This window comes from Atractosteus spatula, chromosome 13 (genome assembly GCF_055471065.1).
Source record: "Atractosteus spatula isolate fAtrSpa1 chromosome 13, fAtrSpa1.hap1, whole genome shotgun sequence".
Classification (NCBI taxonomy): Eukaryota; Metazoa; Chordata; class Actinopteri; order Semionotiformes; family Lepisosteidae; genus Atractosteus; species Atractosteus spatula.
The window spans coordinates 959,917-1,020,864 of record NC_142718.1 but is presented as its reverse complement, the minus strand read 5'-3'; the positions used below and the strand labels follow the sequence as shown (position 1 = coordinate 1,020,864).

Sequence of the window (60,948 nt, the reverse complement as noted above, 5' to 3'; positions counted from 1 at the left end):
TAACGAAGAATGAAAGAAGACTTTCATTTCATGTAGGGAGGGCGGTGGTGTCCCGGCACTGCAACCAGATCATACAACCTGTATGTCGGCCGGTCCGTCACACTAGATTCAGGATCATAGGATCTATAGGCCAGAGGACTGGTCTTGTACAGTGCCCTGATAAAAATCAAATTAATGAAGCTCGTTTTTATAGAATCCCATTTCCGCCAGTGAGGCTTCCTTAGTGCCCGGATGGAATAGTGGACGGTGGGCTTTTTAAAAAAAGTTTTTATTTAAACACCAGAAATACAAAAAGACAGAGACAGAATATGAAATAAGATACAGAAATAGACACTTCACATCCAGAGGAATTCACAATTATAAAAGCTGAAACGTATACGTTTTACATATTTCCAGTGTATGTCTTGCCTTTTGATTCTCTACATTCCTAATAGAATTGAAGTAAAAAAGGAATTGTACTTGAAAAGCATTAACAGAGGGAGCAGTATTGGACCATTTACTTCTGTGGATGAAGTATGTCGCCAAAATAATTAACAGATGAATAATAAAAAACATATACTTTATCCAAATCAGATCTAACAAAATTAAAATAATATCAGAATCTTTCAATTCAACATTTACCTGTTAAATGTTTAACAATAACATTTTGCAACTCTATCCAAATACAAGCTGTAAAAGTGCGTTTTCACAAACCTACACCTCACAAATAAATGCGCCAGACTCCCCCTTCAGCCCGACAAAAAACACACACATCACCCTGCTCGTGCTTAAATTTAGAGAGCACTGATTCAACTGGATAAAACTTATGAACAATTTTAAACGACATCTCTTTAACCTTATTTGTAATACAATATCTATCGGGAGTCGTCCAGACTAATTTCCAAATTATATTTTCAAACATGGCATTCCAAAAAGATCAAGAAGGAAAGGATTAGTTAGGACACCGCACGCGGCAGAGAGGGCAGGACTTAATTCACAGACTTTCCTGAAGATGGGGGTTTACAGTATAAGAACGCTTGTAGCTGGGCTTCAGGCGCAGATCGAAGACGAAGGAGAATCGTGAGCCCTCGCCTGAGAGTAGTAAAAATAATTCCCTTCCCCCTCCCGCAAGGAGAGCGTTTTGCGATATGTGTAAGTATGAGTATTTATTTAAACGCCAGAACTACAAAAAGAGAGACCGAATATGAAATAAGTTACAGAAATACACTTCACATCCAGAGGAATTCACAATTATAAAAGCTGAAACTTATACTTATTTCCATTGTATGTCTTGCCTTTTGATTCTTTAAATTTCGAATAGAACGGAAGTAAAAAGGGAATTCAACTTTAAAAGATTAACAGAGGGAGCAGGTTTAGACCATTTACTTCTGTGGATGAAGTATTTCGCCAACATGATTAACAGATTAATAATAAAAACATATCCTTTATCCAAATCAGATCTAACAAAATATAGTATAATATCAGAATCTTGCAATTTAACATTTACCTCTAAATGTTTAACAATAACATTTTGGAAATCAATCCAAAACAATTTTGGCAAAATTCCTTTTTTTACTTAAGAAAGTCTTCTTTAGCTCAGCTGGCAAGACCTGGGTTCGAGCCCTAGAACCCGAATCGGTTACAACAACAAGAGGACAGACAGTGAAATATGGGCTATTTCGAAGTCGCAAATGTGAGATAAAAAGTCGCAATTCTGTGTTTTTAAGCCGCAATTCTGAGATACAAAGTCGCAATTGCGAGAGACCGTAGCGCCTTTTTTACTGCCTGGCGGAAACGGGCTTCCGTGCTGATCAGTGTACTGGTTTAGTCTGTTGGGTTTTTTGCTGTTAGTCCAAGGTTTCGAAACCACATATGCAGCCATTTTGAATTCGTGGGGTGTCTCGCCATACAGCAGCGCTTTTATTAAGTTTCGTTTTCCCCCAAAATAATTTGACGCAAGACCGCTACTCTGTAAAGCCGCCAGGAGGCGCGGTGAGTTTAAGTTCCGCAGCTTCCTGGGACTGTCCGACATTTCGAAAAACTATTAACCCTACTAAGTAGTAAATTACTAACCCTTTAATACTTTCCTGCGCTATAATCATGCAGTATGCATACGGTACTAGCGACAAAGAATTTCTGTAAATACAGTGACAACATTGAGACAGGTTGTTACCACAACTCTATTTGAGAAATATCATAATACTCTGTGGCATTTAGAATTTTAATTACAATATATGGAATTATTTTAACTGTGTAAAATAGTCATTAGAAAAACAAATTTAGCCTTCGATTATAACATATTTTTAAAACAAAAGTGGCCAGATTAAAATATTGAGTTTGCCTGTATGTTCTGCTCAAAATATTATCTGTAGATATTTACAGAATTCTTAAAACCCTGGCCTTTACCCATCATGGCCTCCTAATAACCCCCCTCTGAACTGGCTCCATCACTCTGCTCTCCTCCCACTGAGAGCTGGTGTGTGTGAACAGACTGGAGCATCATCCAGGAGGGGTACACACTGGTGGGGGCGGAGGGGATCCCCATTACCTGAGTCCAGAAAAGTGCTATATAAGTGTAAGCAATTGTAGTATTCTTCTGGTCTGCCATTATTTGCTCCTGGGCAAACTCTGCCTGTGTCTGGGGGGGACAAGCCCCTGCATTTGGATTCCCTGTGTGTTGCATGTATTTCAGGAAACCATGTCTATATACCATCTAAAATGTTATGTTTTCAAGACGTAAGATTATGAGAAGATTAAAGTGTTCAGTAACAGCTAACAACAGAAGTGCTGTGTGTTGTTCTGGTTTGAGCAGTGAAGAGTATCCCGCAGTTTTCTTTTGGCCAAGGTGACTTTTGACGTGCATTCTAGATGGCTGCAGCTGTGCTCTATAAAGTGCGTTTCCAACTCGTTCGGAGAAGAGGACTTGAAACAGTCTTTACAACCTGCTAACTGAGATCTTCCTTATTTCTGATTAAACATCTCGGGAAAAAGGGATCGATCTGTGGCGACCAGACAGGTGGAAGTGAGACAATGAAACAGCCCTGTGGTTTAGTGGTATTTTTCCCCTTCTTGCAGTATCCTGTTGGTCACATTTCAGCGAATAGTGCACAGTTTTGGTCACCAGGTTCCTAAGATAGTGCAGCTATGGAGCTGGTAGGGGAAAGAGCAACGGAATATTTCCGGACATAAAGGGATGTCCTGCACTGGCGGGCTGGAGGAACTGGATCGCTTTAGTCTTGAACAGAGAAGACTGCAAACGCACCCGAGTGAAGTAACTACAAAGGCGCTAACAAGTGAAGGTGATGGGCTTAAGAATAAATGGTGCAACGACGAGCTGAGGAAGGTACTGGAAGCAGGGAATCATGTTGGAAGCTGAGGACAGGAGGCATGAAAGCTTTACACCAAGACTTGTAGGAGTGTGCAGCAACTTCGTTTTGTTAAGCAGGGGTTTGTCTTCCACCAGAGCCTTTTGCAAAAGGATATTGTTATTCTGGGGCAGCAGTGCATTCTGATTAATTACAGTCAGGAGTGTCGTCCTTGGACTTTTCAGAAACTGATTTTCATGGAAGGATGCGATGAATGTATGACTGTAATATGGAAGGCTGCAGAGCGACTCTGGGAAGGTGGTGCTTTAGTGGAGGGGGCAGTTACAGTGGGTATAGAAAGTCACCACCCCCTTTCAAAACTTGTACCTTTTGTTGTCTGACACTCTGAAAATAAAAACAAATAAGGCTTGTTCCATTTTTGTTTACACACAGTAACCCACATTAGCCAAGTGAATTACTGTTACAACTGTAAAATACCTTATTTGGATAAGTGAACACCCCTCTTACAATTGCGTTTGTACACTTGCTCAGGTCTAACCAATCACCTTACAGATCGCAAAACAAACTAATTGGCTCCCACCTGTGATCAACTGTGGTGATTTGGATCAGTTCAGAATAAAAGCAGCTCTTTCTAGCAGATTCTACTGCTTGGAAGTGCAATTCAAAGCAAAGAGTCCATTATGGGCAGAAAGGTACTTTCAGAAGACCTATGAAATAAAGTTGTGGAAAGGCACAAGCCAGGAGATGGTATAAAAAGATTTCAAAGGCTTTAAGTTTCCCATGGAGCACAGTCAAGACCAGCATTAAGAAGCGGAAGGCATGTGGCTCCACCCAGACCTTGCCGAGATCAGGCCGTCCCTGCAAGAAGGAGACTAACAGAGAGGTTACCAAGAGGCTGCTGGCAGCTTTGAAGGGGCTACAGGCCTTTGTGGCAAAGACTGGTCATTCTGCGCATGTGACAACAGTAATCTCAATCTGGCCTGTATTAAACACATACAAAAAAGCCCCTCTTTAAAAAAAAGACACATCAAGTCTCGTTTGTTTTGCTAAAAAGCTCCTTAAAGATTCTGTGGCCAAGGGGCAAAATGTGCTGTGGACAGATGAGACCAAAACTGACTTTCTGTACCCACTGTAAATGGGAAGGGGGTACATAGTTAACACAAGGTTTGGAAACTTGAGCTCCTCTTTCTCAGGTACCTGAACATGAAACAAGCTTTGTGTTTTGTCTCATGTGAACTGATATCACAGGATAGGAACATACTGTATCAGAGTCACCTTCCCTGAGCACTTTCAAGTCAAGATTCAGAACCTTCTTCAGAAGAGCTTTTATCTGACCAGTTCTGTCTGCCCCCTTTGCTTCCCTGCTGTATGTCAAACCCTGTACTGTGTGTAATTCTGCTGTCTCCTCTAATTGTGTGATTTGTTCTTACTGTAAAATGCTTTGAAAGGTCACTTTTAAAGCGCCATGTAAAATAAAGTAAAATGACATTTTATTAACTTCTCATTGGAAGAGCAGTAAAGACTTATTTCACATTCCAGCTCTGTATTTCATGATCCCTGGATGTTAAAGCGAACTGTAACTATAACTGGATGGCATTGGATATTTGGCTTGAATTGAGGGGGAGGGTGGGGCTCCACAGAGACAGTCACAGGCTGGTACGTGTGGCTGATGTCGAACACGGTACATGCTGCTTCTGTGCTGCATGAGGGCATGAGGTGGCAGCTGCTGTCTTGTTTTCTGCCCTGTTCCTGTCATGCCTGGACAGGCAACTCACCTGTCCACATCCTGCCTGCCACACGCTATCCAGCTCGTTCTGCTGACCGTCGGCAGGGCTCGGGTGTCAGGGAGGGCTGGGAAGTGAGGTCCTGGCACGCGATGACTGTGGTGCCGCATTACTCGTGGGTCTGAGGTGCAGTTTGTGGCGCAGGACGACTTGTGAGCTCTGGAGCTCAAATCCTTAAAGCAGCAGAGGCTTATAAATCTGTCTGAGGCTTTTTCCAAAGCATCAATGACACGAAAGAGTCGTTCTCTCAATGTCATACACCCCTCCCTCAAATGGAGCCCATGGTCCGTGTCCTCGGGTGGATGTGGCTTTGAATCATCGTGAGTTAGCTTGGAAAGTATGCACAGCACAGGCCAGGTCAGGCCCATTATTTAAAGGGCACCCGTTGGATCTGAACCTTCAGAGTTATTTTTCTCTTACCCAGCACACAGATTAGAAAAAAATAGAACAAAAACAGGGGAAAAAAGTCTTCAAAAATAAATTCCTCAAATTGAGGCACATCTAGGGCATAAATTCTGTCTTCTCTTAATCTCTATCTTGGATAAAAACAAATTGAGTGATTGAAATAGAGTTCTGTATGGTTTTTATTATGAAGACAGGACCTGGAATGGTTTTATCAGCCTTCCAAAAATGTAAAAGGTCCATGTCTTTTTCTTTCTTGTAATGTGTACATGAAATTTTCTCTGCTGTAAGAGTATCTTAGTATTGTGTGATGTTTTTGCTTTTGAGATTGTATTTTGCCAGAGGATTCATAAGTTTATTAATGCACTTTGGAAGTGCTTAACTACTGATTTGCCAGATAATCTTACAAAAACAATAATTGATGTGCTTCCAAAAGATTCCATTCTGAAGCTGAGTTTTTTTCTTCTCATCTGATGTTCAAGATGCTGTTTTGATTTTGTTGGTAAAAATCTGTGGAATCCACATTATTCTCTATGTTAATGAAGTCTTGCAGTAATAATTACACTAATTTGTTGCTTTAACAAAATAAAAGAAGTGTGGCTTTTTGTGAAAATAAAATACAGGGGGTTTTGAGTGAGGTGTGGTATCCATCCAATGTGTGCTGCCAAAGAACACAGCAGTGCTCAGCTCCACTTGAAACTGCCTGAAAGGCTTTCACCCTTTTTCAGCTTGGGATTAACCTGCCCCTTTTCCTCGGTAGTGATGGGTTTCTCTTCTGGCTCTTGCTATGAGTGCAGGAGGTAACCCTGTTACACCAGTGCCAGGATAGTGGTACTATAATGATGCCCCCATTGCCCAGAGTGTGTGTCGGCAAGTACAGCTGTATCCCAACCTGTAAACATGGCAATATTTTCCCCTCCAGTTCCTGTTGGAAACCAGTCCCCTCCCCTTTCATGTTCTAGCTCAAATGTATGCACAAAGCACTCCATCACTCCCCTCAACTGTATGTTTCCATAAAGCACTCCACTACTACCTTAAATGTATGTGTAAAAATGCCTGAGGGCCACATAATGTTTGTCCAGCTTTACCATGGCTGTACATATGAGTGACTTCAATTTACATGCACCTCAAAGTGCAGAATATTTAGCACTTGTATGGGACCCTACTGTGTTCACCTCCCTGGTACTGGAAAGCTGTTGGGGGGGGGGGGGGGGGGGGTGATGCTGGATTTTAGATGTGAATCAATAGTAGCACTTTTACAAAGGCAATAGACACACAAGGCATCTCTTTTGTGGACCTGTGCGGCTGGAGAGGTTGGGGTTGCCCAGGTTGAACGGGTGCCCTCATTGACGAGCCCAGGAATGTGGTAAGTTCTGTGCAGGATCGTAAGAGAATTTCCCTTGCTGTTCTTGCCTGTGGGACAGAGCTGTGGAAGCGAGAGCTAACTGTGCAGGAAGACCTTTGGAAGTGCAGTTGGAAATCCATGCCTGTTTTGGTGGGTTCGTGCCACAGTTTTTGTTTTCTGCAGGAACATACCAAAGCACAATGGCTTCCTAGAAACTGGATAGTTAGAGCCTTCGTGTGAGGTTATTTTTTATGGGACTTGGGGGGATAACCTACTAAACAAAGAGCAAGGACTAAGAGTCTCAGCAAGTCCACGTGAAAATGCCTTTCTGGTTTAAGAATCACAATCGGTACTGGCTACAAGCTCAGACTGAAAAAATGCATCAGGATGTATATTGTATAGTACACTTTAATAAGAGCTCAGATATTGTCTGGCATGCAGCACAGCATAACATTCAATTGTAAGCAGTTTGTAACATTTTTAAAAATCCAAAACAAAGCATGGTGTGCAATATTAAATGTGCATAAAATGAGTCTTCATGAACTTGCAGATGTATTGGAATGAAAACATTGGCAGTATTTTTATTAATTTACCTTCCACAGCCGTAAATGAAGTGCACACTTTCATCCATCTTCTCGTCTCTTCATCCTGTTCAGGGTGGCGGGGGAGCTGGAGCCTATCCCAGCAAGCAACGGGCACAAGGCAGGGTACACCCTGTTCAGTCTGCAGCAAGAGCACCACAACAGCGTTTCCCTCACATAGCTTGGGCACCTCGTCATTTAACACCAATTGCACCTTTAAAAGCTCTAAACTACACACATCTTCGTAACTGTGTTCGATCTCTTCGTCCCTCGTAGAGCGGAAAACCCAACACATAGATCAGCTAACGTGTCTGTCGTTGCCGAATCCAACTTTACTGTGGAAAACGGCAAAAGTATCTATATTCGAGGTTTGATCACAATGTTTCATTGACCAACAATGATTTGTCATCACGTTTTTAATTGATCCGAACACAGAAGGAACCAGGCCCGCGTCAACATAAATCGATAAAGGCCTTTTCCCTATATTTTCGATGTTATTTTCACGTAATTTATGAGGAAACACATACGTATTGTGCTTATTAAACATGCGTTTTATGCAGCTTTTTAAAACAACTCACTTTATAAGTAATTCTATTTTTTTCTAATAATTTAATACTAATAAAGCAGAAATTTGATGAAAGATACCCATGTCGCGAAAGAAAAACTTTGCAAAAAGACTTGATGCTAAAAGTTAAAAGCGCCTTGATTGACTTCTGGCCAGATACAGTCGTTGTTTCTGAAACAACGCTTAATGGCTTTTTGCTACATCCCCAGACTGAAAAAAAAACCTTGTTTCAGTACATGAATAGACAAGTCTTGAAACTGTGTTTATACTACATTCGCCTCCGGGCATCTGGTACCAGGAAGCAAAACGACATAAAATCACATATTATCAACGTCCGATAGTAGCGTGAAGAACTTGGAGATAAGTGGAGGCGATTTAAAATAAAAAAAGGACCTTCTCAAATTTTGGCAGAATGCTCAAGAAATTACAGTTAACCACGAAGAAATAACACTTCGGTTAATGTTACTGCTATACTCCTCATATCCTACTGTGGAAGCTGAAGGACTTTTATTTTGATTGAAATCCGGCTATTTACATACACTTCCGGATCATTCGTGTCGCTTAATGTAGCTTACGACACGTGACTTGAAGCTAGTTCCGTTGAGCGCCGCGAATGATCCGGAAGTGTATGTAAATAGCCGGATTTCAATCAAAATTGAAGTCCTTCAGCTGCCACAGCACCAACATTAAGCGAAGTGACAAGCAGCTGAAACACCTGCTCTATTATTTCTTCGTGGTTAACTGTAATTCTTTGAGCATTCTGCCAAAATTGTAGACTCGCTTAATCTAGCTAGCATGACGCTACTGAGAAACAAGAGCGGGCAGCGCTTTGTTGGTATTTTTAGATATTTAAAGAATTTGAGTACATTTTAAAGAATTTGTAAATTCTTTGAAACACGCAGAAGTTTTATGCACTCTACACTTATGCAGGTAAAATCTTGCAGACGTGAGAATGACATTTAACATTATATGAACTTTTTTATTTTTATTCAGAACTCCCAAGAACAATGTCCTTAAAATTTAAATTTTTATTTCTTTAATTCACCGTCCTTAGAAGTTAAATTAATACGAACACTAATATAATTTGACCAAGAACAGACAGAATGCCTGAAAGCTGTTGTGTGATGACACAAGAAAAAAATGTGTTCAATATCAGACACACAAAAACTGCAGATGTTACAAAGTTCAATCTTTTTCTCAGGAATTCTTTAGAAGAATATCTGTCTTTAGTGTTTGAAGAAGTGGAAAGAGCAGTATATTGAGTAAAATTGATAACCCTAACCCTACCTTCCCTCTGATGAAGGGGAGGAATCTATGCTAAAACCATCTGATTGTGCCTCATCACATTTCTTCTCCAAAATATTGGAAGTTCCTATTCTGACCAGTGGTAATAGTGGATTTATATTATTATAAGAGCCAAAAATGCAGTTGGAAATCCATCTATAATTCCTTTAAATTGTTTCAGGTTATATTCAATAGGATATTTTTTAACACAATCACGATATTTATACAATTCTGCATTAGCGTCTAATAAATGCACGACTGAACAAATACCCTTATTCAACCAGGATTCCTAAAATATTCTCTTTTTTGAGCAACATCTTTTGTATCTTTCCTAGAGAGAGCAAACAAGCAGCTGCTTTACTACTCATGAAAGAATGTAACCAGTTGTCAATAGCATAATAACGATACTAGTATGTAAAAAACTATATAACCACATTTCAATACTTCCTTAATAACATTAAACAGGCTGTGTTCTGTTTCAGAGATAAGTGTGTTACCTCTGATACACTTCCTCAGCAACACGTATACTATTCACACATATTGTGTTTGCAAAAAATAAACCTCTTGCAGCACATAAAACAGAACAAAGTGTATTTAATTAGGCAGGTGATTTTAATTCTCTGTCTAGGAGGGCAAAGGTCTAGCAAGTTTTTTTTTTAATTCGATAACATTAAAGAGGTTAAAACACTTCAAAGGAATTAAACATCTACTGGAAAGGGGAAGTGATATCAAAGTAACTTCAGCCTGTCCATCACATTTAGTTTTTATTATTTTCCCCTGTAGTTGTGCCGTATTGACATCATTTGAGTAGGGAGCTGCGTCAGCATGCATAGACTGCACAGGAACAAGTAAAGGGAGTTGTGGAGCCTTCTTTAGGTGTATTTTCTTTACCTTTCAGTATGGAATGGACCATTGCCTCTTCCTTTGCAATGTATCGATGTGGCTTCGGTGCAAAATGATATTTCTGTGTCTACACAGTCTCTTTAAAGAAAGGTAGTTTGGCAAATCAGAGGACTACATTTCCAGAGAGGTAAAGGAGTCACTGACAGCCCACTTCCTGTTTAGTGAGCTGTCAGAAACTAACTGGCAGCTCTCTATGGGTTTTAAAACTGCAGGCCGGTGTGGTGGGTTTTGTGTGTAAAGGCTTGTAAGACTGTTAGTCTTGCTTTGCTCTGGGGTTTTTTGGAAGAAGTGAGTGAACTGTCCTAAGCATTTATTGTGATCGTAAGGTTTGTACATGCAGTTAGTGCTCCAAAGAGGGAATTAGGTTTTGATGTAGGTTATTTTTGTTAGACTTAGGAAAAGTTAACCGGGGGTTTTTGCTGACTGTAGACTGTCACTACAGCTTAAATCTCCCTGCTGACTGTGACCCGGCCATCCCAAAGTGTCCGAGTCTAAAGACAACAATAGTGCTAAAATTAGTTAGTATGCTTTTGTTGAAGTTCAGAACACCTGTAGAAGGCTCCACGGCCGAAACGTTGTGTTTTCTTTCTTCTCTCCTCAGCTGGGAATAAACCTATTACTTGTTCCTTTGCAGCCTACGCATGCTGACATAGCTCCCCACCTGAAAAAAATTATAGTTAGATAAATGTCACATTAAATGCCTGAACATCTATATGATAGATCATTTTAAAGAATACATTAGGAATAGTGTAGTCCCCTCTGAATAAAATATTAATAATTTTAACTGAGTGAAAATTAATGTTTTGAAGTTCTTAAACTTCTCAGATTTTGATCATCCCAACCATTTTCTAACTGCTTTATACAATACAAGGTCAAAGAGGAGGTACTGTATAGGCAATTCTAGCAAGCAAGGGGTGCATGGCAGGGTACACCCTGGACAGGACACCAGTCCATCACAGGACACACAGACACACACACTCACACACCCTGGACAGGACACCATTCCTCACAGGACACACAGACACACACACTCACACACCGTGGGCAGGACACCAGTCCATCACAGGACACACAGACGCAAACACTCACACACCCTGGACAGGACACCAGTCCATCACAGGACACACAGACACACACACTCACACACCCTGGGCAGGACACCAGTCCATCACAGGACACACAGACACACACACTCACACACCGTGGGCAGGACACCAGTCCATCACAGGACACACAGACGCAAACACTCACACACCCTGGACAGGACACCAGTCCATCACAGGGGCACACACACACACACTCACACCAGGCCAATTTTGCCAGAAGCTAATTAAAGCACCAGTATGCCTTGGACCTGTGAGAGGAAACCCACGTGATCATTATGCCATCCGCACAGACTTGGATTTTTTTCAATTTTTAAAAGTTTAGTAATATGGTGATGTGGTAATGATGCAATTAGCGCAGTAGAATCTGGATTCTGGCCTGTAGTACCTTCTATGTGGAGTCTGCGTGTTCTTGTTTGCTTTTGACTGGGCTTAATGTAGGTGCCGAAGTGTCCTCCCAAGGACATGAAGATTGGCTATTTGGAATCAAAATGTTCCCCCTGGTTTTCCCCGTGCAAATGAGCCTGATCGTACTTTGATGTCCTGTATTTAAACTGCACTGTTGCTGCACTGGTTTGCTCCCGGGAGACGAACGAATACAAAAATTTGGTTTTGAATTTGAAGGTCTTGAAAGTGCTCTTAACTTTTGACATGTTGCATTTCCTCCTACAATTACTGTAATTTGTGTCTTTTTCAGTTCCCCTCAGTCATTTTGTGATAGCTGATGAAACCCGGGCTTCGATCCAGGGAACTGGTGACAGAGATGAAAGAGCAAGCTCTGGTCTGGACTGTGGACACCCTGGAACCCCCAGCCAGAACAGGGAGGATGTTGAAATGGGACAGACGTCATCCAACACGCGGAGTTCTGTGTCAAAAAGAAGAGCCCTCTGGAATACTTGGAAGGAAAGATTGTGGACTACTGTGTGCTTTGTCCTGAAAGTATTTCAAAACATGTCACCGGATTCTGATGTGGAATCATTTATGGTGTCCTGCATTGAGACGGCAAGCAGTTACATTCCAAGTCGTGCGTGGCAGGCTTGTTTTTTGTTGATTGTGGCCGTATGGGCTGTCTTAAGCGCAAAGTACATGAAGTTGATTTTTGTCATCTGCCAGGAACTAGTACTAACTATATGTTATATTCATGAAAGAATGCAAGCAAGAGCACTGAAAGAAAGAGATGAAAGAGCAAGCTCTGGTCTGGACTGTGGACACCCTGGAACCCCCAGCCAGAACAGGGAGGATGTTGAAATGGGACAGACGTCATCCAACACGCGGAGTTCTGTGTCAAAAAGAAGAGCCCTCTGGAATACTTGGAAGGAAAGATTGTGGACTACTGTGTGCTTTGTCCTGAAAGTATTTCAAAACATGTCACCGGCTTCTGATGTGGAATCATTTATGATGTCCTGCATTGAGACGGCAAGCAGTTACATTCCAAGTCGTGAGTGGCAAACTTGTCTTTACTCGATTGTGGCCATATGGGCTGTTTTAAGGGCAAAGTACATGAAGTTCATTTTAGTCATCTGTCAGAGACTAGTACCAATATGGTGTTCAGAAAAGAATACAAGCAAGATTGAAGAGGAACGAGTAATGAACATCTGACATTTTTGACACCTACTTTGACACTATGTTGGAAAATGTCAAGCTGGAAAAAAAACATGGTGACTACCTTGCACTTGGACATACTGGTGGAAGGGAACCTGACCCTGGTCAAGAACAGCCGTGATGATGTCACCTCTGACCTGGAAGTTGTATGAAGCATCCTTGGACTTCATGTGATGAGATTTCTTGTAATTATGTAGTACTAATATTGATTAATCATCAATAATCAGATAATTTCAATCAATGTCTGATGATGAATTCCTCATGCAGGCATTTTTAATATCAGCTGTAATAAAATGCTGTTCCTATGATTATTCGAGAAGACCAAGACTTCGATTGCTTTTAAATTAGAACTTAAAACTCACCTTTTTACTAGGGTCTTTGTCTGATTGCACTACGATTTACTCTGCATGTTCTTGTCTCATTTTATTTGTTTTTCTTGAATTGTATCAATATTTCTTTCTTCTTAGCACACTATTAGTTTGAATTGAATGTTGTTGTCTTTATAAAAATGTATTATCGTTATGTATTAACAATATTTATTGTTTGTATTGTAAAGTTATTTTGAATTTAATTTTTTTTTTGTATTTGAATAAATCCTTTTTAATATCATTACAGTGTTCTTGAGTCTTTTCCTCCCACTTGTTTCCATGACTGTGGTTTGTAGGTGCAGCAGATCTCTGTAACAAAACATTTAGCTCTCTGTGCTTAGTTCTCTAACTGATCTCTAACTGATCCTTCTCCTCAGAACCCTTTAGAATCTGGGTGAAGATAATTTCATACAGGAGTTGTTACAGTTCTGGCGTCCAGCCACCAGAGGGCACCTACACGGTTACGGCCTACTTCATCTGCTCCGGGGAGGCGTGGGTTAAGCAGACCTCATTAGCCCATCACCACGCCTATTTAAACCCAGCTGTCTGTTTCCTCCTTGCTCAGTATTGGGTTGTACTTTGTGAGTTTAATATTAGACTCTTCTTGTAATGGGACTGCTTCCTTGTTTGTGGACCTTTGGCTTGACTCCTGCAGCTTGTTCTGGATAGTGATGACTATTGCTTTTTCTGGCTTTTGGACATCTTTGCTTTCTCTTTTGACTACGATTTCTGATCACCCTGTTACCGGCTTCCTTGTTATCTGGCCACCTGCATAGGGTCTGTTTATTTCCTTTTACTTGCTGGTATCCAGTGTAACAGAAGTCCCGGGAATTATTTCAAAGCCAGGACCTTGATGTGTTGCAACTGAATTAGATGGATTAAATTGAAGCTATTGGTGAACAGCTGACCATTGTCTTGATGAATAGCTGCGCAAAGTGCTTTAACTTTCAGTTTTCAGGCCAAAAACTGAGGAAATCTAAGAGTAGCAGAAAGACATGGGACAGATGCAGAATAGGTGGAGAAAATATTCACAAGAGTGAGGGAACTGCAAGTTTAAAAATGGGTTAACAAACAAAAGGGGGCCAAAATAAGGGAAAATCGAGCACTTTACAAAATAATTATGGACTTTTCCAGGATCCAGTTAAAGAAAAGGAGTGTAATGACTTGCAATTGTAAGTAAAACGATGTTAGAAAGCCCAAGGGAGAAGTTGAAAAGAATATTGAATGATGGTTTCAAATAAAGAATAAAAAGCTGTTTGTGTACTTCAGCAAGAAATGAATGTAGGAAAATAGAGTATATCCAGGACAAAGAGCTGCGTCGGCATGTGTAAACTGCAAAGGAACAGGTCAAGGTCAACTCCTTCCTGAAAGGAAAGAGACACAACGTTCAAGCTGTGGAGTCCTTTCCCCCACACCTGAAGGTGCTCCACAGTGGGAATGTTGTCACTTCCGCAAGGAGCTCACCTTCACCTGTTTGCATTCAGGAATAGAAAGGCAGACCTCTAGATGAGGAGAGGGCAAGGGCTGAGGTACTAAAAGAGCACGTCACTCAGGTGGAGAAGGAAGAAGTCAACAACGTGACCCAGCCAGAGGAAGGACAGTGTTCTGTGTTAAACAGGATCAGCCTGGAAGTTAACCCCCAGGACCTCATGCTATCCTACCAATCGTACTTGAGGAAGTAAGAGATGCTTTATTTAGCCACCATTGACTCATTTCCTTGACTGTCGAATGTATTACCCATCCCCCAAAAAATCAATTGCAGTATAGATCAATAAGTCTTAATTCTATTACATGTAAGGTTATGGAAACAATAATTAGAACTAAACTAGAGGATCACCTATATGAAAATAAGATGCTAGTCTGTGTGGATTTAGAAAATAATTATTCTAGCAGTCCTTGAACTTGTGGAGATCAGTGGTCTTTTGCTTGCAGTCTTTGGTGAGCTCTCTGACTTTATCCATCATGACAAGGGTACTACTGAATGTCTTCTGTATCTTACCTGTCCTGCAGTATATGATCATGCTTTCCTGTCTGATCTCTCAGAACCTGTCTTGTATTAAAGCAGCTCCTGTATGTTTTACACAGACACTTACAAAACATAGAAACAGTAGAAGTAAACATTACATTACATGCCAATAAAACAATACAGGATAGACATAAATCCGTTTATTTCACACCAGCCCCAAAGGAATCCAATCAATTTAGCAGAACTTGTAAATATATTCCTCCACAAGTACTCTGAGTCCCTGGAAGTACATATTACCCCTTCACACATAATCCTGCTGATGGCACCTGCCCATAAACCCATAAATTACTCCTTTACTGTGAACTCATTAAGCCTTTGGATAGCTTGGGCTTCCATTTACATCTAAAGAGCAGAATGTTATTACCGATTTGATCTTGCTGGGTTTATTTAGAGGTGTGACTAAATGTGGCTCTCTTGGTTTCTTGAATTCATGAATTCAATTAATTGTTCATGTCTAACACACCTTTGCTCAGTGGAATGCTGCTACGACTACACTATTACACCCTTAGAACTGTTTTAAGCAAGATGCATTGTCCAAGCTGTGCCTCATTCTGCTATCCAATGGCTTTTTTTGGAGGTGTGAATATCACTGGAAGGCACAGCAGACCAGAAGCACAAGGCTTTTCTCAGTCCCAAGCTCGAGCCCCCAGGGGCACACTGGTCCACTTTAAAACTGAAAATGACAGTAAAGTCCAGGAAATCCTTTCACAGGGCTATGAACCACTCCTGTTGCATTTTGTTAGGATCATTTCTGTGTTTTTTTCTTTAGCAAAAACTTTCTTTCTCAAACCCTTGTTCTGTTTTTAGCTTCTAAAATGTGATGAAAAGTCAATTTCACCCTCTCTATTAAAACCACAAGATGTATTTCTGTTGTTAGACCTATTCAAACCAATGATAACCTGTCAAAGTAGCCTCTTCAACCCCACCTAACAACTGATACCCACAGCGAGGTTCGCACGCCATGGAACTTTTGCATGTTGAAAAACTAGCCTGACCATTTTCTCCCAGCAGGAAGCTGCCTGTTGTTGACTTGCGGCGTACATCCGTGTGTGACAGCAGTGTGCTTGCAGTGCAGAGAGATGGACGCTGTGACTGAAGGGACCTGGGATCAGGGTGAGTCACGCTGATGATACGCGACCCCACTGTAGTCACAGTCACAGAGCAACAGCTGTATAAAAAGAATCTTTTTCCAATGCCCTGGTCTGGCACACCTCATGCTGACAATGACATGGTAACAGAAAAGAATAGGCTACAGGGCTTTGTGTTGCAGACAATATGAGATATTCCCAGCTAAATGCTCATAACAAGAGACTGGAGTTATCTACTTTCACTTTTGTTTCACCTCTCCATAGATACTGATAGATAGATATCTGACAGGTTCTCCAGACTGCTCATTGATTCTGACTCTGATAACATGCGATGGTTTCTCATGCACATAGTGGGTTAGTAGCACAAAACAGTGGGTAAGCTTCTGGATTCATAACTGGTGGGTTGTGGGTTCAAGTCTCTGCTGTGGGTGCTGCTGTTGAGTGAGTTGCTGTACCACCCTTCCAGGGGGGAGTCAGGTGCTCTATAATTGTGCACACATTGAAACTAGTGCTCTAAAAGATGCAATAAAAATTGTATTCCTATGTCCTGAAGTTACTTTGCCTTTTCTTCTGTTTCAGGAAATGATTATTGTTGAACTTTATTTTAAATACTTCTTTTAAAAGTAGTATCTTAAAGTGTTTTACAATAGGTGTAAAAAACAGTTATATGAAAAGTAAATTACACAATGAGCATATATAAAAAACACAAGCAGTTAGCAGTGCAGTGGAAGACTCATGGTCATTAGAAAATGGATCAGACACAGACACTAATTAGGTAAAAGTCTTTCTGAAAAGAGGAGAATCTAGATTTGAAAAGAGTTTATATTTAAATGCATTCAGGGAAGGTGACTCTCTGATACCTTTGGGGACAGAGTTCCAGAGTGCTGGGGCGCAGCAGGAGAAGCCCTGTCACCCCTAGAGTGTAGACGGGCTTGGGGGACAGACAGGAGAGCAGAGGCAGATGAACAGATGTTGTGATTCTGTGTCACAGGTCTCACTTTCCCTCTGGAGCTGCGGCTCGTCCTGCTGGGACAGACCGGAGTGGGGAAGAGTGCCACAGGGAACACCATCCTGGGAGCAGAGGAGTTCCCATCTCGCACCAGCGCCTCCGGGACGACGCGGCACTGCCAGAGCGGATCGGTGAAGATCAAGGGGAGGCGCATCACTGTGGTGGACACGCCTGGACTGCTGGACACTCGGCTCTCCCCGGAGGAGACTCGGTCCCTCAGGGACCGCTGCCTCTCCCTGAGTGACCCCGGCCCCCACGCGCTCCTCCTGGTGGTGAAGGTGGGGCCGTTCTCAGACAAGGACAGGAGGGCGGCAGACAGGGTCCGGGAGCTGTTTGGAGAGGAGGCTCTGAGGTTCACCGTGGTTCTGTTCACCCGGGGAGACGACCTGGAGCAGCAGAGCCTGGAGGAGTTTGTCCGGGGGAACAGAGACCTCCAGCTGCTGGTCCAGCAGTGCGGGGGCAGGTGTCACCTCTTCAACAACAAGAGCAGGAGTGACCGCGCCCAGGTCACAGAGCTGCTGAATCTGATAGACAGGATGGCCACCGGCAACATGGTGAGACAGAATGGAGGAGGATTCTACAGCAGCCAGAGGAGGATTGTGAATCAGAGTGAAAGGAAAACACAGAATACAGGTAAGAAACCAATTAAAGAGGTATTTTCATGTTATTTAAGATCTCACCGCATCGGTAATATATGGTAAATTTCATTTTATTGATTTATCATTTGAAAAGGAGTACGTATGTTGCACAAGATATTCTACACTCTACAGACCCCCACCTGTATAGTACAAGCAGGGGACATGTGGAATGCACCATCATGGTGAATGTTCAGGGTGCGCTGTGCAGTGAGGCAGCAGTGCTGTAGAAGAAGCACGGTTAATTAACAGGGGAAAGAGAAGAGAGGTTTCTGGATTCAGGTCAAGGCTGAGGCATTTTCTCAAAAAACAATTAACTTTCCTGATCACTCCTTCTTACTGGGTGTTGCTGTTCCTCATGATTAATGCTTTGTGTGTTTTTCAGTCCAAGAGGGCGCTGCAAACTCAGTGAACAAAGAAGAAATGAGGATCGTGCTGGTGGGGAAGACGGGGTCAGGAAAGAGCGCGACAGGAAACACCATCCTGGGCCAAGAGGCGTTCACGTCCAGAAGCACATTCGAGTCCGTGACCAGGCATTGCGAGAAAGCCCAGGGAGCGGGTGTGTCTGTGATTGACACCCCTGGCTTGTACGACACTGCGCTCACTGAAGAGCAGGTGAAGCGTGAGATTGTGCGCAGTATACTCCTGACCTCTCCCGGGCCCCACGCCTTCCTGCTGGTGATGCGGTTCGGACGCTACACAGAGGAGGAGGTCAACACCATCAACACCATCATCAGCCTGATCCAGCAGACGTTCGGGGCTGGAGCTGCAGATTACATCATGATCCTGTTCACTCACACAGATGAACTGAGAGGCGGCCAGATCGAGGCATGTCTTCAGCAGTCTGGGAGAGCGATGAAGCAGCTGATGGAGAAATGTGGCGACAGATACCATGCCTTCAACAATGTCAGCGGCGACCCCAGACAGGTCACCGAGCTCATGGAGAAAATCAGGAGAATGGTTGCACAGAACCAGGGCAGCTTCTACACCAGCGAGATGTACCAGAGGGCAGAGGAGCTGATACGGAGAGAGCAAGAGAGGCTGATGGAGGAGAGGAGAGAGGTGATGGAGACAGAGATAGAAGGAGAGACCATGAAACAAATCGAAGAAATTACAGCCTACAGGAAGAAGAAGGAGGAAGAAATAATTAAACAAAATCTGGACGCTACAGCGATGGAGAAGAAGATCAAAGACCTGGAGGAGGAGGCAGAAAAAAAGGTGCAGGAAATCAAAAAGCAAATCAGGAGGAGAGTGGTGCACAAGCACACGTCCATGGCCAGAGATGTAGCTGAAAATGTCTCTATGGAAAAATTTAAGCTGGTTCTGAAGACCATGGTGCCCCTGACCACAGGAGCAGCAGCAGGAGCAGCAGTAGGAATGTTTGCAGGTCCCATAGGGGCAGGAGTAGGGGCCGCTCTGGGAGCAGTAACTGGCATGATTGTGTTTAAAGATGCATTAGTACTCCCAACAGACAAGAAGAAATCGTGTTGCATTCAGTGACAGGCCGGCGGGACACAGAAGGAGACTCATGCTTGTATCCTTATGTTCTCCTCTCAGCTTCCTATTAAGACATACAGAACATGCAACATCAGCGAGAAATATAACTGATAATACACAAGTACATGAACTATTTGATGTTCTCTTAACCCTCTTTAGTTTACTGCCTCCTAGTCTACCTTCCCAGGAGGGAGAGAGCCCTGGACTCAACCCCATCTGTCACTGGGTCATGATGTCACTCTTGGCGCAGTGACGTCAATGGCTCTCTTAACTCCTGGCAGCTTGACCACAGAAAGAATCACGTGACTGGGGCCACCGCTGTCTGAACTGAACTGCAACAAACTTCGCCGAAAACTTCGACTGAGGAAACCATCCAAAAAGGTCCGCCCGAGGTCTCCACTGCAACAAGAGAAACTTTTGCGACGAGCTCCCAAGTGTAATTTTGACTGATCCCCCAAACAATACACATTGAACTTGGCGTTTCGGACCCTCCCAGATGAGATCTCATCTGGATGTGAGTGGCTAAGCATCTCACTTCAATGAGTACAAATGAGTCCACATTGTGGCACTGAAGAATTAAGATTATTCCACGCAAGTCTTTGATCATGCTTAATTAGGGAAGCAAATGAACATCTTTCAGGTCTGTGAATGGAAATGAAATTGAGTGATTCATTTCAAGATTAATAATCACATTTGATGATGACCCTTGTGCTATTACTAGTACCTTTGTAACCACTGAGTCATTGGTCAACCATTTGTATCTTGGTAGATTGATTCATATATCACTCTTGGATTGGATATTTTGCACTTTTATTTTATCAATAAAATTGTATATTGCATCTTTTGACTGTGTATACAGTATGTCACTCACATATACACACATATAAGCTTTTCCCTCTGTGGCCCTAATAAGCTTCCGTACAATCCATCACTTTAAAGGACGACATTTTAAAACATACTTGAGCAGGGAACACTTCTGCCAGATGGGCAGGAGAGGGGGGGTCATGCAATACAGCGAGTGACCACACGGCGGCGCTGTACAGCAAAGCGGACCGCTGTCTGCGGGGCTGTGCAGACGCGGAGATCCCCGTTACGGTCTCAGTGAAGCAGCAGAGAGCCGCCGGGGAGGAGGACGGCGGGCCGAGGAGGTCATGACGAGCCCTGTCGGTTCAGGTGAGAACATCCTTCTGCGGCCGCAGCGAAACCCAGTCAGTCCCGCACGGCGGCTCGCTTTTCAGCACAGAGTGTGTTGCCAGGAAGTACGCGACCTCGGAACACGATTTACGTGCCTCACCACTAATAAATCTGCGAAACTGTCAACTCGCTCGCTACCGCAGGCAGCGGGGCCGAGGTCGGATTTACACGCCAAGCGGCACAGACGGGTGTCGACGCGGCGAGCGCAGTGCATGACGCGAGAGGACGTGATGTCAGCCCTCGCTCGGAGAAAACACCACCTTAAAAACAGCAACAAAAAAGTTATTGTTTCAGGTTTTCAACCCGACCCGGCGGTGGGGTCCTGTATAAAGGGGTTTGTTCCTGCTCTTAGTTGGGGTGGGGTGGGGTAGGCGAAGTTCATAACTAAATACTCTAACAGTGACCTCAGCCCCCCAGTCAGCTGGCGGCGGACCCTCGGAAGCACCATCCGAGAGGCGTCCCTGAATGTGACCAATAACACAGGACAGCACTCATATAACTGCGCGAAGACAGCGGTGATGAAGTACCGTTTTCGTCACTTTTGTGGGCATGTCAGGCTGTCGGGCAGTCCGTGGAGGCCACTAAGGTCTCTAACTCCGGAGTCTGAGCGACGTTTCGCTTTTGCTTTTGAACGCGACCTCGGGTCGCTAAGCAAGGTCGCAGGACCGGCTGTGTCCCGGCTGCAGTTTCCGCCCCCGCGTCGCTGTACGACTCGGCGTCTCCCCTGCGCGTCAGTTCTCCCAAATTCATCTTCAGCCGGTCCACCTGTGTCCCTGCCCCCCAACACCGGACAACAGCGTTTGCTCAGTAACCGAGAACAGGGCAGCAGCTCTCTAAACCAGGGCTGTCCAGTCCTGCTCCTGGAGGGTCAGTGTGTCTGTGGGCTGTCCAGTCCTGCTCCTGGAGGGTCAGTGTGTCTGTGGGCTGTCCAGTCTCTCTACACCAGGGCTGTCCAGTCTCTCTCCTGGAGGGTCAGTGTGTCTGTGGGCTGTCCAGTCTCTCTACACCAGGGCTGTCCAGTCTCTCTCCTGGGGGGTCAGTGTGTCTGTGGGCTGTCCAGTCCTGCTCCTGGAGGGTCAGTGTGTCCAGAAGCAGGACTGGCCTCGAGCTGCCTGCACCACTGGAGGGTAGCGGGTGCGACTGTTAAGATCTGTCCTGTAGAGGCTATCCCAGGAGGGACTGTGCTCCCACATCTCCGGCTTCCTTTCCAGCCGGGCAGCGTGTGCAGTCAGCGGCGCTTGGACAATATTCCAGGCCTGCCTTTTGGGGGGATGGCGTGGCGTCGCTGGGGTGACCGGGGAGACAGGAAATCGCTGCGGCCTGAGCCTCACTGCGCGTCTTCCTCCCGTCTTCCAGCCAGGAGGGAGGAGGAGGAGGAGGAGGAGGAGGAAGATCCCGCGGAGCTGCGCCTGGTCCTGCTGGGCAAGACGGGGTCGGGGAAGAGCGCCTCCGGGAACACCATCCTGGGCAGGCGGGCGTTCCGCTCGGAGGCCAGCGCCCGCTCGGTGACGCGGGCGTGCGCCCGGAGTCTGGGGCGGGCGGCCGGCGGCCGGCGGGTGGCGGTGGTGGACACGCCCGGCCTGTGCGACCCCGGCCTGCCCGCGGAGGAGGTGCGGGCCGAGCTGGCGCGCTGCGTGGCGCTGTCGGCGCCGGGCCCGCACGCCTTCCTGCTGGCGGTGCCGGTGGGCCGCTTCACGGAGGAGGAGGCGCGGGCGGCGCGGCTGGTCGCGGAGCTGTTCGGCGCGCAGGCGGCCGCGCACACGCTGCTGCTGTTCACCCGGGGGGACGACCTGGAGGGGCGCGGCGTCGAGGAGTACCTCCGCGAGACGGCCCCCCCGCCGCTGCGGGCGCTGCTGGCCTGGTGCGGCGGCCGCCACCACGTCCTCGACAACAGGGCCCCCGGCGACCGGCGGCAGGTGCAGGGGCTGCTGGGAAAGGTGGAGGCCCTGGTGCGGGAGAACGGGGGCCGCTGCTACAGCAGTCACCTGTTCGAGGAGGCGGAGGCCGCCATCCGGGCGGAGCAGGAGAGGATGCTCCGGGAGGGGGGGCGGGAGCCCGCCAGGAAGAGGAAGTGGGGGCGGGGGGCGGGGCCGGGGGCGGGGCCAGAGCCAGAGCCAGGAGGAGGCGGGGCATTGGGCCGGCCCCCCAGGAGGAGGTTCCGGAGGGACGCGGAGCTGTCAGAGCTGGTTCTGGAGAGGATCCGGGTCCTGGTGGCGGCCGGGGCCGCGGGGGCGGTGGTGGGGGCGCTGTGCGGGGCCGCGGTGCCCCTGGCGGCGGCGGCGGGGGCCGCGGTGATGGGGAACGCCGCTGCCTTCGCGGCCGGGCAGGTGTGCGGGGTCTCGGCGGCCACCGCGGCAGGAAAGGCGGTAGGCGCCCTGGTGGCGGCGGCGGCCGGGAAGACGGCGGTGGCCGCGGGCGCCGCCACGGGGGTGGTGCTGGGGGGCTCTGTGGGGGCCGTGGCGGGGGCTGAGGCGCCGGGGCCTGCGCGGGCGGCAGTGCAGGCAGCAGGGGCGGTGGCGGAGCTGGGGGCAGCTGCAGTGGGCGTGGCGGCCGGGGTCGGGGGCGTGATGGGCGCTGGGGCTGCGGTGGCGGCTGCCAGTGCAGCTGGGGGGGTGCCAGCGCTGGCGGCAGCAGGAGTGGAGATGGGAGGCGGGGCAGCGGGGCTGGGGGCGGGGCTACCATCAGGGGGTGTGGCCACCGCACAGGCCACAGAGGCAGTGATGGCGGCAGGGGGAGGGGCAGCGGGGCTGGGGGCGGGGCTAACATCAGGGGGTGTGGCCGCCGCACAGGCCACTGGGGCAGTGATGGCAGAAGGGGGCGGGGCAGCGGGGCTGGGGGCGGGGCTACCATCAGGGGGTGTGACCGCCGCACAGGCCACAGGGGCAACGATGGCGGCAGGGGGCGTCCAGGTTGAGACGGGCGCAGCCGGGATGGGGGCCCTGCGGACCGCAGGGGTGGCGGCAAAGATGCTGACCGCTGTGGCGGAGCTGGGCAAGGCAGCGGCGGGCATCGCGCTGGCTGGGGGGCTGACATTCAAGCTGGTGAAGGAGAGAGTGAGGCCGGGCTCGCAGCCGTCCGACGGCTCCTACACGGAGAGGCAGTCCCTGGAGTTCCACCTGGACAGGACCGCCCGGCCTGGGCGCGAGGATCAGTGAGAAGGCAGGAGGGTATGGAGCACTTCTGTGAGCACCTGTCTCTCCACAACACGTCCGGCTCCTGCCCCCTCTGCAAGCGCCAGGACTCCGCCTGGTTCCAGTTCGTGCTGATGAAGATCTGCGTCTACAGATTCGGCTTGAACTACAGAAACCTGCCCCCTTTCCTCAGCTGTTGTAACAATCCAGCAGCTGCCCTTCAGCCAGCAAGACGTCCAAGTGCTTTGCTCAATAGATCTCTTTTTATTTGACTTTTACAAGCCAGTACTACCTTGCAGTGCCTGAATCAGCCTGCTCAGAGATTGCGGTGATTTATAAAAAATCGACACTGTGCCTTAAATTAAAACTTGCATGTTTTGTATCTGGCATTTTAAAGAGTTGGCAAACTTGCAAATAAAAGTATTTCTGGAGCATTCATGGTGTCTTTAGTAGGCCAAGACTCAATCAGCAGGCCACTGCCCATTGTCTGTGTTCTCCAGTCTTGAAACAGCACTGTAATACACGCACCAGAGGGGCCCAACAGCCCATCCAGCCTGTGTCCTAGACTGGTAAATGTAAGCTGTTAATTCCTCCAGGTGGGGCTGCACACTGGTGGTGGTGGAGGGGATCCCCATTACCTGTAAAGCGCTTTGAGTGGAGTGTCCAGAAAAGCGCTATATAAGTGTAAGCAATTATTATTATTATTATTATTATTATTATCATCATCATCCCAGGATCTTATCCAGCTGCTTGATCCCCTTTGAAAGAAGCCTGGATATCAGCCTCAGTGCCGTGGCTGGTCAGCTTGTTCCATACTCCCACCCCCCTCTATGTAAAGAAGTGCCTCCCCTTCTCAGTTTTGTGAGAATGTGCTTCCAAACTTGCAATCATCACTGGATCATGTTTCGCTGTTTACGTATGAGCGCTTTTCAGAAAAGTCAAAGAGCTGGACTCCCATGGGTACTGTTCGGCACAGAAGCACGACACACTGCATGTACAGGTGCAGCCAACACTGGGATATTCAAAGTGTCCTGTCTTTTCAATATACTGGTGTAATCCTCTGTCCTCCTTCAGGCTCCTGCGCAGATGTCTTACACACGATCAGAAGTCATACACATGTGCAGTATGTTTCTTAAGACAGCAGCAGCAATTCATTCATATCTTGCACGGGTGTTGTCTGCGCTAGTGAAGACTGACACGGTGATTAGTACCGCTTAGTTTGGGCGAGAAGACACCAGACCCGTCAGTTCGGCATCTGTAATTCATGCACATCGGCTCCCGACACGGCTGAACGCCAGTCGTAGGAGCTGCTGACCCGTTGCATTTACCAGTTCAACGAGCTGAAAGAAAACAAGGACTTTTTTTTATTTTAAGGTTTAAATGTAGACTAACAGGGCCAGATCATTAAAAGATCCCTGGAGACGTGAAACTATTGACTGGCGGAATGAATAACATAACGCAAATAAATAAATAATAAAACCCCGTGGTTAGTCGAATGGACAGAACTTAAATATTAAAGGTCATTAATGAACAACCGCGGAGCAGTTTCCTCATGCAGGAGGCAGAGCGAGCCGCCCGGAAGCCGCTCATGAAGAATCGGCGCTCGGGCCGCGCCCACCGCCCCGGGGGAGGCGGGGCCAATGCAAAGCAGCCGAAAGCGTCTGATCGCTGACGTACTATCAGACCACGGCGGCCGGAGCCCGCCGATTGGCTGGGGGGGCCTGGTCTCATGACCACAACAGCCGGGGATCCACCAATCGGAATCCCCGCTGGCGGCCTTCCACTGTTTGTAAATGACGTCACCGCGGCAGCCAAGATGGCCACCTAGGGGTTTGTGGATGGTGATCAGCCCTCTGACAGCTCTCGCGTCCCGGCCGAAGGCGCTCTTGTAGCCCGCCTTTTGCTGTTCGAAAGCGGATCACACGCGTTGACACCCGCCGGGGACGGTAGACCTAGCCGATCGTGGGGGGGTGTCCCAGCCCCGTCCTGCCCAGACGATGGAGGGAGAGTTCTTGCCGGCGGTCGACAGTATGGACCCGACTCTCTCCGAGCTCGGGGACGAGTTCTCCCTGGGCTACATCGACGGTGAGTCGGTCTCGCCGAGCCGCCGACCTCCGCAGGAAGACAGAGCCCCGTGTCCGTCCGTGTGTGCGTAACGTTAACCCGGTACCGGTCCGGTCTGCCACGGAGCCGAGCCCCGATGGGTACCGGGCAGTACAGTCCGAGACCGTCTCTCACCTGAGCGGAGCCCTCTCTCCTGGGCTTGCTTCCAGTTGTGATGAAACACGAATTGTTCTCTCTGATGAGTGGCTTGGATTATTGCTAATGATCTGGTAGCGCTGGGATGCTCTAATGTGGTGTGGGTGTTATTTTTAGGCGAGTATTTAAGGAGCTGCTTCATTCTGCATCCTGTGTGTGTGTGTGTAAAGCAGTGTGAAGTTTATTGTCTTTCAGTGTTGAGCTGTTTGTGTCGTGTGTGTTGTAAGCGTGGAGTTTGTCGAGTCTGTCTGAATTGCTATTCAATGTGGAATTTGTGTTGCGTGTAGGTGTGTGAATCGCGTTTGTTTCGAGTGTGTTTGTAATAATGGAGTTTGTGTTGTGTCTGTGTAAACTGCTGTTTAATATGGAGTTTGAATTGAATGTGAGTGTGGGTGGGGGTTGTGCGTGTCAGTGTGAAGTGTATGTTGTGTGAGAACACAGCAGTGCTGTGCTCAGTGATGGGGTGATCAGTGTGCAGTGTTCAGGCCCAGTGTGTGTGTGTTGTGTGTGAACACACAGAGATTGCTGTGACTCCAGAGCAGTGCTGTGCTCAGTGATGGGGTGAGCAGTGTGCAGTGTTCAGGCCCAGTGTGTGTGTGTTGTGTGTGAACACAGGGAGATTGCTGTGACTCGAGAGCAGTGCTGTGCTCAGTGATGGGGTGAGCAGTGTGCAGTGTCCAGGCCCAGCGCCTGCTCATCAGCGTGTGTCCTGTCGGAGACAGTCGGGGCGCCGTGCTGGGCTGCACTCAGATGTTTCTGTGAACATGTAGCTGCATTCCAGCCGTGCGGCGAACAGGCTGGGCAGCGTCATCAGCGCTTGTCCACTCTCGGACGTCCGCATCAGTGAGCGGACATCGCCCGGGATTGAACCGGTCTGCTGCACGGATCTCATCGGTCCCACCTGTGTGTCTGTGTCTTTCTCTCTCCATACACTGCGACGCCTTTCTGGGTGTCATAAAGCAGCTTCCTGCAGGTCGTATTAAATCCACAGACATGAAAGAGGCTGAAAATGCAAAATTGAACTGCATTGCAAATCTGCACAGCCACATCGAGCTGAAGAACCCCTGGGCTCATGATGACAAGTACGATGTCTCGCGGGAGGGAGAGCAGACCCAGCCCTCCTCTCTGCGAGGTCACTCAGCTGTCAGTGGCCTGCGGAGGCGGTGGGTTTGACAATCACACCTACGTCTGCCTGCTGTCACGACAGGAGCAGCTGGGAGTAAAACCCGGACTGTCCTCCCGGATGGGGACGCCAGGATTCGGTTATTGTGACGTGGGCTCCTGGGGGTGAGGGGGAGGTGAAGGCTGGCCCTGACTGTGCAGCGCTGTTTTAATCTCGAGTGCGGCAGTCTCTGTCCCAGTGAGGCCTGTTGCAGCCCTGGCTGTATTGACCTACTGGGGACCCTGCTGTCCCAGTGTTGCTCAGAACCTGCTGATGCTTGTTGTCCATCTCTGATATCAGCCCCTGTGTTCTGATCTGAAGCTCTTGGCTGTCTGTGGCTCGTACCTGTCACACATCACCTGAAGCTCATTTCAGGTTGTTCAGGTCTCACACAGACCCTAAAAACTGTCAGCATGCAGGGTGAGCTGTGACCTCTGACCCTGTGATGTAGGGTGTTGGTGAAGAGATCAGTGACCTCTGACCTCTGACCCTGTGCTGTAGGGTGTCTGTGAAGAGATCAGTGAGCTGTGACCTCTGACCCTGTGCTGTAGGGTGTCTGTGAAGAGATCAGTGAGCTGTGACCTCTGACCCTGTGCTGTAGGGTGTCTGTGAAGAGATCAGTGAGCTGTGACCTCTGACCCTGTGCTGTAGGGTGTCTGTGAAGAGATCAGTGAGCTGTGACCTCTGTCCCTGTGCTGTAGGGTGTCTGTGAAGAGATCAGTGAGCTGTGACCTCTGTCCCTGTGCTGTAGGGTGTCTGTGAAGAGATCAGTGAGCTGTGACCTCTGACCCTGTGCTGTAGGGTGTCGGTGAAGGTTGCTGTGAGCTGTGACCTCTGACCCTGTGCTGTAGGGTAGCTGTGAAGTACACTGTGACCTCTGACCCTCCGACCCGCCAAAGTCCTCACCTCTCTGTGTCCCCTCTCTCTCTCCGCAGAGATGCTCCAGTTCGTGAGTAACCAGGTGGGCGATTTCTCCGACCTGTTCGAGGACCAGCTGGGCGGCAGCCTGCAGACTGGGGGTTCGGGAGTTCCTTACCAGCAGCAGCAGCAGCAGCCCCCACCGCAGCAGCAGCCCCCCGGCGCCAACCCCACCCCCCAGCCCGGCCCGGTCTATCAGGGCGGGACGGCGGTGCCCCTGTCCCAGCTGCCCCCCTCCCTGCACCAGTCCCTCCCACTCACGCCTCCCCAGACCCCCGTGCAGGCTGTCCAGCAGGGCTCCCCGCCTCTGACCACAGCCCCGGCCCCGGCCCAGCTCCGCAGCGCCCCCTTGCTGCAGCCCAGGCCGCAGCAGGTGCAGGCAGCGCCGCCGCCGCCCATCGCGGTGTCGGTCCAGACCCAGACCCTGACCGTGCAGACCCAGTCGGTCCCGATCTACACCCAGGGGCTCCCCGTGCAGACGCAGGCTCCCACCCAGACCGTGATGTTCACCCCCACTCTGACCAGCTCGTCCCAGTCGCGGATCGTCCAGCACCCCGTCATCTACCACCAGAGCCCCATGAGCGGATTCCAAGGTGAGGGCTCGGCTCGGCCTCGAGCGTCCTCCTCGCTCTTGGGACGCCCCCTGTTGGCGGTGTCACTGTCCTGCGCTCGGTGCGCTGTGCACAGGCATCGTCCTCTTCAGGCAGACAAGTCCAGTGTGAACGAAACAGCGCTGTGGGGGTCCCGATGCCCCAGTATACTGTCCTTCAGATGAGACGTCAAACCGAGGTCCTGACTCTCTGTGGTCATTCACAATGCCAGGGCGTTCCTCGACAAGAGTAGGGGTGTAACCCCAGTGTCCTGGCCAAATCTCCCCCTGGCCTTTACCAGTCATGGCCTCCTAATAACCCCCCTCTCTGAACTGGCTCCATCACTCTGCTCTCCTCCCCACTGAGAGCTGGTGTGTGGGGAGCGGACTGGAGCATCATCCAGGTGGAGGTACACACTGGTGGGGGTGGAGGGGATCCCCAGTACTTGTCCAGCGCTGTGAGTGGCATGTGCAGGAGAGCGCTGTAGAAGTGTGAGGATATTACTATGAATTGAGCGCAGGTGTAGAGGAGAGCCCAGCGCAGTTTGTGTCCGCTGCCCTGAAGCGAGTGCCCTGCCTCACTAACCTCCCCCCCCACGTTGCCCCCAGTCCTCCAGCCACAGGTGCAGAGCATCGTCACCTCGTCGCAGGTCCAGCCCATGGCCATCCAGCACCAGAGAGTGCTGACGCAGACGGGCCCGCAGACCATCCAGACCCTGGCCACGGCGCCCTCTACTGTGCAGGCGGTCTCGCAGCAGGTCCAGCAGGTCCAGCAGGTCCAGCAGGTCCAGCAGGTTCCGGTCAGTACCGCCATAGGGGAGAGGGGAAGGCCAGGGGGCGTTCGTGTTGTCGGTGTGGGCGCTGTTAACGCCGTGACGTGCCCTCTCTCAGGTGCTGGTGCACCAGCCGCAGATAATCAAGACGGATTCCCTGGTTCTGACCACGCTGAAGCCCGACGGGTCCCAGGTGCTGTCCGCGGTGCCGAACCCGGCCGGGATCACCACGCTCACCACCCCGATCCAGACCCATGCCCTGCAGGTCCCGGTAAGTGCAGGCGGGAGGCGCGGACTCCTCTGCTTCTCTAGGGGTTCCTCTGGGCTCCCTGTTAGGGCCTCCCTTGGCGTCACGTGACAGGGCTTCACTCCCTGCCTTTCTCCCCTTCTCTCTCTCTCAGACTCTGGTGGGCGGCAACATCCTGACCACGGTGCCCGTGATGATGGGTGGGGACAAGGTGCCCATCAAGCAGCTGTCGTCCAGTGGGTCGCCGGGCGGGGGCGGGGCCCGGGCGGGGCCGGGGGCGGAGATGGGCGGGGCCGGGGGCGGGCCTGGGACGGGGTTGAAGGAAGGGGAGAGGAGGACCACCCACAACATCATCGAGAAGCGGTACCGCTCCTCCATCAACGACAAGATCATCGAGCTGAAGGACTTGGTCATGGGCAATGATGCCAAGGTGAGGGGGGCGGAGAGGCCTGCCAGCCTGGGGGGCGTAGCGCAGTGCAGTGAGCTAAGGCTGATGGAGATGGCCACTGGTATAGGGGATCACAGACTGGGGTGTTACACACTGGAGCTGGGGTTATAGAGGCTACAGAATGGGGTACCTGGCATTAATAATGAGCAGGATTGGGTTATTGGGGTAAGATAGGGTAGGTAAGTGCAACTGGAGTGATACAGGGAAGGGTGTGAGAGGAGGGGGTATTTGGGCAAAGGCTGGGGTGTTAGGAGATGGATACTACAAAGCATAGAGTATAGGGGTGTTTGAGTAAGAATGCGCCAGAACTTAGGGTATGATGATCATCTTAAAGACTTGGATATGTGGGGGTATCGGGGATGGGTGTTGGGGGTGTGTGTGTGTGTGTAACGGTGTGATTTTGTGTGTGCGTGTTGTGTAGATGCACAAGTCGGGCGTCCTGAGGAAGGCCATCGACTACATCAAGTACCTGCAGCAGGCCAACCAGAAGCTGAGGCAGGAGAACCTGGCGCTGAAGATGGCCAACCAGAAGAACAGTGAGTGTGCCCAGAGTTGACTGGACCCTGGGAGCTGGGAGCAGCAGTCCCTTAGGACACGAGTGTCCCTAGTGTTTCCCTAGGGATTGAGTTAAACGCAATGCGAGAATTATTATTTCCGTTATCGGATGGGGATGCTGTCTGACTGATGTTTCTCTGTGGGCAAAGCAGCTCGGTCTCGCCCTGGCGCTGACGTCTCTCTCGCTCTCCCAGAATCCTCCCGCGGCTCCGACGCCCCGCTGTGCGAGGACGTGGAGATGAAGCCGGAGTTGGTGATTATGTCGCCCCCGGCCTCCGACTCGGGGTCCCCCGGCGAGTTCTCTCCCTTCTCCATCGATTCCGAGCCGGGGAGCCCCCTGCTGGACCAGGGCAAGGTAACGGGCCGGTCCACTCCGCGGTTTACTTCCAGCCCAGGCTCTTGGTGAACTAATGGTCAGTCTGTTCCACTTCACCTGTGAACCCCCCCTGTCTGCCAGTGCAGAATTGCCCCGTGTCTGAGGTTATAAGCAGTTACTCTCCCTCATCTGGTGTCCCTTCTGTAAAAGCCTGGAGTGGATCAGACTGCTGCGCACTGAGAGTCCAATATGCTTGCCTGTACACACACATGCAAAACCCTTCTTATACAGGGATGCACGCCTGCGGGACGTGCTGTCCAGACATGTTACACGCGTGCACGGTGGCAGTGACGCGCACGGCCAGCGGAGGGAATTCCTGGTGACCGCCTGTCTCCCCGGCTCTGTCCCCGCAGGTGAAGTGCGAGCCGGACTCCCCTCCCTCCCTGGGGGTCCTGGACCGGTCCCGGGTCCTCCTCTGCGCCCTCACCTTCCTCTGCCTCTCCCTCAACCCCCTGCCCTCTCTCCTGGGGACCCCCGGGGTCGGGGGCAGCGAGGGGTCCGCGGTGCTGGGCCACGGCCCCGCCCGGACCATCCTGGGGCTGCAGAACCCATCCGAGAGCCTGGGTGAGTTCTGACGCAGCGGGTCGCATTCCGATTGCGGTACAGAACCGTAGAGCCCAGCACAGCTAGTGGTCTATTTGTATACAGCTGATAACTCCCCTCTCAAGCTTCTGCCCAATTATTATTATTATTATTATTATTATTATTATTATTGATGCAGTTTGAAGTTCTGCACTTTGTGTTCCTTGAATGATGAACAGCTCCGGTTCTTGTAACATGTTCCTTATTTAATTAAAGTAAATTGGTAAGGCGCTGTTCTTCTGTGCATTGTGTGCGACCAGTAAGATGGATCAATAAGGATTCAGGGCAGCAGAGAATGGATCTGAAAGACCCCTAAGAGTGCAGAATCTCGGAGCCCCTTGGATAAAGCCATCTGCCTGATGACACAGGAAATGCACGCCTGTGCTAACACCCCTCTCCGTCTGTCTCTGCAGTGTGGGTGTGGGGCGTGCTCCCCACCGTCTGCGTGTGGGTGCTCAGCGTTGTGGGGGCTCTGTGGGGGTGCGTCAGGGTGCTGTACCTGTGGGAGCCCGTCACCCCCCTGCACTCCCCCAAATCCGTGTCTTTCTGGAGGCGCCGGAAGCAGGCCGACCTGGACCTGGCCAGGGTAGGAGCTCAGGGTCGTCTCTCGCTCTCTCTGTCTGTGCTCCGTCCTGCACCCTGTGGACACAGCACTGGACGCTATCCCACCCTTCCAGACTGTGTGTCTGTGTCTCACTCGCCATATCTCTGTGTCTCTCTGTCTTGTTTCTCTGTTTCAGTCAGCTTTTTCATCTGTGTGAGTCTGTCTGCCACAGTACACTTGCTATATTCGGTCTCCAGTGTTGGTGAACTGGCATACCTGGCCAGGCAGTGTTTGTATTAACCCCCCACTCTGTTTCCTTGTCTCCCAGGGTGACTATCCAGCCGCGGTTGCTAATTTGCAGACCTGCCTGTCAGTCTTGTCCCGAGCCCTGCCGTCTACCAATCTGGACCTGGCGTGCTCCGTCTCGTGGAACGTCATTCGCTACTGCCTGCATAGGCCCGCCCCCCTGCGCTGGCTGCTGCGTCCGATTGGAGGGCGGCGGGAGGGGGAGGAGTCCAAGACCAGTTCCAGGGACGCGGCGATAGTCTACCACCGGCTTAACCAGCTGCAGCTCACAGGTGTGGGGCGAAGCCCAGCGCACGGTGTGATGCATCACCCCGTCATACTGCAAACTCCGTTCCAGCACAGCGCCACCACTCTGTGCATTAGCTCCCTGGCCCTGTGCGCTGTCCTGTAGTGTCCAGTGTGTCCGTACTGACCCCAGCCTCTCTCTGACCGTGCGTAGGCAAGCTCTCCCAGCGGGGCAGCGTGTGGGGGCTCAGCCTGGCCCTCAGTGCGGTCAATCTGGCCGAGAGCGCCCAGGACAGGATCGACCCGTCCACGCAGGCCGAGATCTACATCACTGCAGCCATCGCCCTCCGGACGGCCCTGGGTCATCGGCTGACCTGCCTGCCGGTGAGTCTCTGGGGCTTTCTGCCCTGTCCGTCTCCTGCGGCCGCGTGTGGCCAGCGTGTGACCCCCCCCCCCTCTCTCCCCCCCTCCTCAGGGACACCTGCTGGGCTGCGCGGAGGCCGTGGCCTGTCAATCAGATACCAGGCAGATCCCTGATTGGCTGCGCTGGCTCTTCACCCCGCTGGGCCGGCAGTTCTTCCTGGGCTGTGATTGGTCGGTGAAGTCGGGGGCCCAGGAGGGATTCTACACCTCCCAGAGAGACCCAGGTAGGACTGCCCGCCCACGCGCCGCACAACGCGGAGGAGACCGGGGGTCAGAGTGACCCCGTCGAATTCACACCCCGACTGTCCATCTGTCCCCCCTCACCCACCACAGCAGACCCCATCGCCCAGCTGCACCGCGCCTTCTGCGAGAAGCTGCTGGAGAGAGCGGTCCACTCGCTCATCGAGCCCGAGTCCGCGCCCGAGGCCCGCAGCGAGGAGCCCAGGTAGGCCGCCGAGGCCCCCGCCGCGCGGGTCCGCGCGGGTCCGAGCGGGAGCAGACTGCGGCGTGCTGAATCCCGGCTCTCTCTCTGTGTCTCTGTGCCGCAGTGAATTCTCCGGCGCCCTGGAGTATCTCCAGCTGCTGAACAGCTGCACCGAGGAGCCGCCCTCCCCCTCCCCGCCCTTCCCTGTCCAGCCCAGCCTGAGCTCCTCCCCAGGTACGCTCCGACTCCCGCAGCCGGCCGGGACCAGGGCCAGAGGCATGACCGCGGTGTCGGACCTGTCACTCCCGGAGAGATCGGAAACTTGCGTCCTCGCGGTCGGGACACCCCCTGTGGCTCATGAAGTCAGTCTCGGTCTCAGTGGACAATAGTGGACACTGCTGACCGCAAGCTAGAATATCCCAGTGTGCCGCCACAGATCTCCCCAGGACAAGGGTCTGGCAAATCCACGAAGGGCGAGATGTTTTTAGGGAAGGGTGCAGCACAGATGGATATGTGTCCGGTTTCTGACCTCTCTGTCCAGTTCAGGGTCCTGGGGGAGCTATCCCAGCAAGGAACAGGCGCAAGTCGGGGTTCGCCCTGGGGTGCATCCTGTACCCAGTCTATCACAGGACACACACACACACACACCAGGGCCAGTTTTCCCAGCAGTGTGTCCCTCAACTGTGGGAGGAAACCGGAGCACCCAGAGGAAACCGAGGTGGACACGGGGAGAACATGCAAACTCCACCCAGACAGCACCCCAGGTCTGAAATTGAGCCCAGGGCCCCGAGCGCTGTGAGGCAGCGCTGCCAACCTCAGTGCCCCCTGATGGCAGTGTCATGCATGGCCGGAGGGAAAGGGGGGTGATGATGAGTTTGTACGCAGGGAGGGCCGACCGCTTGTGGCGCTCAGGGGTCTGTTTTCTCCGCTCAGGAGGAGACCCTGTGTGCCGCTGGTGGGCGGCGGTGCTGAAGGCGGCGGCTCACTGGCTGCAGGGCGACGACGCGACGGTGAGGTCGCTGCTGGCCGAGGTGGAGCGCATGCCGAAGGCCCTGCACAGCCTGGAGTGAGTGTCTGTGACTGGGGCTCTTTTCCCCTCCCTGTGAGGTGTCTGTATTCGTTTCTCTTTGTTAGGAGCGTCTGGGGACTTGACTGCAACCGATGTTAGTTTCTCTGTTAGGAGATCTAATTTAGGAGTGTCTCTAGGGTCTATGTTAGGGTCTGTATTAATCTTTTGTTATGTACAGTACTTATATTTATGAATCTCTCTATGACCTATATAGGGGTGTATTTTAGGACCATCTCTGGTTTTTACATTGAGAATCCCTCTGTTAGGTGTGTTATAGTCAATAGTCTAAGGTTGAGGGTATCTCCAGGGTCAGTACTGGGGTCTGTATTAATTTCTCTGTGTATTGGAGTGTCTCTAGGGTCAGTATCGGGGTCTGTATTGATCTCTGTGTGTGAGGAGTGTCTCTAGGGTCTGTATTAATCTCTGTGTTAGTCTAGGGTCTGTATTTGTTCCTCTTTTAGGAGAATCTCTGGTTTCTGTATTGTGAAATCCTTTAAGTGTGTCAGAGTCAGTCCTGGGGTGTTAGGGGTGTCTCTGGGGTCTGTGTTAGGGACCAATGCTTGATTTCCAATGGTGTGTCTATACTTCTCCACGTCTGCGTTAACCCCCCTGTGTGCTGCAGCCACCCCCTGCCCAAGGCCGTTCTCCAGCTGTGCAAGACGGTGCAGCTCAGCTTGGGCGCCCTGAAGAGCGAGGCCGTGCCCACCTGCCTGGCCCACTGCGACCGGGCCAGCGGGCACCTGTGGGGCAGCATCGCGGCGCCGCTGTCTCAGAGCCGGTCGGGGCTCAACAAGGTAAGACGCGGCGCAGGTGCGGCACTCGGTCCCCGTGTGCCCCTGCCAGGGCAGTGAGGGGGGTGTGGGGGCAGCCTCCAGGAGGGGGGCGGCTGTGGTGCATTGTAGTTGCATTGCATGATCCTGCAGCACAGTGCAATGTGTCTCCAGTGCAGTACAGAGGCCCTCCGCATCTCCACGCGCTCCACACGGCGCCCCCCGACGCAGTCCGGCAACAGGAGTGGTGTACGGAGCCCCCTTCCCCGAAGATCTAGTCAGAGTGTGGCCGCTCTGGCCCCTGCGATACCCACATGTGTCAAGTGCAGAGCCCCTCCTCCAGACACAGTCCACATACACCCCTGTCGCGCTCTGCTCTCTGGGTACAAGAAGCCCTGGGAGTGCTTTCTGATCACAGAAGACTGTGCTGCATTTATTCTTGTCGCACGTTCAAGGGAGAGAAAAGAGGCCACTGTCCCAGTGAGGCCCTGAGAACTCCTTTACTTTGTGTGGGCCTGGGTCTGGGTCTGGGGGGGTCTCATCATGCAGTCTGACAGCTGGTAGAGTGGGGGTCTGATGATGGACACTTGACCTGTGACCCGAACTGTCTCTCGCTCCCTCTGTGGCCCCGGCCAGTGGGGGTACAAGACACGGACACGTTCCGTAAAGTAATTAAAAGCTCGCGGGTGTTGAATCAGGAGTGCCCGTGCCCGTAATGATTCCCCCTCTGGCTGGCCCTGTCCTAGGGGGTGGAGCTCCTGGTGTGTGACCTCCTGCTGACCCTGAGGACCAGCCTGTGGCAGCGAGGAGGCGGAGCCAGCGGGGAGTCGGGCCCCGCCCCCGGGGCGCAGCTGGCCGGCTTCCAGAGGGACCTGAGCGCCCTGCGCAGGCTGGGCCACTGCTGCCGCCAGGCCCAGCACAAGGTCAGCATCCCGCCTGCTGCCGTCCTGCTCTTCAGCTTCATCTGGAGAAGATGGATCCCTTCTGGCACCGTCGAGCTCGCTCTGCTGGCAGCTCAGATGTGTTGCTGGTTGTACTCTTAGCAGCGATAGATCGGTTGATCGTTTTTCTGTGCAGGGCTGTAATTATCAGCAGGGACTGTATCGGTGTGATGTGGCCGTAGCTCTGAAGTCAGAAGCAGACTCAGTTGCTGTAGGTGGGATGTGAAGCTGCAGCTGTGTTGACGGTGTCTCTCTCTCTCTCTCACTCTGTGTGTGTGTGTGTGTCCTGTCCAGCTGTTCCTCCACGAGACGACGGTGCGGCTGATGGCGGGGGCCAGTCCCACTCGCACCCACCAGCTCCTGGAGCACAGCCTGAGGAGGAGGAGCAACGTGCAGGGCAGTGCGTCAGGTAACGGCCACACTGCACACTGCACACTGCACACTGCACACTGCACACTGCACACTGCAGAGAGCAGAGACACACACTGCACACTGCACACTGCACACTGCAGAGAGCAGAGACACACGCTGCACGCTGCACGCTGCACGCTGCACGCTGCAGAGAGCAGAGACACACACTGCACGCTGCACGCTGCACGCTGCACGCTGCACGCTGCACGCTGCACGCTGCACGCTGCACGCTGCAGAGAGCAGAGAGCAGAGAGCAGAGAGCAGAGAGCAGAGAGCAGAGACACACGCTGCACGCTGCACGCTGCACGCTGCACGCTGCACGCTGCACGCTGCAGAGACACGCACTGCACACTGCACACTGCACACTGCACACTGCACACTGCAGAGAGCAGAGACACACGCTGCACGCTGCACGCTGCAGAGAGCAGAAGCGCGTGCTGTAGCAGTGGCAGTGACCGAACCCGTGTCCGTCTCTCTCAGGCGAGGGCGAGTGCGTCCTGGGGGAGAGGGAGAGAGCCCACGCCATCCTGCTGGCCTGCCGCCACCTGCCCCTGCCCCTGCTCACGCCCCCCGGGCACCGCGACCGCCTGCTGGCCGAGGCCAAGAGGACGCTGGAGCGCGTGGGCGACCGGCGCTCGCTGCAGGACTGCCAGCAGATCCTGCTGAGGCTGAGCGGAGGCACCACCATCGCGGCCTCCTAGCGCCCCGGCCTGCGGGGGGCGCCCCGGCCTCCGCTCCTGCAGAGGCGCCCCCTCCAGCCCCGCTACGCTACACAGCGCGGCCTGCTGGGTAAGGGCCCGGAGTGCGTCCTCTCCTCTCGAAGACCAGCCCTCGCCCCCCCCCCACCGCGCTGGGGGCTGCAGTACAGACCCACAGCCCGATAAAATCCCAGACCGCTCCGGGCCCGCGGGAGTCGGGGTCCAGTCCCTGCCAGGCACGGGGGGCTCTGGCCAGGACAGTACCCTCGTAACGGTGCACAGAGCGCAGCAGCCCCTGGGCAGGGAGCTGCTCTGCAGGAGGATAGTGCAGCTGACAGGGTCTGCAGGCCAAGCACCGCGTGGCTCCAGTGCAGTACAGGTTCCCTTTAGATACCACAGGCCAGTAGAGAAGCCCCTGTGCCACGGCCTTCCAGCACACCCCGTCTCCCCCAGCCAGATCGGGGGGCGTCTCTGCAGGTGACCGCGGCCCAGGCGCCATGAGTCCTCCAGCACTAGGGGGCGCCAGAGGAGCACCCCTGGGTGTAGATCGTCCCTGCTGCCGCTAGTGCAGAACTGTGGGGAGCTGTTGAATTTTCACTTTTATTTGTATCGTTTCTCGGGCGCCTTCTGGATTATGTTTGTCATTGTATCGAAAATTATTATTATTATTATTATTATTAAAATGAGTTTTGTTCGTCGTCACCTGTCCGTACGCAGGCCTTTCGGAAAGCGCCAAAGGTTATGTTTCTTGTGCGTGTGTGTGTGGTCTTGTCTCGTGTTTTTATTTGTATTTTTAAAATGAACAATGTAGGGATTTATTTTGGAACTGAAAAGGGGAAAGGATCCGGAGATCCGCCTTCAGGCTTTTAAAGTCATCACGGTTGCTTTTATTTTCCGTAATAAAAACCGGTATCTTACGTTTCTGCTTTGCAAAAGCACAGCCGCCAGCGCTGACAGAGTGTCCGGTGTGTAAACGGAAGTGTCTGCAGAGCCGGGTGTGTGGAAACGATGCCCAGAGTTCGAGAAGCCGAAGAGCAGGTTCGGTTAGGGTTAGGGTTAGGGGAATTACTGTCTGTCACTGATGGAAACAACAGACAGTAGTTCCGCCCTCTCTGGCAGGGGTGAAGTTGATGTCACCCTGCTGTGTGAGGGCAGAGGGCGGGTGGCCTAGGTGCTGTGGGCTGCTTTCAGGCCCTGCGGCCCTGCCTTTCCCGCTCTGCAGGGGGCGCCAGAGAGGAGCACAGGGAGCCCCTGTTTTAAAAGGGGCAGGTTGTGAACTGGAAAAGTGTCTTTCAGGAGTCTCGGAAGAGCTGGAAACCCTGTAAAATCCTCTCGGCTCCCTTGCTCTTGTCATATTCCTGATTGTCTCTCATCTGGGGTGTTTTTTTTAAAATAAAAGACGAAACTAAAGCCGTTGTGTGCCTGTGTGTATCTGTTGCGCCTTTCTGCTGTTTTAAAAAGATTGGATGGCAGTGTCCTGCACTTCTCTCTGTTAGTAAAGGTGAGAAATACAATGATCAGGAAGCTTTTTTTAAAAAAAGGGTGTGTGTGTGTGATAGAAAATAACAAGCATTTGGCTTTTTCCACAGTTAACCACACGTTAAGACCTGTCTGCTTCTCTTTCCCTCGCTGGAGCTGTTATTTTTATCACATCCTGTCTGTGGTGAAGCCAGCAGAGAGGGGAGTCCTGTCTGTAGAGCTGTACAGGGGGCAGATGGGGTGGGTGTGAGTAGTGACCACGGGCCTCTGTGGGTGTGTGTGGGTGCACTTGAGCATGCGTGCCTGTGTGTCTATGCACTTTAGTGTGTGTTCTTTTGCATGTGTGCAAGCCTGTGCGTGTGTGCTGGCATGTCCTTGCCCTGTGGTAACTCTTCTTAGAGGCGTCTCCAGCTGCGACGCTGGCCTCCGGTTCGGAGGGGAGGAGCTCGGGGGCGAAGGTGACCCCACAGGAGGACAGCTCTTCACACGGGGCGCCCCAGGAAACGCCCAGCCCTGCGGTGGGCCCTGAAGGGACCGAACGAGTTCATTTCGTTTGATAATTCACCGTCGTAATCTCAGCACGTGTACTGGAGTCGCCATTACCGATCACAGGTTTTCATGCATCAGTTTAACTTCTGTTGCTCGGGTGACATCGGGGGCCGTGATCGCCCCAGCACTGCGACCCCACCTCACCAGTGTGAGGTCAGGACCGACCTGAAATCCCAACCCATTTCGGGTCAACTCGTCCCGAAGGGTCAAAGGTTCATGATACGCCTCAGGTCGCAGGTAGGTAATCCTAGTTAGAGCACGACTGTGACTTTGATGGTAGGCTAAAAATAATTATATCAGGTGGGGAGCTGCGTCAGCATGCGAAGGCTGCAAAGGAACGAGTGAGGGGTTTATTCCTGCTGAAAAGAACGTGTCAGGGCTGTGAAGATTAAAGATCTCTCCGAGCCTGTTGTTCTCATTTCACCTCTGACGGCCACGACCACTCTAATCTCTCCGTCTGTGCTCTCAAAGATAGTTTTCCTAACTCCTACATCAGAAAGACCACCGAAACTAAAATTATCAAGCAGCTATGATCACACCTACCCTCTTCTCTTAACGACAGACTACTCTTCTTCTAAATACTCTCTATTCATTGGAAGTTTCATCTCACACCTCTCTGCACCCATTCTGACTTCACGCCTCCTGACTGGCCTCTCTGTCTGTCCCCTGCTCCTGCCTCCTGCTCCTCCCTCCCAGCCTTTGTTCTCCCGCTACTTTACCTTTGCCTACTGCCCTGTCTCTCTCACACCTGAAGAAGGCTCCATGGCCGAAACGTTGTGTTCTCTTTCTTCTTTTTTCAGCAGTGAATAAACCTATTACTTGCTCCTTAAAAATAATGATATACAATCTACAGTTTCACCTCTGAATTATATGCAGCTTTTCTACTGCCTTTAGTTCCTGACGTGTTTGGAAGTGATTGTTTTTGAAAATATTTGATTATGATCATCATGACGTCTGATGAACGCGTGCTTTGATAAAATGATCGATCGTTCATGAGCGTCACACCCGCTAGAAGCCGATGACGTCATGTTTATAGTTGGTTTTTTGTGCTGGGCAAGAAAAACTGTCCGGCTACAGGGGTTTCCAGCGGTAAAGTACCTCGTCTGTCGCTGTGGAATCTTTCTGGGAGGCTCTATTATTTTTTGGAAAATATTTGCTTCTAAGAAAGTTGACGTTTTTAATGGTTAAGTTTTCATAAAGACGCACCATGATGTTCCGTGTTCTTCTAAATGACTAGCAAAACGGTGAAAACTTTGCCGTCTTGTAGTTTTAATAAATCTGTTATTTATCTGTTAATAAACCTATTTTGAAGGAATATTTTAACTTGAATAGAACAGATACAAAAGCAACGAGAAATGTGTAAAATGTATTTCTGTAAAGGTTTACAGAGATGCGTGCGCGCGTAGCGGCGGCTGGAACGCCCCGTGCTCTCGGAACCGCAGTGCGGCGCGGCGGGTTTCCCGGCCGGACGCAGATCGCTGCTGCACACCGGCGCTCAACAGGAAGTCAGTGCAGTAACAACACTCGCACACGTGTGGTCTGGGGACTGGGGTGCCATGGCGAAAAAGAAGAGGCTCGGACCCGGGGCCAAGAGACGGGAGCGCAAGACCGTGGTGACTTTCAACGAGAAGGACAGGCAGTGAGTGACCCGGGAGGGGCAGAGTTCAGAGACTGGAGAGCTGAGATAGTTTGTCCCCTCCCCCCGCCCCCCGTGGGCTAACGTGATGGCGAACAAACCACAGGAAAGGAAGTTTTACACTTAAAAAGTGCTGGTCTGTCTCAATCATTCCGTGAGTGCTCAGCGTGTGTCCGGGAGATCTAAATCTGTGCGTGATGGTGTCGTGGCAGTGCAGGCTCACGGGTTGTGTTGGGCTCCAATGTTCACAGTGCTGGCTAGCCCGGCTGCTCCACAGCTCACCTGTCTGTGTGGAGTTTGCATGGTCTTCCCCATTCTCTGGGGCTCTGGGGGTTGGGCTGGGCTCAGCAGTGTGCGCCCGTGGGTGGGTGGCGGGCGTGTCCGTGTCTGTGTCTCTCCCTGTGACCCAGCGGTCTGGTGACCCTGCCTGCGCTTCTCTCTGACAGCGACTATCTGACCGGCTTCCACAAGAGGAAGCTGGAGAGGCGCAAGGTGGCTGTGGAGGAGATCAAGCAGAAACTGAAGGAGGAGCAGCGCAAAGTGAGAGAGGAGGTGAGTGAGACAGGCGGGTGAGCGAGGGAGAGAGACAGGTGACAGCGGGACAGACTGCTGAGTGTCAGGGGAGAGGGGGGTGAGACAGGTGACAGCGGGACAGACTGCTGAGTGTCAGGGGAGAGAGGGGTGAGACAGGCGGGTGAGCGAAGGAGAGAGACAGGCGGGTGAGCGAGGGAGAGAGACAGGTGACAGCGGGACAGACTGCTGAGTGTCAGGGGAGAGAGGGGTGAGACAGGCGGGTGAGCGAGGGAGAGAGACAGGTGACAGCGGGACAGACTGCTGAGTGTCAGGGGAGAGAGGGGTGAGACTGTGGGGCTGTGAGACAGATGTTGAGTGGGGTAAAGACGTTCTGACAGATTCCTGTCTCACTGGATCTCTCCTGTTTCCATTGCAGAGACACAAGGAGTACCTGAAGATGCTGAAAGAGAGAAAGGAGGCCCTGGGTGAGAGACCAGACACACTGCCTGTGTGACACCCTGACTGCCCGACACACTGCCTGTGTGACACCCTGACTGCCTGTGTGACACCCTGACTGCCCGACACACTGCCTGTAGACTATACGGTGGTCATGCTGACTGAAAGCCGTGCTGTTCGTGTTTTGTGTTTTCTTTACACTATATGTCCTCTCTCACTGTCAATCTCTACGTCTCTGTGTCTAGAGGAGGCAGATGAGTTGGAGGAGCTGGTCACAGGGAAGACAGAGTCTGTCCAATACGATCACCCCAATCACACAGTCACCGTGACGACAATCAGCGACCTTGACCTCTCCGGGGCCCGCCTCTTAGGCTTGGAGACCAATCAGGTGCGTCCACTTTGGGACTTTCCCATGGTCAGAGCTGTTGATTGGCTCATTACTTTGTAACCATGTCAGGGGGTCAGCCAGTTTTTGCTTGATGGGTCGTATATTTTCCTTTTTATGTTTTTTTAAATTGATTTGGGGTTTTGGGAAGGTCTCACTCTTGGCGTGATTCTGGTCCGTCTTCCACAGGGCACAGAGGAGAGTGAGGAGGAGAAGGGTGGAGAGAGTGAGGAAGAGGAAGAAGAGAAGAACAGCAGAGCACTACCCAAGAAAGCTGGGGATCCCATCATATCCAAAAAGTAATAGTGCAATCTCTTTCTGTCTTGTCTGTGTTAGAGGTGTTTCTGGGATCTGCGTTCAGACTTATGCATCTCTGTGGTCTGTATGCAGGTCTTCAGTTATCTCTGTTAGGAGTGTCTCTAGGGGCCTATATTAGGGCCTGTATTAATCTCCGTGTTTGGGGTGTGTCTCTAGGGCCTGTATTAGGGTCTGTATTAATCTTTGTGTTTTTGTTGTGTGTCTCGAGGATCTGTATTAGGGTCTGTGTTAATCTCTGCATTTGGTGTGTGTCTCTAGGGTCTGTGTTAATCTCTGTGTTTGGGGTGTGTCTCTAGGGTCTGTGTTAATCTCTGTGTTTGGGGTGTGTCTCTAGGGCCTGTATTAGGGCGTTTATACTCCCTCTCTTTGACCTCCTGTGCCCCTCTTCCTCTCTCCCTCAGGCTGTCCTCCCTCACCGCCTCTCTCCACGCCCACACCAAGCCCAAGAAGAAGAAGGGGTGGGACAAAAGGAAGGGGAAGGAAGGGGTGGGCCGGGGCAGGGTGATTGACAGGAAGGGGGGAGGAGCCACCCAGAAGCTCAGACTGGGCCGGACCAGCAAAAAGCAGCGCCGCCAGCGGACCGGGAGACGGTACCAGCAGAAGGACTGAGAGCCCGGGGCTGGGCCTGGGCAGGGTGGGGGTGAGGTGCAGAGGTCTGGCTGGAATCTGGAGTGCGTGGAGGTGTGTGTTCATACAGCTGGAGTCTCAAGGTCACATGGTCCTGCTTCTGCCGACAACAACACTGTGAAGGAGCTGGACCATCCAGTGTGTGTGTGACAGGGATCAGTGACTGTCCAGTGTGTGTGTGACAGGGATCAGTGACTGTCCAGTGTGTGTGTGTCAGGGATCAGTGACTGTCCAGTGTGTGTGACAGGGATCAGTGACTGTCCAGTGTGTGTGTGTCAGGGATCAGTGACTGTCCAGTGTGTTTGTGTCGGGCGTCAGTGTGACTGTCCAGTGTGTGTGTGACAGGGATCAGTGACTGTCCAGTGTGTGTGTGTCAGGGATCAGTGTGACTGTCCTGTGTGTGTGTGTCAGGGATCAGTGTGACTGTCCTGTGTGTTTGTGTCGGGCGTCAGTGTGACTGTCTAGTGTGTGTGTGTGTGTGTGTGTGTGTGTGTGTGTCAGGCGTCAGTGTGACTGTCCAGTGTGTGTGTGTCAGGCATCAGTGTGACTGTCCTGTGTGTGTGTGTGTCAGGCGTCAGTGTGACTGTCTAGTGTGTGTGTGTGTGTCAGGCGTCAGTGTGACTGTCCAGTGTGTGTGTGACAGGGATCAGTGACTGTCCAGTGTGTGTGTGTCAGGGATCAGTGTGACTGTCCTGTGTGTTTGTGTCGGGCGTCAGTGTGACTGTCTAGTGTGTGTGTGTGTGTGTGTGTGTGTGTGTCAGGCGTCAGTGTGACTGTCCAGTGTGTGTGTGTCAGGCGTCAGTGTGACTTCACAGTGTGTGTGTGTCAGGCGTCAGTGTGACTGTCCTGTGTGTGTGTGTGTCAGGCGTCAGTGTGACTTCACAGTTTGTGTGTGTGTGTGTGTCAGGCGTCAGTGTGACTGTCTAGTGTGTGTGTGTCAAGGGTCAGTGATGGCCTGGTGGGTGTGTATATAAAATGTTTCTGGTTTTGTACAATAAGCTGTAAAAATGCAAAATAAAAAAGCATCAAGTTTAACAACCCCTGAAGTACAAGTGTCTTGTTCGAAGTCGGCTGTGTGCCTTCTGAGCCGAGAGGGACTGGAGCCTGGAAGTGACTGGTTCTGGAGAAGACGGGAAAAGCCCAGACCCGCAGGAGAGTCTGCATCTGAGGTCACAGCAACTTGGGCCAATAATTCAACCCAGGACCCGTCTGTACACCTGTCTGCCAGACCAGACCACGGCCTCTGGGCCTCACAGGGGACTGTGGAGTTGGAATGAAACTGCAAATCCGGTCCAGGTGACATTCAGGTTGACGGGGCTGTGAGAGAGATCAGGGTGCATAATGCAGTAAAAAACATTCAAACGCAAGAACTGTACCTGCACCGGCAGCCAGTACCGGGGCTCTTCACGGGGGCACAGCTGAGCTCAAGCGGGTGGCGCAGTTTTTGTGGCCCTCTTGTGGCGCCTGCCTGTAATTGCAGGCGCATCTATCGCCCGTTTTTCATCGGTTTCTGGGTTGATGGAGTACATTTCGTGCTACCGCGCTGTGTCATTCCGTTTGCGTCGAGGTTGTAACCATCTTAGATCCTGGATGAGATCGCCTCAATGCTGTGTCCTTACGCAAATGTGTTTAAATATGTTAAACGTGAACTTTATTAGACTGTAAACTTTATTTCAGTTTATCAGACCCGTTTGTATAAAATAAATACATTTGTGAAGCTTCTGGAGCTGCAGCCAGTTCAAACGCCACAATTTAAAAATGTATTAAAACAACTCCTAATCACCTGAACCGACCAGTGACAGCTGGACACCTGCTCTCGATTCGCTTTCACAAGCCGGTGAAACTCAATATTTGTTTAAATAGGAAGAAACTGCTGTCATTGCGGCTCCGCCCGCTGCGTCTGCGCGTCTTCTGGAATAAGCGTTCGGCGGAGCCAAAATGGCGGACAAAGCGTGGCGGTTTCCTAACCTGTTGCTCTCGGACGCCAGCTGCTGAAGAAAGCGCCAATTGGATCTCAGACTGGAAAACATGAGCCAATGAACGGAGAGCGGGGGCGTGTCTCGGTGACCAGCGCTGCGTTCACTCTCCCGATGGAAATGTGTGCAATTTGTGATCAATAAGAACTCCGGAGATCCGGCAGGCAATTTTATGTCAAAATATGACCTTTCTTTGCCTGTAATGAGAAAGAGATATATAGCATTTCTACAAATATTGACTCTTTATAGATGGAGATCTTTTCAGACCGTTATTAATTGCGAGCGAATGTAACATTGTTTCGCGTTCAGTATTTGACGTCGGTATGCGTTATGAAAAGAAGTCATATTTACTTATCCCGAGGTAGAAATTCAACTGGACCTAACTGTAGCGAGTTATAAAGAATTGTACTGCTGTTTGCTGTAAGGGGGTGAAGTCCGAGTCTGATGTTTTGGATCATCAGTACTGTGGATCAGTTCGGGCTCCTGTACGGTATAGTGTGTGTGTGGTTCTGCTGTCTCACAGTATGTCAGAGCAGAGGGCTTCAGCCCCGCTCCTGGACAGTCCCAGTCCAGCCTTACGGGTTACCTGTTTCTGAAGGAGGACGTCTCTAAGTTATTGATCGGACACCTGTTTCTGAAGGTGGGGAACTTTGTGCTAGTGATCTGTTCAGATTTCTGTTCCAGCTGAGCTCTTAATGGGCATCACTGGAGCCCTGGGTTCAATTCCAGACCTGTCTGTGTGGAGTCTGCATGTTCTCCCCGCACTTGCGTGGGTCCAAAAACAAGCTGGTAGGTTTGCTGGCTTTGGGAAAACTGGCCCTGGTGTGAGTGTGTCCTGTGATGGACTGTGATGTGACTGATCTTCGCCTGTAAATGAACCTTACGGAGCAGGAGACCATGAAGACATGCAGAGCTTTCCTCTCAACAAGCGTTTTCCTCATTTCTCCCAGCGCTGTGGCTGTCTGGACATGGTGCTGTGAGGCTGTGTGGAAGCTCCACTCCGGGCTGTGCGCTCTCGCGTGCACGCAGACGCCTCCACCATGATCCCTGTGTCTGAGGACCTGTACTGTCGCAGGTTCGAGGCCAACATCTTCGACCCCAGCCGCTGCCTCAACTGCCTGCGACCCCGGGACCTGCACCCCCACCTCGCTCAGGTGAGAGACAGAGAGACAGAGAGACAGGCGTGCTGGAGTCACTGACAGACCAAAGACACACCGTGCTGAGGACAGGCAGACACTCACAGCAGGCTGGTTGACAGGTTTAGACCCACAGACCAGGACAGAGCACACAGACAGCCGCGTCAGTGCGAGACAGTGGGAGAGCGAGTGCCCAGACACACAACACAGAGAGACACTCAGGTCTGGCCGTGTCTCCAGGCACCCGAGGCAGACTCTGGGCTGAGCAGCCCGTCTGCATGGTCACCGTCAAGCCCGGGGCAGGGAGGGTCCAGAAAGGCTAATTAATTACACACAGGAGATCGTTTACACTCCTCTGGGGAGCAGCAGTAACTCGATACAGAGTGCCAGCACGCACGGCTCACCGAGCAGATCAGGTCCACTCAGACACCCCAGTGCGAGAAGCAGGAGCAGAAACAGCTGGGAGCTGCAGGTGAATTCTGTGAGTAGAGCAACACTCATTCTGCCTTCAGTTCCAACTCCTTTCATTTGTTTCTTTCTATCTGTGTGAAATATATGGATTGTTCTTATCGGAGGCTCTGGGTGACTCTATCCTCTCTCCAGCTCCAGTGTCCAGTCTCTGTCTGTAACCCCACTGTCACCCTGACACAGGACACAGAGGTGCAGACGTGTTGTTACAGACTGAGTGTCTGTTCAGGAGTGATGATGATGATCATGAAGGGTGTCAGTGTGGGGCTCTGGGTGACTCTATCCTCTCTCCAGCTCCAGTGTCCAGTCTCTGTCTGTAACCCCACTGTCACCCTGACACAGGACACAGAGGTGCAGACGTGTTGTTACAGACTGAGTGTCTGTTCAGGAGTGATGATGATGATGAAGGGTGTCAGTGAGGGGCTCTGGGTGACTCTATCCTCTCTCCAGCTCCAGTGTCCAGTCTCTGTCTGTAACCCCACTGTCACCCTGACACAGGACACAGAGGTGCAGACGTGTTGTTACAGACTGAGGGTCTGTTCAGCTGCTCTACAGGAGTGATGATGATGATGAAGGGCCTGGATTTGGGCTGGGCTCGGGCTGTACTGATGATGTCATTGGAAACGTGCGAGGAGGGAGGCAGGGAGATGTTCCCTCACAGAAAAGAGCGGAGAGATAAAATAATCATGAGCACAGCCCAGGGGCGGTTGGGTTACAGCAGAGAAACAGGAAGCTGAGCCAGCAGGAGAGCTGCAGACATGGGGAGCTGGGGTCTCGTCTCAGGGTCTCCAGCAGGACTGTGGGGGACAGGGGAGACGGGCCAGTCCGGGGCGAGAGTGTGTGATTGTGTGTGTGTGCGTGTGTGTGTGTGTGAGTGTGTGAGTGAACAGGCTGTCTATGACACACTGCTCTGTGTGTGTGAGTTATTGTGGGAGCAAGGCTCAGTTTAAGGGTGCAGAGTAGTGTCTGGGTGGTATGATGAGGCTCAGTTGTAGGGTACGATCAGGCTCAGTTGTAGGGTACGATGAGGCTCAGTTGTAGGGTACGATCAGGCTCAGTTGTACGGTACGATGAGGCTCAGTTGTAGGGTACGATGAGGCTCAGTTGTAGGGTACGATGAGGCTCAGTTGTACGGTACGATGAGGCTCAGTTGTAGGGTACGATGAGGCTCAGTTGTAGGGTACGATCAGGCTCAGTTGTAGGGTACGATCAGGCTCAGTTGTACGGTACGATGAGGCTCAGTTGTAGGGTACGATCAGGCTCAGTTGTAGGGTACGATCAGGCTCAGTTGTACGGTACGATGAGGCTCAGTTGTACGGTACGATCAGGCTCAGTTGTAGGGTACGATGAGGCTCAGTTGTAGGGTACGATGAGGCTCAGTTGTAGGGTACGATCAGGCTCAGTTGTAGGGTACGATGAGGCTCAGTTGTAGGGTACGATCAGGCTCAGTTGTAGGGTACGATGAGGCTCAGTTGTAGGGTACGATGAGGCTCAGTTGTACGGTACGATGAGGCTCAGTTGTGGGGTACGATGAGGCTCAGTTGTGGGGTACGATCAGGCTCAGTTGTAGGGTACGATCAGGCTCAGTTGTGGGGTACGATCAGGCTCAGTTGTGGGGTACGATCAGGCTCAGTTGTAGGGTACGATGAGGCTCAGTTGTAGGGTACGATGAGGCTCAGTTGTACGGTATGATCAGGCTCAGTTGTGGGGTACGATCAGGCTCAGTTGTAGGGTACGATGAGGCTCAGTTGTGGGGTACGATCAGGCTCAGTTGTGGGGTACGATGAGGCTCAGTTGTGGGGTACGATCAGGCTCAGTTGTGGGGTACGATCAGGCTCAGTTGTAGGGTACGATCAGGCTCAGTTGTGGGGTACGATCAGGCTCAGTTGTGGGGTACGATCAGGCTCAGTTGTAGGGTACGATCAGGCTCAGTTGTGGGGTACGATCAGGCTCAGTTGTAGGGTACGATCAGGCTCAGTTGTGGGGTACGATCAGGCTCAGTTGTAGGGTACGATCAGGCTCAGTTGTGGGGTACGATGAGGCTCAGTTGTGGGGTACGATGAGGCTCAGTTGTACGGTACGATCAGGCTCAGTTGTGGGGTACGATGAGGCTCAGTTGTGGGGTACGATGAGGCTCAGTTGTACGGTACGATCAGGCTCAGTTGTGGGGTACGATCAGGCTCAGTTGTGGGGTACGATGAGGCTCAGTTGTAGGGTACGATGAGGCTCAGTTGTACGGTACGATCAGGCTCAGTTGTGGGGTACGATCAGGCTCAGTTGTAGGGTACGATGAGGCTCAGTTGTAGGGTACGATGAGGCTCAGTTGTACGGTATGATCAGGCTCAGTTGTAGGGTACGATCAGGCTCAGTTGTGGGGTACGATCAGGCTCAGTTGTAGGGTACGATGAGGCTCAGTTGTACGGTATGATCAGGCTCAGTTGTAGGGTACGATCAGGCTCAGTTGTGGGGTACGATGAGGCTCAGTTGTGGGGTACGATCAGGCTCAGTTGTAGGGTACGATCAGGCTCAGTTGTGGGGTACGATCAGGCTCAGTTGTAGGGTACGATCAGGCTCAGTTGTGGGGTACGATCAGGCTCAGTTGTAGGGTACGATCAGGCTCAGTTGTGGGGTACGATCAGGCTCAGTTGTGGGGTACGATCAGGCTCAGTTGTAGGGTACGATCAGGCTCAGTTGTGGGGTACGATCAGGCTCAGTTGTAGGGTACGATCAGGCTCAGTTGTACGGTACGATGAGGCTCAGTTGTAGGGTACGATGAGGCTCAGTTGTGGGGTACGATGAGGCTCAGTTGTGGGGTACGATCAGGCTCAGTTGTAGGGTACGATCAGGCTCAGTTGTAGGGTACGATGAGGCTCAGTTGTGGGGTACGATCAGGCTCAGTTGTAGGGTACGATGAGGCTCAGTTGTAGGGTACGATGAGGCTCAGTTGTAGGGTACGATCAGGCTCAGTTGTGGGGTACGATCAGGCTCAGTTGTGGGGTACGATCAGGCTCAGTTGTAGGGTACGATGAGGCTCAGTTGTAGGGTACGATGAGGCTCAGTTGTAGGGTACGATCAGGCTCAGTTGTGGGGTACGATCAGGCTCAGTTGTAGGGTACGATCAGGCTCAGTTGTACGGTACGATCAGGCTCAGTTGTAGGGTACGATGAGGCTCAGTTGTAGGGTACGATCAGGCTCAGTTGTAGGGTACGATCAGGCTCAGTTGTGGGGTACGATGAGGCTCAGTTGTGGGGTACGATGAGGCTCAGTTGTAGGGTACGATCAGGCTCAGTTGTAGGGTACGATCAGGCTCAGTTGTGGGGTACGATGAGGCTCAGTTGTGGGGTACGATGAGGCTCAGTTGTAGGGTACGATGAGGCTCAGTTGTGGGGTACGATCAGGCTCAGTTGTACGGTATGATCAGGCTCAGTTGTAGGGTACGATGAGGCTCAGTTGTACGGTACGATCAGGCTCAGTTGTGGGGTACGATCAGGCTCAGTTGTGGGGTACGATCAGGCTCAGTTGTAGGGTACGATCAGGCTCAGTTGTAGGGTACGATCAGGCTCAGTTGTACGGTACGATGAGGCTCAGTTGTAGGGTACGATGAGGCTCAGTTGTGGGGTACGATCAGGCTCAGTTGTAGGGTACGATCAGGCTCAGTTGTGGGGTACGATGAGGCTCAGTTGTGGGGTACGATCAGGCTCAGTTGTAGGGTACGATCAGGCTCAGTTGTGGGGTACGATCAGGCTCAGTTGTAGGGTACGATCAGGCTCAGTTGTAGGGTACGATGAGGCTCAGTTGTAGGGTACGATCAGGCTCAGTTGTACGGTACGATCAGGCTCAGTTGTAGGGTACGATCAGGCTCAGTTGTGGGGTACGATCAGGCTCAGTTGTAGGGTACGATCAGGCTCAGTTGTGGGGTACGATCAGGCTCAGTTGTAGGGTACGATCAGGCTCAGTTGTAGGGTACGATCAGGCTCAGTTGTAGGGTACGATCAGGCTCAGTTGTAGGGTACGATCAGGCTCAGTTGTGGGGTACGATGAGGCTCAGTTGTAGGGTACGATGAGGCTCAGTTGTAGGGTACGATCAGGCTCAGTTGTAGGGTACGATGAGGCTCAGTTGTGGGGTACGATCAGGCTCAGTTGTAGGGTACGATCAGGCTCAGTTGTAGGGTACGATGAGGCTCAGTTGTAGGGTACGATCAGGCTCAGTTGTAGGGTACGATCAGGCTCAGTTGTAGGGTACGATGAGGCTCAGTTGTGGGGTACGATCAGGCTCAGTTGTAGGGTACGATCAGGCTCAGTTGTGGGGTACGATCAGGCTCAGTTGTAGGGTACGATGAGGCTCAGTTGTAGGGTACGATCAGGCTCAGTTGTAGGGTACGATCAGGCTCAGTTGTAGGGTACGATGAGGCTCAGTTGTGGGGTACGATCAGGCTCAGTTGTAGGGTACGATGAGGCTCAGTTGTGGGGTACGATCAGGCTCAGTTGTAGGGTACGATCAGGCTCAGTTGTGGGGTACGATCAGGCTCAGTTGTAGGGTACGATCAGGCTCAGTTGTGGGGTACGATCAGGCTCAGTTGTAGGGTACGATCAGGCTCAGTTGTAGGGTACGATCAGGCTCAGTTGTGGGGTACGATCAGGCTCAGTTGTGGGGTACGATGAGGCTCAGTTGTGGGGTACGATGAGGCTCAGTTGTGGGGTACGATCAGGCTCAGTTGTGGGGTACGATCAGGCTCAGTTGTGGGCACGCAGCAGCTTGCTGTGCTGCTGTGACTGTGTGGCTTAGTGAGAGGGTGTGCTTTACACAGTCAATACAGCGCTTAATCAGAGGGCTGACGTACTGTGTGACAGTGTAACAGTCTGCACTGTACCTGGGAACCACTCTCCTCTGCCTCTCACCAGCTCCAGTCATGTACGGTATCTCGTTTCCAAGCCAGGAAGAGAAACTGGACTGAGCTCAGACAGGACCCGAGCTGTGAGTGTTGGGGATCAGGGTCCCTTCGGTTTCAGCTGGGGGTGATTTTGTGTCGGGGGGGCGGTGGATGGGTTGTGATTGGCCGGTTGTCTGATGTTCTGCCCCGCAGGTGGGCTCTGATAGGCCATCTGCGGGGAGCGTGTATTGTGATGTCACAGGAGATGGGCTGGAGAACGAGGGGGGGTCCCTGTGTATTCTGACCCCCGACTGTGAGCTGTATATCTGTGCTGAAGACCAGGAGAGCACTCAGAGGTAATACTGTGTCTGTGTGTGTGTCTAGAGACCTTGTGTGGTAGTATATGCAAGAGTGTTATGTCATACTGTAATAAACCTTATATTAGATTGATTCACGCATTAATCTCTCACTATGAGGTGTAGTAGTTAGGTACTGTAGTGTCCAGTCAGTGTGTTTGTATTAACTCCTCTTTTGAAAGGTGCGTTAATGCAATGTGTGTCCAGTCAGTCAGTCTATTTTAACCAGCCCTCTGTCCCCGCAGTGCTGAGGATCAGAACCACTGTGAATATTCCCAGTATTCCCAGCTCAGCTCGGAGGAGGAGTTGCTCCATGAGGATCAGAGCTTGAATCCTGACAGCATGACCAGACTGGGGCCCCCTCCTCAGCGCCCAGGTCCCCGCGCCTGGCTGGAGGAAGGCAGGGGCAGCAGACACACAGGTCTGACCGACAGATGGATAGTTTTCTCTCTATGCTGTAAATATCTGTCATGTTAATGTGCTGTAGTGTCCAGTCAGTCGGTGGCTATTGTAACTCTTCTCTCTGCCCCTCAGGCTCAGTGCAGTTCCTGTCTGACCGCTCCGCAGTGTCCAGAGCCCAGCCTCGAGGCGAGAGTGGCTACCTGTCCCTCGCCAGGCGCCCCTCGCTGCCATCACCCCGGGAGACCCCCGGCCCCGCGCCGAAGCGGTACTCGGAGACGGGCAGGGCTCTCCCGAGCAATCGCAGCCCCGACCCCAAGGCCTCCATTCCCTTCCGGAACCCGGACCTCGGACTGCCTTCCCAGCGCCGCGCCTCTGAGTCCCGGGCCCAGGGCCTCAGCACCACCGGCCACACCCCGCCGGCCGAGCCAGCTGGCCCCGCCCACAGGCGGGCCTTCGACAGCCAAGGCCCCGCCCCCCGCTCCACGAGCCCCTCCCCCTTCCGGCAGGCCGAATCTCTGGGCCTCTCCCAGAGGCGGTACCATGATAGCCCCACCCCCAAGGCCCACAGCACCTATCGGCAATCAGAATTTGACGGCCCCTCCCACCACCGGAACTTTGACGCTCAAAGCCGCGCCCCCGGCCCCCAAAGCCCCTCCCCTTTCAAGCAGGCTGAGCCCCTGACTTCCTCTTCCCTGCGGCGCAGCTTCGACACCCCGAGCTCCTCCGGGAGGTGGGGAGAAGATCAGCGAGGTCGGTCCCAGAGCTCCTACGGGAAGAACTTGGATTCTAGCAGCGGGACCTCGCGGAAAAACCTGAAATCCGCTCCTGACCCCAGGACCCCGACTGTTTCCCCTATCGCGCACTTGAAAAGTTCTCTGAGGAAAAGCGAGCCCACTAGCCAGCCTTCCCACAGCGCCTCCTCCACCAGGCAGTCGTACGAGCCCCCTAATCCCTCCTTCCTGAGGAAGGCAACCAATAAGGAGGCCAGGCCAGAGGCAAGCCCCTCCCCTCAGTGGCGCAGCTCCTCCCTCTCTGCTCGGGAGCCTGAGCCCACAGGCTCCTCCTCCTCTCCGTGGGAGGAGAGGGCCCTCCGGCGCACCCCCTCCTCTGATTCGCTCAGACCTCGCTCGTCCTCCAGAAGGGCGGGGCCTGCTTCAGAGCACACCAGCAGGAGCCCCGCGAGCGGGCGGGGGCGTGGCCTGGAACCTCGCAGCCCCTCCCCCGGCCGCAGGAGCCCCTCCCCCTTGCGGGGGGCAGGCGGGAGGCTCAGCTCGTCGCAGAGCTCCCTGGAATCGGAATCCAGCGCGATCTCTTCCGGGTCGGGGTTCACGCGCAGGGGGGAGTACGCCCAGATCGCCGACATCCCCAGGGCGAAGCGCATCGCGCAGCCGGACGTGGAGGGGGGGCGGGGCGCGCGGGATCGAGCCCACAGCCCCGGGAGAGAAGACGTGGGCAGACTCTTTGGGTACGAGCGCAGGTAGGGGCCGGGAGGGAGGTGGGAGGTAGGTCAAGAGGGGTGGGCGGGTAGGGCTGCGTCCCGGCCTTCAGTCGGCACGCCTGTGGGAGCCCTGCCGTTGCCGAAGCACAGCCAGTGTGTGTGCCCGCCTCATGAGTTCCCCCTGTCTCTCAGGCGCTCCCCGATGGTGGACATGTTTCGGGAGTGGGAGTCGTCCGGCGAGTTGGCCAGTCGAGCGTGGAGAGGAGGAGAGGGGGGAGCGCTATCACGAGCCCAGTCCACCTCCTCGCTGTACACGCCGGTACGTAATCATCACTGTGCAGCTGGAGTAACAGGGAGTACAGCACAGCACAGTGCAGGCAATACAGTTACAGCACAGTGCAGGCAATACAGTTACAGCACAGCACTGCACAGTGCAGGCAACACAGTCACAGCACGGCACAGTGCAGGCAACACAGTCACAGCACGGCACAGTGCAGGCAACACAGTAACAACACAGCACTGCACAGTGCAGGCAACACAGTAACAACACAGCACTGCACAGTGCAGGCAACACAGTCACAGCACGGCACAGTGCAGGCAACACAGTAACAACACAGCACTGCACAGTGCAGGCAACACAGTAACAGCACAGCACAGTGCAGGCAATACAGTTACAGCACAGCACTGCACAGTGCAGGCAATACAGTAACAACACAGCACTGCACAGTGCAGGCAATACAGTTACAGCACAGCACTGCACAGTGCAGGCAACACAGTAACAACACAGCACTGCACAGTGCAGGAAGTACAGTAACAACACAGCACTGCACAGTGCAGGCAACACAGTAACAACACAGCACAGTGCAGGCAACACAGTAACAGCACAGCACTGCACAGTGCAGGCAACACAGTAACAACACAGCACAGTGCAGGCAATACAGTTACAGCACTGCACTGCACAGTGCAGGCAGTACAGTTACAGCACAGCACTGCACAGTGCAGACAACACAGTAACAACACAGCACTGCACAGTGCAGGCAGTACAGTTACAGCACAGCACTGCACAGTGCAGGCAATACAGTTACAGCACAGCACTGCACAGTGCAGGCAACACAGTAACAACACAGCACTGCACAGTGCAGGCAACACAGTAACAACACAGCACTGCACAGTGCAGGCAGTACAGTTACAGCACTGCACAGTGCAGGCAATACAGTAACAGCACAGCACTGCACAGTGCAGGCAACATAGTAACAACACAGCACTGCACAGTGCAGGCAATACAGTAACAGCACAGCACTGCACAGTGCAGGCAATACAGTTACAGCACAGCACAGTGCAGGCAACACAGTCACATGTGCCTCATCTCCCTTCTCCCCAGAGGCCTGGCAGTCCCCAGAGAGATGACCTCACTTCCTGGAAATCACACCAGCACTCTCACCAGGACCCACCTACCAGCCAGGCCTGTCTCTATCTATGTCACTCTCACAGTGTGCTCTTGTCTCACTCTCAGTGTCTATACCTGCAGTTGTCTGTATCAGACTGTCTCTTCTTGGCCTTGAATGCTCACAATCTCTCTGTCTCTCTCATCTGTCTGTGGGCAGGTACCACTTTCTGTACAGGAAAAAACAGAACTGCACTGAGTGGATGATACTAGGAATACAACTGAGCCAGAATTATTTCTCCACTCTCTGATCTTTCCTTACTCTTTCCACAGAAATCACACCATCGCAGCAGACTGGATGCCAGTTACTCCTCCAGCCACCAGATGGAGACAGAGCTTGATGGCTACATCTACAAACGCCAAAGGGATCTGGGGCCTGAACATTACTCCTCCAACCACCAGAGGGAGCCAGTGCAATCTCAGGGAGACAAGGTGGGACACTCCCCTAACCACCAGAACAGACACAATACAAAAGTGACATAAAGCCAAGCAGAAAGTGGACTACAAAGATAGAAACTTACTAACTGCGCACATGTCCCCTGCATATCGGAATCAGATTCTTTACTGTATTTGTAATTCAGTTCTTCATTTAGTCAGATACGTCAATGGGAATAGACTGTCATTTACAGTGACAGGCTGTCTGGCACTGTAACACAGAAGGTGTTCAAGGCAGAGATGACAGATTTCAATAACAGGATGTGATCGTACTGGCTAGGGGGAAGCAGAGGGCAGAAATGATGTGCCTGAACGGTTGAAAACACTTTGATAACGAGACGGAAAGCTTCAGCCCTGTACAGGTTCAGTCAGATAGAAACACCTGTCCCATCCGTCAGCTGTGGCTCTCTGGAGAAGGGCTTCTCTCTTCCGTCACGATCCCCAGTCGCTCATTGTTATATATCCCTATGAAACACGATTCCAGTATTATTTTATTCAGCAGTGTAACAGTTCTGGTCCAGTAGCTGGCTGGCTGAGGGGTATAACAGCAGTGTCTCTCGGGGTCTGGACCCCAGTTAAACAGTTTCAGTTTTCTGTTTCAGCTGTAGAATCGGGGGGGGAACTGGTGTCACGTGCTGAGGTCCCGATTCTCGGTTCTGGCTGAGGCCCGCGGGCCGGAACCGGATGGGGACTCCCCCACGCTGACCTGCCGTTAAAAGCCGTTTCGTGAGAAATCAGGGCCGGCTTGCAGAGCAGAGCTGCTTCGCCTTCTGCGTGGTGCAGTTTTCAGACACAGCAGGAACTGACGCAGGTGTGATTTCTCATTCAGAGACGTGCTATGTAAGAATTGTTACAAACGAGAGGGGACACCCAGCCCGTCTGGTCCCTGTCGCAGCTAGTAGTTAATTAATCTGAGGATCTTATCCACCTGTGTCTTGAGAGAAGCTGGAGGAAGGGCTTCAACAACATGGCCGGGAGGCTCGTTCCACGCTCCCACCACCCTCTGTGTACACAAAAGTGCCTCCCACTCCCAGTTTCACATACAGTTCCGCTCAATTTCCTCCTGTTCGTGCTTCACCGCTAGTTCAGACGGTTAGTTCGGCTGGGTTGTCTTTACTGCTGCCTCTGAGGACTCTGAATACTCGAGTTGGGTCCCACGGTAGTCTGCGCCGTTCAGGACTGAAGAGGTTCAGTACCTGGAAGAGAGAGAAGCAGTGTCCCCTCGAAAACTTCGAGACAGCAGCTCACCTGTTCTGACTGCACTCCAGGATCCGTACGACAGATCAGGTCGTGGGAATGACGTCTCTGTGCGCTGACATGTAGCCCTCGCAGCACGACGCGAGAAAGCCGACTCGCCGGCTGGCCTGTCTGTGAGGATTTATGACCTGTCGGGGCTTGTCTGCGGCGTCCTAGCGCCAGGGCTGCTGATAAAATACTTCCCGGGGTCAGGAGGAGAGGCAGGCATGGACGGAGTGACACGAATCCAGCTTCCGCCCGCTCTGCTCCACACACCTCTCCCGCAGGAGGTGCGGGAGCAACCCCTCTCCGTGTCAGACCTGCGAGCCCTTCCCTGCCCAGCCCGCAGCGATCTGCGCTGGATGCCACCTGTGTGACGCGATCCCCCGCGACGGCGCATGTCCACGCTGCAGGCAGGAGCAAAGCGAGTTGTCTGCGCCCGGTGCGCGGGCTGCCTCTGCGCGAACGCCCGGGGCCGCAGGCGGCGCAGCCGAGCCCCGCACGCTGATTGGCTGGCGGCGCAGCGGGCCCTGGCCGCTGATTGGCCGGGGACACGCCCAGGAAGTAGTCGCGCAGAAAGCGAGACGCTCGCTCTCTCTCCGGGGCTGTGGGAAGGCGCTGCAGAAGTTTTGCAGAAGTCGGAAATGTTTCTATTTTAATAACTGCTCGTTTTTTAAGAAACTCTTTGTGTGTGTGTGTGGGGCGGGCTGTTTTAACCGGACCCCAGAGCTGCCCAGGGCCATGTAGCGATTCCGACTGCGCTCCAGCGAGCCCGCCGAGACGATGTGCTGTGCGCTGCCCGTGTCGACAGGATACCGAAATATTTCTGGAGTTCCGACGGGAAATAAACGACTCGGTCCGACTCGCTAACTGGTTAGAGAGCGGCTGCCCCTTACCGGAGTGATCTGCAGACCTGAGCGCCCGTAACCGCAGAGCTCTCGCCCTGCCTCTCCTCCAACATGACAGTAAGTTCTGCCGCAAAAACAACTTTTTTTTATTTATTTCTGGAAAGTCGTGCAACAACCGGGATCTGTCGAGCCGCGGCGGCAGGTCCGACCGGATTCCTGACTGCCCTGTTGTCGGCGTCGGTGAGGATTTATTGATTTAGTTTTTTCTTGCGTGCGGAAATTCCCCCGCACGGTTCCCTAGGTCACTCTGTGCGCGCTGTTTCTGCTCGGTCCCGTGTTTGCGCGCGCGTGTGTGTGTGTGTGTTTGCGTTGCGCAAGTCGGGTGGGCGTGCAGCGGGTCCCGGGCGGGGGTTCGGGTTCCGGACCGGCCGTGCCCGCTGCCCGCTGCCCGCGCCGGGGAGGCTGGCGGTAGCGCCGCTAATTGAACAGACAGGAGGGTGCTTAATTGTACTTCATGTGTGCTGCAGGCGGTGTCTGTGCTCGGTGTCTGCTCAGCTGAAGCCCCTGTGGGTAGCCCTGTGTGTGCCTCTCTCCTCTTCCTCTTCTGTTTTCTCACTCCCCCTCTCTTCTCTTTCTGCCGGACAGTTGTTTTTCTCTCTTCTCTCCCTCTTTCTGCCTGCAGATCTCTCTCTCTCTCCCTGCTGCTGCTGCTCGGCTGCTGTTCCCTCTGCCTGCTCGTCTCCCTCTGTAGCTCTGCTGCAGCTCCATCACAGTTGGGCACGGTCCTGCTCCTACTGACCAGCAGTTCCAGCTGACCGTCTGAGTGTGGCCCTGCGTGGCTCGAGCTGACCGTCTGAGTGTGGCCCTGCGTGGCTCGAGCTGACCGCCCGCCCCATGTGGCTGTGTGGGGTGTGTTCGTCTCTGCCTCTGTCTCCCCCCCAGCCCTGCGGTGTGCGGCTTCTGAGTGTTTCCTGTTGTTTTTCACAGCTTCGCCACCCTGTGACCCCTCCCTCCGCCCATGGCTGCCGCCGCTGCGCCCTGGGGTCAGGGGTCGGGGGTCACTGTGGGGCTGCCCTGGTCTCAGTTGGCCGAGTGGGTGCTGCTTCAGGTTGCGGCAGGGCAGCATGGTTTTTAATCAGGGCTCTTACTTGAAGGACCATTGCGACAGGGGTCCTGTGTCCTGGGACAGGGGTCTGTTGGGGACGGTGGCACTGCTGGGCACCTGACTGAACTATTTTGCATCGTCTAGGACTGACGTACAATATCATGTCCCGCACAGCTCTGTTCTCGTGCCGGTGTCCTTGCAAGATGGCTGATGATCGCCCAGAAATCGACAGTCCGTGGCTGGAGAACCTAGACAGTATTTCACAGTAAATAAAGACCTCAGAGGACAGAGACTGACTGCTGTTTCCTTCTCTCTCCCTGCAGCCCGATCTCCTCAACTTCAAGAAGGGCTGGATGTCGAAGCTGCACGAGAATGGCGAGGTACTGCGGGTTGGGAGGGAGTCTGGAGAAGTTGCGATGGAGTCAGTGTGTGTGGTGCTCTGGCCAGGGGGTGGTGGGTGTGGCGTGCTGTCTGGCGTGGGGTCATGTTGGTGGATGTGGTCTGCTATCTGGGGGCGTGTCAGTGGGTGTGGCGTGCTGTCTGGCGTGGGGTCATGTTGGTGGATGTGGTCTGCTATCTGGGGGTGTGTCAGTGGGTGTGGCTTGCAGTCTGGCGTGGGGTCATGTTGGTGGATGTGGTCTGCTATCTGGGGGTGTGTCAGTGGGTGTGGCTTGCAGTCTGGCGTGGGGTCATGTTGGTGGATGTGGTCTGCTATCTGGGGGCGTGTCAGTGGGTGTGGCTTGCAGTCTGGCGTGGGGTCATGTTGGTGGATGTGGTCTGCTATCTGGGGGCGTGTCAGTGGGTGTGGCTTGCTGTATGACCTAGGGGGTGTGGTCTGCTGGCTGGTTTACTGGGGGAGGGGGCGGTGTCAGTGGGCGTAGTGGAGTGGCTGACCCCGAGGGGGCGTGTCAGTGGGCGTAGTGGAGTGGCTGACCCCGAGGGGGCATGTCAGTGGGCGTAGTGGAGTGGCTGGTTAACTGGGGAGGGGGCGTTGTCAGCGGTGGGGGGGTGCTGTCCTGACTGGTTTCCCTCTCTGCAGTGGAAGAAGCACTGGTTTGTCCTGACGGATGCTGGCCTGAAGTACTACAGGGATTCAGGAGCGGAGGAGGTGAGGCGGCGGACTGCCGAGATTCCCACAGCACAGCAGCCTGATCCACGCCCGGATTTACTGGGCGCTGTAGGGTCTCCACTGGCACAGCCAACTGTGACTGGGGGACTGCTAGTCACAGTTGGCTAGTGACGGGACCCAGCCTCGAACCCGCGATCGTAGGGCAATTGCATATATCGGTGGAGCCTTGCAGGAGACCCTCTGGTCAGTTTTAAGATTGAATTCATTTCCCTCTTAATGAGCCGGATGCCCAGATTTAGCTTGATGACTTGTTGGCGCGCCCAGCAGGCCGGCCCCTGGCGGGTCGCGTTCGGGCCAGCGTGTCCGTCTCCGCGGTCCAGCTCGCCGCCCTCCTGGTTTCTCTGCGGGTGTGAGCAGAGCCGCCGACCCTTCGCCCGCGGTCACGCGGTTTCACTTCATCAGCAGGGTCGGTAGGGAAACTCGTTAACCGCGCACGAGCCGATTAACGCTGCGCTGGTTCGAGAGGGGTTTGTCAGCAGTGCATCCCAGGCGGGATGCTGGATGTCGGGAGCTCGGCAGGGTTGAGCAGGCGGCGCAGTGTGCGGACGGGGCTGCTGCAGGGTCGGCTGTGGGGTCGGGGTGTGACCCGTCTCTCTCTC

The 60,948-nt window shown here is 52.4% G+C and overlaps 5 protein-coding genes across 5 annotated transcripts in view; all 5 read left to right on the top strand.

Annotated features, from left to right (window-relative positions):
* Window positions 1-16,298: 16,298 nt before the first annotated feature.
* LOC148821522 (GTPase IMAP family member 8-like) lies at window positions 16,299-20,336 on the top strand. The gene is made up of 3 exons (XM_088930839.1): window positions 16,299-16,381; window positions 17,348-17,998; window positions 18,386-20,336. The coding sequence occupies exons 1-3, from the start codon at window positions 16,348-16,350 to the stop codon at window positions 19,498-19,500; spliced, it is 1,800 nt and encodes a 599-aa protein (XP_088786965.1). The 5' UTR covers window positions 16,299-16,347; the 3' UTR covers window positions 19,501-20,336.
* Window positions 20,337-20,548: 212 nt separating this feature from the next.
* On the top strand, window positions 20,549-24,256 carry LOC148821521 (uncharacterized). The gene is made up of 2 exons (XM_088930838.1): window positions 20,549-20,670; window positions 22,048-24,256. The coding sequence occupies exons 1-2, from the start codon at window positions 20,649-20,651 to the stop codon at window positions 23,844-23,846; spliced, it is 1,821 nt and encodes a 606-aa protein (XP_088786964.1). The 5' UTR covers window positions 20,549-20,648; the 3' UTR covers window positions 23,847-24,256.
* A 1,370-nt stretch (window positions 24,257-25,626) lies between these two features.
* Window positions 25,627-38,952, top strand: srebf2 (sterol regulatory element binding transcription factor 2). Its single transcript, XM_088930811.1, has 19 exons — window positions 25,627-25,907; window positions 28,179-28,754; window positions 29,360-29,550; window positions 29,642-29,794; window positions 29,925-30,200; window positions 30,640-30,754; window positions 30,968-31,128; window positions 31,503-31,713; window positions 32,145-32,317; window positions 32,604-32,853; window positions 33,021-33,190; window positions 33,282-33,453; window positions 33,563-33,674; window positions 33,778-33,887; window positions 34,587-34,719; window positions 35,345-35,516; window positions 36,239-36,415; window positions 36,728-36,842; window positions 37,325-38,952. The coding sequence occupies exons 1-19, from the start codon at window positions 25,820-25,822 to the stop codon at window positions 37,543-37,545; spliced, it is 3,576 nt and encodes a 1,191-aa protein (XP_088786937.1). The 5' UTR covers window positions 25,627-25,819; the 3' UTR covers window positions 37,546-38,952.
* A 1,916-nt stretch (window positions 38,953-40,868) lies between these two features.
* nol12 (nucleolar protein 12) lies at window positions 40,869-44,536 on the top strand. The gene is made up of 6 exons (XM_088930940.1): window positions 40,869-41,209; window positions 41,653-41,758; window positions 42,156-42,204; window positions 42,421-42,563; window positions 42,750-42,859; window positions 43,280-44,536. The coding sequence occupies exons 1-6, from the start codon at window positions 41,127-41,129 to the stop codon at window positions 43,485-43,487; spliced, it is 699 nt and encodes a 232-aa protein (XP_088787066.1). The 5' UTR covers window positions 40,869-41,126; the 3' UTR covers window positions 43,488-44,536.
* Window positions 44,537-57,816: 13,280 nt separating this feature from the next.
* The window catches only part of triobpb (TRIO and F-actin binding protein b), an 11,148-nt gene continuing 8,016 nt past the window's right edge, over window positions 57,817-60,948 (top strand). Inside the window, exons 1-3 of the mRNA XM_088930847.1 lie at window positions 57,817-58,232; window positions 59,544-59,600; window positions 60,260-60,328. Of these exons, the coding sequence (XP_088786973.1) occupies window positions 58,227-58,232; window positions 59,544-59,600; window positions 60,260-60,328 (132 nt within the window). The 5' untranslated portion in view covers window positions 57,817-58,226. The remainder of the gene's footprint in view (window positions 58,233-59,543; window positions 59,601-60,259; window positions 60,329-60,948) is intronic.

What these genes read in the sequence shown, in the direction of transcription:
- LOC148821522 (XM_088930839.1), top strand. Translation starts at nt 16,348, where the DNA reads ATGGACGCTGTGACTGAAGGGACCTGGGATCAGG. An exon ending in TGAAGGGACCTGGGATCAGG is followed by an intron (nt 16,382 to 17,347) that starts GTGAGTCACGCT and finishes TCTGTGTCACAG; the next exon opens with GTCTCACTTTCCCTCTGGAG. An exon ending in AAGGAAAACACAGAATACAG is followed by an intron (nt 17,999 to 18,385) that starts GTAAGAAACCAA and finishes TGTGTTTTTCAG; the next exon opens with TCCAAGAGGGCGCTGCAAAC.
- LOC148821521 (XM_088930838.1), top strand. Translation starts at nt 20,649, where the DNA reads ATGACGAGCCCTGTCGGTTCAG. An exon ending in GACGAGCCCTGTCGGTTCAG is followed by an intron (nt 20,671 to 22,047) that starts GTGAGAACATCC and finishes CCCGTCTTCCAG; the next exon opens with CCAGGAGGGAGGAGGAGGAG.
- srebf2 (XM_088930811.1), top strand. Translation starts at nt 25,820, where the DNA reads ATGGAGGGAGAGTTCTTGCCGGCGGTCGACAGTATGGACCCGACTCTC. An exon ending in CTCCCTGGGCTACATCGACG is followed by an intron (nt 25,908 to 28,178) that starts GTGAGTCGGTCT and finishes CTCTCTCCGCAG; the next exon opens with AGATGCTCCAGTTCGTGAGT. An exon ending in ATCGGCTGACCTGCCTGCCG is followed by an intron (nt 33,191 to 33,281) that starts GTGAGTCTCTGG and finishes CCCCCTCCTCAG; the next exon opens with GGACACCTGCTGGGCTGCGC.
- nol12 (XM_088930940.1), top strand. Translation starts at nt 41,127, where the DNA reads ATGGCGAAAAAGAAGAGGCTCGGACCCGGGGCCAAGAGACGGGAGCGC. An exon ending in AGAGAGAAAGGAGGCCCTGG is followed by an intron (nt 42,205 to 42,420) that starts GTGAGAGACCAG and finishes CTCTGTGTCTAG; the next exon opens with AGGAGGCAGATGAGTTGGAG. An exon ending in TAGGCTTGGAGACCAATCAG is followed by an intron (nt 42,564 to 42,749) that starts GTGCGTCCACTT and finishes CGTCTTCCACAG; the next exon opens with GGCACAGAGGAGAGTGAGGA.